Source organism: Moschus berezovskii, chromosome 19 (assembly GCF_049115385.1).
Source record: "Moschus berezovskii isolate FMDL1 chromosome 19, NW_MosBer_1.0, whole genome shotgun sequence".
Classification (NCBI taxonomy): Eukaryota; Metazoa; Chordata; class Mammalia; order Artiodactyla; family Moschidae; genus Moschus; species Moschus berezovskii.
In genome coordinates this window covers 51492262-51553887 of record NC_142478.1, presented here as the reverse complement: position 1 = coordinate 51553887, position 61626 = coordinate 51492262, and the positions used below count along the sequence as shown (strand labels likewise).

At 43.8% G+C, this 61626-nt stretch overlaps 1 long non-coding RNA gene across 3 annotated transcripts; it reads right to left on the bottom strand.

Moving 5' to 3' along the window:
- Window positions 1–15700: 15700 nt before the first annotated feature.
- LOC129542776 (uncharacterized) lies at window positions 15701–61165 on the bottom strand. 3 transcript variants are annotated; one of them, XR_016035330.1, is made up of 4 exons: window positions 59210–61165; window positions 51414–52753; window positions 46664–46852; window positions 43214–44660 (listed from the first exon to the last, which is right to left on the bottom strand). It is a non-coding gene; the product is annotated as an uncharacterized LOC129542776 (long non-coding RNA). The 3 variants fall into 3 exon arrangements; XR_016035331.1 differs by lacking the exons at window positions 43214–44660; window positions 46664–46852 and adding an exon at window positions 15701–15856; XR_016035329.1 differs by lacking the exon at window positions 46664–46852.
- Between the last annotated feature and the right edge of the window lie 461 nt (window positions 61166–61626).

Below are 61626 nucleotides of genomic sequence, written 5' to 3'. Positions count from 1 at the left end.
GCTATGGAAGACCATTCCCCACTTCCAGGCTACTCCTACATGCAACAAAGTCCTTTGCAACAAATCATGTTGGTGGCTAAGGAAATTCTTTGAAGGAGGTTTTAGGTATGTCTGCCTTAACAGAGAGCTTCCCAGGTGGTGCCCCTGCTAAGGAACCCGCCTGCCAACACAGAGACTTAAGAGAGATGATTTCAATCCCTGGGTCAGGAAGATCCCCTGCAGGAGGACACTGCAACCCACTCCAGTATTTTTGCCTGGAGAATCCCATGGACAGAGGAGCCTGGCAGTGTATAGTCCATAGGGTTGCAAAAAGTTGGACACGGCTGAGTGACTGAGCACGCAGGCACTCCTTAACAGAAATTGAATGATTGTAGAAAAACTAAGATGTGTGTATCTCAGACTTGAGTTGAAATATTGCAATCTGTATTTGCTACATTCAATTTTTTAACACGGCATTGATCAATCTTTGTCCTCAAAGCTTTGCTCCACTGAAGGACCCATAGAAGAGTCTTTAGAGGAAACATATGCGCTATATCTCTAATGTGATTTTTGCTCAACACATAATATTCAGGAACATACTGGCATATAGAGCAAAGTACACAGGGTTACAGGAGGCAGGGTTAAAGATAAAGTGAATTCTGAATAGGCAGTGCACTTTGGGATTTATACACTTAGCTCAATATTTAGGACTTAAGATGCCTTGGGAGACCTCACCTGAATTCGGCAAATGTCAAGATAAGAGGCGGCCTGGGTGAGCTGTTGGTTTCCAACTAATTTCATTTGTGTGAAGGATTCAATATATCCTTCTTTTCACAGATGGTGGTCAAGGCAAGATTCAAGAATCAAACAGACCTCGTGCCAATCTGATTCCACCACTTGAATGGGTTAGAATGTCTAACTCAGTCCTAAAAGAAAGAGTTTTTTGGCACAAACTCTTAAATTCCACCATTACTTACAGAATACTGTATGTATGGGAAAATGTTGAACAATAGTAATAGCTAGTTGCTTAACTTTACAATTCAATTTTGTTGAGGCATAATTTACACTTAATAAATAAAATGCACTCATTGTAACTATTCATTGTGATGAATTTTTATGAAAGGTATATATTTGTGTAACCACCATCACATTCTGATTTCTGTTGTTTTCCATGAGGTATTTGAGTTTTATCTGTATTGTGTGTTTCGGTAGCTCATTCCTTTCAAATGCTGAGTAGTATTTCATTGCACGACTACACAGTTTATCCACTTACCTGATGAAGAAGTTTGCTTCTAGTTATTGTCAATAAACCTGCTGTGAATATTGGTGTAAAAAAAAAATTCCACCATTGTGTTTGTAATTTTAGTTGGGAGTGGCCCAAATAAACCTTCCTAGTTATTTTTAAGGAAGACATACTGATGTTTCAGGTATAATGATGATGATAATGATTATAATAATAATAACAACAGCAACAATTTCTGGTAGTCTGAATAATGGCTCTCCAAAGAAGTCACCATCCTAGAAGCTGTGAACTTTTCCCCTTACCTGGCAAAAGGGACTTTGCAGGGCTTCCCTGGTGGCTCAGTAGCGGAGAGTTCACTTGCCGGTGCAGGAGACACAGGTTCAACCCCTGATCTGGAAGATCCCACATATCGTAGAGCAACTAAGCCCACAACTCTTGAGCCTGTGTTCTAGAGCCCAGGAGCCGCAAATACTGAGCCCAAGTGGTGCAACTACTGAAGCCCGCGTGCCCTAGAGCCTGTGCTCTGCAACAAGAGAAGCCACCACAATGAGAAGCCCGTGCACTGCGACTAGAGCAGAGCTCCCGCTCACCACAACTGGAGAAAAGCCTGCACGGCAACAAAGAGCCATTGCAGCCAAAATAAATAAGAATTTTAATTAAATATTAAAAAAGGGACTTTGCAGATGTGATTAAGTTCAGGGTCTGGAGAGGGAATGATTACCTGAGATATCCAAGTGTCAAGATATCATGACACAGGTCCTTCCAAGGGAAAGAGGGAGACAGGAAGGAGATAGAGAAGAAGATGTAACAAGGGAAGCACAGGTCAGAGAAATGCAAACGAAAGATCATAAGCTAAGGAATTCAAGGCTTCCTCCAAAAGGCAAAAGAAACAAGGAAACAATTCTCCCCTGCAGCCTCCAGAAAGAACCGGGCCCTGCCTACACCTTGATTTGAGGACTTCTGAGCTCCAGAACTGTTTTTTAAAAGTTGCACTGTTTTAAACCACAGAGTGTATCACTCCTTACAGCAGAAAGAGGAATCTCAAATCCTACTTCATAATGTTGTTATGAAGATTTGATGCTCATTATAACAAAAAACGCTGATAGAACTATGTGCTGGGTCTGTTTCAAGCCCTTTAAAAATATTTGCTCCTTTTATTTTCTACAACAAACCTGTGAAGAAAGTAGTAGAATTATGAATGCTACCCTTTTGCATACGAGAAAAGTGGATCAATGAGAGGTCTCACCGCTATATAATGAGTCGTCTAGCTATTTACTAACAGAAGGTGAAGTCAGCACTGGAACAGGGCAGCCTGGATCTAGCGCCAAGCCCTTAACCACTGCGCTACACTGCCCCTCACATAGAACAACACGCGAGTCAGCTATTTAGCACTGTTTACCTGATGCGTGTTCGATAAATGTGAGCTGTTCCTGAGTTTGCTCTGATCTCGCCCAATCAGGGAAGGATGAGGCACTGCCAACCGGACTTTTCTCGGACCAGAAGCACAAAAGCAGCTTTCAAATGAGGAGTCAAGGGACTCCCCTGATGGTCCAGTGGTTAAGAATTCACGATTCCGGTGCAGGGGACACGGGTTCAATCCCTAGTCGGGGAACTAAGATCCCACAGGCCACCGAGCAACTAAGCCTGAACGCTGCAACTACCAAGCCCACGCACTCTGCAGCCTTCACGCCGTAACTCAGACCCAACACCGTCAGATAAATGAATGAATGAGAGAGTGGAGTCAAATCCCCAGACCTGCAGACCTTGCTCTCACTCCCTCTCCTGACCCTGCAGATTTCCTGCTGCAGGTTAGGAGACACTCCGCAAAAAGAAGGTGTGCCGTTCTCACTGCCTGGAAGGCCACATAGCAAAAGCCTAATTGAGGAACACTGAGCCCATTGTTTGGGAAAGATCTTAAGCTCCATTTCAATTTTGAAATAAAAGGTCAGAACCAAAGAGTCAGCCACAGAGAGGCTAAGCCTGATTACCTGTGAAATCTCCGAGTAACTGCCCGCTGGGACCCCATCCCATCTTCGCTCCCTCCCCAAATCTAACACCCTGTGTCATCTGCTTGGGTCTGTTTTCTCTTTTTGGTTAATTGAAGAATCCTGCTTCTTCTTGAGCAACCAATGAGATAACCACTCCTCTCGGCCATAAAGCAAGTGCAAACACCTTTTTCACTTTCCTGTCCCCCAGGGCCCCTAAGGACCCTAGGCTGCTCTGGCCAGGTGGGCAGCTACTGGGTCACTCCCCAGATGGTAAGGGAGTGAGAAAGGATTTGAGAAGTTGAGGGCTCTGTTTTCTAGACAGATCCCTCTGTAAGTGTCTGAGACAATTCTGTACGTCCAGAGGTTGGGCAGACCACACATAGGCACATGGCCACCCACGCCTGCTCTGACACACGCTTGACGATCACACGGAGCCACTTGCTTCCTGCTCCAACCTGCTCAGGACAGACTCTTTGTCGGGAAAGTACAGACGATGGATTGGGGTAGGGACAACTGTCCTGATGAGATGGAGAGGACGTGGAATTCTAACGATAGATCAAGGAGAAGGTGATGGGGGGACTTTGTACAATTCAAAAGCCTGGATTTGAAGCCTGGATTAGTCATTTCCTAATTCAGGGGTACCCTCAGCACAGGAGACCTGATTCTCTCCTTGTTCCCTCTTGGGTATCCTGTGCTTTGCACATACCATCTTCTCAATAAATATGTTTTCTGTGGGATTAGATATGAGGCATTCCATGGTGCTCTTAGATAAGCTCTTTCTAATAAAAACATAGTGAATAACCAATAAGGACACACTGTATAGCACAGGGAACTCTGCTCAGTGTTACGTGGCAGTCTGGGTAGGAGGGGAGTTTGGAGGAGAACGGGTATGGGAGGCGAGTTTGGGGGAGGAACATATGTATGGCTGAGTTCCTTTACTATTCACCTGAAACTATCACAGCATTGTTAATGGACTATACTCCCATATAATGGAGAAGGAAATGGCAACCCACTCCAGGATTCTTGCCTGGAAAATTCCATGGATATAGGAGCCTTGCAGGTTACAATTCATGGGGTCACAAAGAGTCAGACATGACCAAGTGACTGAGCACACTCCCATATAAAATAACCACTAATCCCAGATGGCTTTAGTGGTTAAGAATTCGCCTTGTCAATGCAGGAGCTGCAAGAGATGCGGATTTGATTCCTGGGTCGGGAAGACCCCCTGGAGGAGGGCATGGCAACCCACTCCTTATTCTTGCCTGGAGAATCCTTTGGACAGAGGAGCCTGGTGGACTACAGTCCATAGAGTCACAACGACTTAGCATGTAGCACAAACAATATAAAATAAAAAGTTTTTAAAACTTGACTATAAAAAACATAATGTAAGCCATATATGTGAGTTAAAATTTTCTACAAGCCACATTTTAAAAAGAAAAAAAAGATTAACTTTAATATATTTTGTTTAATTCAATTACCTAAACTATCAATCTTTTGACATGTAATCAAGTAAAAAATTGTTAATGGATATTTTGTATTTTTGTAGCAAATCTTCCAAATCCAGTCCATCCTCTGTAAATAGCATAAATCTGTAGTAAAATACTGAATGTGTGTCCTAGGTTGCTTCAGTCATTTCTGACTCTTTGCGACCCTATGGACTGTAGTGTGCCAGGCTATTCTGTCCCTGGGATTCTCCAGGCAAGAATACTGAAGTGGGTCGCCATGCCCTCCTCTAGGGGGTCTTCCTGACCCAGGGATCAAACCCGCATCTCTTACATCTCCTGTATTGGCAGGTGGGTTCTTTACCACTAGTACCACCTGGGAAGCCAAATACTGAGAGCACATCTCAGTTTGGACTCACCATGTTCCAAGGGCTCTGTGGTATTTGGAAGAGTTCAGAGTATGCCACTCCAACTATTTTGAGCTGAAACAATTAAAAAAGAAGTAAACATAAGCAAAACTTGCTGTCCTTCCCCTTCAGTAAGAGCAGGAAGATTCTGAATCACCAGGCATGACTCTGAATAGAATCTTATCAGCCCAGAGACAGCACCAGGGAAATTTACACAATAAACCTTACTAACTAGTCCTTTTCCCCCTTTAATTCCCCCCGTATCAGTTCAGCTCAGTTCAGTTCAGTCGCTCAGTCGTGTCCGACTCTCCGCGACCCCATGAATCACAGCACGCCAGGCCTCCCTGTCCATCACCAACTCCCGGAGTTCACTCAAATTCATGTCCACAGAGTCGGTGATGCCATCCAGCCATCTCATTCTCGGTCGTCCCCTTCTCCTCCCGCCCGCAACCTTTCCCAGCATCAGTCTTTTCCAGTGAGTCAACTCGTCGCATGAGGTGGCCAAAGTATTGCAGTTTCAGCTTTAGCATCAGTCCTTCCAATGAACACCCAGGATTGATCTCCTTTAGAATGGACTGGTTGGATCTCCTTGCAGTCCAAGGGACTCTCAAGAGTCTTCTCCAACACCACAGTTCAAAAGCATCAATTCTTCGGCGATCAACTTTCTTCACAGTCCAACTCTCACATCCATACATGACCACGGGAAAAACCATAGCCTTGACTAGACGGACCTTGGTTGGCAAAGTAATGTCTCTGCTTTTTAATATACTATCAAGGTTGGTCATAACTTTCCTTCCAAGGAGTAAGCGTCTTTTAATTTCATGGTTGCAATCAGTATCCACAGTGATTTTGGAGCCCAAAAAAATAAAGTCTGACACTGCTTCCACTGTTTCCCCATCTATTTCCCATGAAGTGATGGGACCAGATGCCATGATCTTTGTTTTCTGAATGTTGAGCTTCAAGCCAACCTTTTCACTCTCCTCTTTCACTTTCATCAAGAGACTTTTTAGTTCCTCTTCACTTTCTGCCATAAGGGTAGTGTCATCTGCATATCTGAGGTTATTGATATTTCTCCCAGCAACCTTGATTCCAGCTTGTGCTTCTTCCAGCCCAGCGTTCCTCATGATGTACTCTGCACAGAAGTTAAATAAGCAAGGTGACAATATACAGCCTTGACGTACACCTTTTCCTATTTGGAACCAGTCTGTTGTTCCATGTACATTCACCTTCAAAGAATGTGCTGTCTCTAGAAGCTCAAAGTCCCTTTCCTTTGTAACATCACTTCTATACAAAATGACTGTCTTCTTGTTAAGATACTTTATAAACCTGGACTTTCTGGGTGGCTCAGTGGTAAAGAATCTGCCTGCCAGTGAAGGAGACACAGGTTCAATCCCTGATCCAGGAAGACCCCACAAGCCACAGAGAAACTCAGCCCCTGTGCCAGAGCTATTGAGCTTGTCCTCTAGAGCCTGGAAGCTGCAACATGAGGAGTCCAAACACCGCAATTAGAGAGTAGAGAAAGCCCATGCACAGCAACAAAAACCCAGCATAGCCAAACATAAAAAATAAATAAATAATTTTAAAATTTTCTTTAATTTTCAGGATAAATTTTTTTTTTTTTAGGATAATTGCTTTACAGAATGATGTTGTTTCCTCTCAGGAACAGGAAATTCCTCAACAGGAATGCTTTATAAGCCCAAGTTCTAACCACCCTTTTGAGTTACTCATCACTAAGTTCTTCCCAGCGTAAACGTCCATGTGTTTTCTTGTTATTCTGTCTTCTCGCAGTCTGGTTTGCAAGGCTCCCTCCAGCAAACTGAGGTATCTGCAGTCATGTCCCATTTGTTCCTGACCCCAATCTCTGTGCCCAGGTCTGAATAATTTTAAGCATGCCCAAATAATGAGGGCTTTTTGTCTGATCCAATATGTGTCTGCATTTCTAAGAGCTGGCTTTAAGACTTCCAAAGAGGTACTTCTGGAACTTGGTGATTTCTCCTCATTTGGAGCAATTTAATGAAAAAGGTAGAAATTTCAAATGCAATGGCAAGAATAGATCAGAGAAGACAAAAGAGAACAGCATCCAAAAGAGCTCCTTTCTCATTAGCTGAGCAAATTCTGCAGCTTTAGAGAAGGCATCGTCTCCTCTTTGGTCTTGATTAATTTGTCCCTCTTCCCATTTGAATAGAGTAACTCATCTCACTTACTTATTATTACTTATCTTTGAGGGGAAGTGAGAAAAGGTAATGCCAAGCAATTCAGACTTGGGGAGCAGAGAAAGAAGAATGATTTTTTTTTTGGTTTATTCAGTCTTTTATTCTGTATTAAAAATTCAAATAATTATGTTTTACAAAAGCAGGGTCATACCTCACTGTTTTATAATCTGGTGTATTTCAATAATGATAACAGTTTTCTTGGAATCATTTTTAAGTAGCTACATAGTATTCTATTATGTGGATATGGTACAATACATTTAAATCAATATTTTTGATATTTGGGTAGTTTCCAATTTTATGTTATTATAAATGGCATTTCAGTGAGCATTTTGAGGCTTTATAATACAAATAGCATACACTTTTAATGCCTTAGGTATATATTGTCAAATGGCCTTCCAGAAAAATTTATCAGCTCTTGCTCCCTAGAGGGATGGTATTTAATGTGAACTTAGGGACGTCAAAGAATTTCTCTTCTGACTCTCTCTTCCTTGCTTCCTCACTGTTTTATTTATTGACCAGTTACTTAGGGCAAAAGAAGATACATAAAGAATCAATAAATATCTTAAAAATGGTCAAATGATTGCAACTGAAAGCAGTCCATCACCTGTCCTCTTCCACATTGGTAACGATTATTATTGTGATTGCTTTACTGAAGTCACTCCAAATTGGGGAGAGTGTGGAGACAGAAATGTCCCCCAACAGGCTGGTGGGTATTTCAATGCTATAAAACACCTGGAGAGCAACTGGCCAACTTTTTAAATGTGGATAAGCTGTTCCCAAAGATGGACTGACTGCCAAAGCGAAGCAGACACATAAAGAAAAGCAAGGATTAGTAAAAGTAAGCAGATGAACTGACCAGGTAAGAAACCAAGATATTTCAGAGAACAGAAGAGAGCTTAAGAAAATCCTAATTACCATTTTCAAAGCAACTACCTAGAAAATAAGACTATGACAAAGAAGCAAACAGGTAACAACAACCAAAAAAGTGCTCTTGGAAATTTAAAAGTAACATTGCTGAAACTAAAATTAAGTTGAATGGCTGGAAAAAGAGCTGGAGGAATTTTCCCAGAATATAGAGTATGGCAGCCATTATGAAGAGCTGCTAGAGCTAATGGAAGGAAGGAAAAATATCAAAGAAAGAATAAAACTTTCCAGACAAATAGGAGACATGAATCTTAGAATAAGAGAGTTCGTCTCGTGGAAACAGAACACATTTTTAAAACACCCACATTATCCTCATGAGATTTAAGAACTCTCAAGATGAAAAGAATGTCCTAAAAGCTACAAGAGGGAGAAAATTCACCTAAAAAAGAATTTAGAATCAAGCTTGTATCAAACTTCTTATCAGCGACACTCAATGCTACAAAACTGTGGAATAATTCTTTCAAAAATCTAAGTAAATAGATAACTAACAAGGACTTGTGTATAGCACAGGAAACTACACTCAATAGCTTGCAATAATCTATAATAGAAATAATATGAAAAAGAATAAATATATATGTATGTACAACTGAATCACTTTGCTATACACCTGAAACTAACACAGGAAATGTTTTGGTGGGCTAGTAGTTAGGATTCAGAGCTCTCACTGTGTGGGCCTAGGTCTGATCACCGGTTGGGGAACTAAGATCCCCTAAGCATGCAGGGGGAAAAATTAATCGATTAATTTAATTAAAAATTTAAAAACCCTAACACAACATTGTAAATCAATTTCAATAAAACTTTTCTTAAAATCCTAAGAAGAAAATCTCTTTGGATTTAGCTATTTAAGCCTTGCCAAACTGTCATATAAGGGTGAGGATAAAGCAAGGTCATGTTCAAATATGAAAAGAATCCTAAACTCAGCACATTTTGAAGATGTAAGTTGTGGATGAAGATGAGGGTGAAAACCCCAAAGATAGAGGACCTGAGAGAGGACAGAACAAACCTAGGCATTCACTAGAAAGAAAACTGCTTATCTCTGCAATGGGGAGGGAGCAGTCATTTCAATTAAGTAAGAGGTCAATGCCTCACTGGGAAATTTCTTCAGGAAAAAAAATGGAGGGATTTATTTTAATATTCCAGGAAATGGAATGAGGGGAAAACTGAAAGATCTTGGCAATGATATATCCATGCATGGATATATATATAATGTGTATTTTTTTACGTGTCAATCATACCTCAATAAAGTAGTTTTTTTAAAAAAAAAAAGAAATGAAAATGGGTATTCACACAAAAACTTGTATACAAATGCTCACAGTATCACTACTTATAATAGCAAACAGACAAAAGCAACCCAAATATCCATCAACCGATGAACAAAATGGCCATGCAATAAAATATTACCCAGCCATGAAAAGAAATCCAACTCTGACACATGATATGACATGGATGAACCTTAAATTCTGATGCCAGTTGAAAGAAGACAGGTTCAAAATACCTGTATTGTTTGATCCCATTTATACGAAGTCAAGAATAGGCAAAACCAGACTTTCCCAGTGGTCCAATGGTTAAACTTTGCTCTTCCAATGCAGGGGACATGGGTTTGATCCCTAGTTGGGGAACTATACCAAGTGCTCAGTCAAAAAAGAGAAAAAAAAAAAAGGCCAAGCCATGGAGATAGTAAGTCGTTGTTGCTTGGGGCCGAGGAGAATTGGGACAAGAAAACCAAGGGGTTTCTTTTGGGGATGATGCAAATGTTCCAAAATTGATTGTGGTGATGCTTTTCCAGTTCTGTGGATATCCTGAAAATCACTGAATTGTACACTTTTTAAAAAATGAGAAAATCTGATTGGCCCAGGTCACATTCTACCTGAGTTGTTGTTGTTTAGTCACTAAGTCCTGTTTGACTCTTTGCAACCGTACGGACTGTAGGCCACCAGGCTCCTTTATCCAGGGGATTCTCCAGGCAAGAATACTGGAGTGGGTTGCTATTTCCTTCTCCAGGGGATCTTCCTGACCCAGGGATTGAACTCATATCTCTTGCATTGGCAGGCGGATTCTTTACAATTGAGCCACCTGCCACCGTTTAGCAAATTCTTCAATGACTTTCATCTCAGTTTGCTCAGCTGTGAAATGGAAAGATGCCTAACTTCAATGTCACTGGAAAAGTGTTCTCTTTTCATGCAGCAAAACACTTAGCCCAGGGCCTGGCTCATTTAAATGACTCAGTGAGGAGGGATGTTATTAGCAAAACTCCTAATTTCAACAAGGAGGAAACACGTGTTTGTTCTTTTGTTTTGCCATGTTGAAACTGGATCGGAAGACACAAAGGTGCATCCTGGGGATATAGGCACGTGATAGACTGGGAATTTTCTTTGATGATTTGTGTTCAGCAAAATCTACCATGTTTGTCTTTGTTCCTGGTCAGGAAGATTGAAGCAGAGTTATCTCCTGTGAGATTTGTCAGACGACAGGACCCAGCTGGAGCAGGTCGGCAAGCACAGCACGTGTCTGCTGTACTGGTTTCCATTTTGCAAGGAGCCTGCAAAGGGGAAGTTGACTGTTAATTTTTCCATTTTCACTAATGCTCAAACTCAGCTCAAGAGAGAGAGCAGAAACATCAACCTCATTTCTGTGCACCCTTGGCCCAAATGGTCAACTCGGGATCTTTAGATCAATCAAAAAGAGCTTTTCCACCAGAAATAGTGGTTTCCAGCATCTCCCTGGTGAAGAGAACTATACCCTTTTTGAGTAACGGCTGCTTTTGCCATCAATAACACAGGTCGATTTCTTTCCCTCTTTTCTTTAGTTCTGAAAATGATGAATCCTGCAACAGATGTGTGATTTTCTATGAACTGACCACTTTCTTTCTTTCTTGTAAAATTTATTTATTTATTATTTTAAAATTTAATTCATCTAATTAATTTTTATTTAGTAGGATCTTAGTTCTCCCACCAGGGATAGAACCCACATTCCCTGCATTTGAAGACATATTCCTTTTCTTTTTTTTTTTTTGTGGTGGTGGTGGAAGAGGCATTCTTAATCACTGGACCACACAGGAAGTTCTGAGTGGACCACTTCGTTTTTAAAAATTTTTTACTTTATTATTTTTTAACACCATAAACGTTTTTCATCAAGGTATAGGCGATTAACAATGTTGTGGTAGTTTCAGGTGAACAGCAAAGGAACTCAGCCATACATATACACATGTATCCATTCTCCCTGCAAACCTCTTCCCCTGACCATCCAGGCTGGCACATAGCATTGAGCATGGCACATGTACTGTATCATTTTCAATTGAACTGATAGCCCCTTAATATTGGCAAAATGCCACTGCATCCCAGCCATGCTCATCATTGAATAAGTGTGACAGGCAGATACAATAGTGTTCTGTGTCAAGAAGGATCTGAGACTAGCATTTAAAGGATCCAGCTGTAAGAAGAGGTCACCAAAACCAGGGGACCAGACCATTAGCTTTAGCGGTGAGCACACAGGAAGCCCCGCAGTACCCTCCCACCTGGGCACGGTGGGCCCACACTGCAGGGGGTACCCTGGTCTGGCTCTCCTCCACCTGGGAATTATTACAGACCTGTGTCCCTCCCAGGAAAGGAGGATGTTATGTGATGAAATACAATCTCCCTCAGTTTCATATGGTGAAGCCCTAACTTAATCTCTCAGAATGTGTCTATATTTAAAGACAGGCCCCTTAAAGAGATGATTAAGTTAAATTAGGCTATTAGAGTAGCCCTGAATCTGATGTGACTCCTGTTCTTATAAGGAGAGACGATTTGGTCATAAAATGAGACACCAGGACTTCCCTGTGGTAAAGAATCTGCCTGCCAAGGCAGGAAATACAGGTTCAATCCCTGATCCAGGAAGATCCCACATGCCTTGGAGCAACTTCTGAGCCTGTTCTCTGGAGCCCAGGAGCTGAAACGACTGAGCCCATGTGTCCTAGAGCCCGTGCTCCACAACAAGACAAGCTACTGCAATGCACTGCCCATGCACTGCAGTTCAGGAGTGCCCCTGCTCGCTGCAACTAGAGAACAGCCCACGCAGCAACAAAGACACAGCACAGCCAAAAATAAATAAATAAAACAAAAAAGAGACACCGGGGTGAGCACACACAGAGGGAAGACCACATGCAGATGGAGCAAGAAGGGGCCCATCTGCCAACCAAGGAGAGGGGCCTCAGAAGAAACCAAACCTGCCAAGAACTTATCAGCCTCCAGCACTATGAAGAAATCAAGTTCATTTTTTAACCACCCCGGGTGGCATGTAAGATCTTAGTTCTCCAGTGAGGGATTAAACACGTGCCCCCTGCAGGGGAAGCACAGAGTCCTGACCACTGGACTGCCAGGGCATTCTCAAGAAATTAATTTTTGTACTTTATGCCAGTCAGTCTTTGGTATTTTGTTACGGCAGCCAGAGGAAATTAATGCCAATGGGACATGCCTACTAGGCGTTCTGGCTCCCCACTAGATCATATTCCAGGTATCTGGATCACAGGATCCCCAATATAACATTTCCAGCCTTACTTCCAGGCCAGCAAGGGCCTCTTGTAGAGGCCAGCCTCTGAAGGGAGGACAGGGAAGCCTGTGTGCCCAGCCCTGGCCTTGGGGGCCGATGTCTGCAGGGGGTCTGCAGGACAGGTGGTCCAGATGTGCAGTTAAGTTCTCTGCAAGTTTGAGAGACAGATGTGGGAAGGAGGAGGTAGGGGAGGACCATGGGCCAGGCATCTGGGGCCGCATTTCCTTGTTCAGACATTTTCTGCAGGTGACTATGAAGAATCTTTAGGCTATTCCATCAGGCCTGACTGTCTCGGTTGTCATGAGGCACAGTGTCAATGTTGGGGGATGGCACACATTTCATTTAACGATTAGCCTGATCAGAGCAGAAATAGAGACATAGAAATCAGATGTGGACCTCAAGAGGGAAAGAGGGGATGGAATGAACTGGGAAACTTGGACTGACATATACACACTCAGTCAGTTCAGTTCAGTCGCTCAGTCATGTCTGACTCTTTGAGACCCCATGGACCATAGCACGCCAGGCCTCCCTGTCCATCACCAACTCCTGGAGTTCATCCAAATTCATGTCCATTGAGTCAGTGATGCCATCGAACCATTTCATCCTCTGTCATCCCCTTCTCCTCCTGCCCTCAATCTTTCCCAGCATCAGGGTCTTTTCAAATGAGTCAGCTCTTCTCATCAGGTGGCCAAAGTATTGGAGTTTCAGCTTCAACATCAGTCCCTCCAATGAACACCCAGGACTGCTCTTCTTTAGGATGGACTGGTTGAATCTCCTTGCAGTCCAAGGGACTCACAAGAGTCTTTTCTAGCACCACAGTTCAAAAGCATCAATTCTTTGGCGATCAGTTTTCTTCACAGTCCAACTCTCACATCTATACATGACCACTGGAAAAACCATAGCCTTGACTAGATAGACCTTTGATGGCAAAGTACTGTCTTTTTAATATGCTGTCTAGGTTGGTCATAACTTTCCTGCTAAAGAGTAAGCGTCTTTTAATTTCAAGGCTGCAGTCACCATCTGCGGTGATTTTCAGTTCAGTTCAGTTCAGTTTAGTCGCTCAGTCGTGTCTGACTCTTTGCAACCCCATGAATCACAGCACACCAGGCCTCTCTATCCATCACCAACGCAGTGATTTTGGAGCTCCCCAAAATAAAGTCTGCCACTGTTTCCACTGTTTCCCCATCTATTTGCCATGAAGTGATGGGACCGTATGTCATGATCTTAGTTTTCTGAATGTTGAGCTTTAAGCCAATCTTTTCACTCTCCTCTTTCACTTTCATCAAGAGGCTTTTGAGTTCCTCTTCACTTTCTGCCATAAGGGTGGTGTCATCTGCATATCTGAGGTTGTTGATATTTCTCCCAGCAATCTTGATTCCAGCTTGTGCTTCTTCCAGCCCAGCATTCCTCATGATGTACTCTGCATATAAGTTAAATAAGCAGGGTGACAATATACAGCCTTGACGTACTCCTTTTCCTGTTTGGAACCAGTCTGTTGTTCCATGTACAGTTCTGACTGTTGCTTCCTGACCTGCATATAGGTTTCTCAAGAGGCAGGTCAGGTGGTCTGGTATTCCCATCTCTTTCAGAATTTTCCACAGTTTACTGTGATCTACACAGTCAAAGGCTTTGGTATAGTCAATAAAGCGGAAATAGATGTTTTTCTGGAACTCTCTTGCTTTTTCAATGATCCAGAGGATGTCGGCAATTTGATCTCTGGTTCCTCTGCCTTTTCTAAATCCAGGTTGAACATCTGGAAGTTCACGGTTCACGTATTGCTGAAGTCTTTCTTGGAGAATCCTGAGCATTACTTTACTAGCATGTGAGATGAATGCAATTATGCGGTCATTTGAGCATTCTTTGACATTGCCTTTCTTTGGGATTGGAATGAAAACTGACCTTTTCTAGTCCTATGGCCACTGCTGAGTTTTCCAAATTTGCTGGCATATAGAGTGCAGCACTTTCACAGCATTATCTTTCAGGATTTGAAATAGCTCAATTGGAATTCCATCACCTCCACTAGCTTTGTTCGTAGTGATGCTTCCTAAGGCCGACTTGACTTCACATTCCAGGATGTCTGGCTCTAGGTGAGTGATCACACCATCCTGATTATCTGGGTCTTGGGGATCTTTTTTGTACAGTTCTTCTGTGTATTCTTGACACCTCTTCTTAATATCTTCTGCTTCTGTCAGGTCCATACCATTTCTGTCCTTTATTGTGCCTGTCTTTGCATGAAATGTTCACTTGGTATCTCTAATTTTCTTGAAGAGATCGCTAGTGTTTCCCATTCTGTTGTTTTCCTCTATTTCTTTGCACTGATCACCGAGGAAGGCTTTCTTATCTCTCCTTGCTATTCTTTGGAACTCTGCATTCAAATGGATATATCTTTCCTTTTCTCCTTTGCTTTTCAGTTCTCTTCTTTTCACAGCTATTTGTAAGGCCTCCTCTGAAAGCCATTTTGCTTTTTTGCATTTCTTTTTCTTGGGGATGGTCTTGATTCCTGTCTCCTGTACAGTGTCACTAACCTCCGTCCATAGTTGTATAAAACAGATAACTAATGAAAATCTGCTGTATAGCTCTGGGAAGTCTATGCAGTGCTCTGTGGTGACCTAAATGGGAAGAAAATCCAAAAAAATTGGGATAATATAGATACGTATGGCTGATTCACTTTGCTGTACAGCAGAAACTAATATAACATTGTAAAGCAACTACACTCCAATGAAAATAAATGGAAAAATAAAACTACATAAAATTAAAAGCAAATAAAACTATATGCAATAAGAACACATTTAAAAATAAACAAAACTATAGACAATAAAAGTAAATTTTAAAAATAAATGAAACTATGCACATAAAAATAAGTTAAAAATAAAACTATATATAATAAAAACTGTATATGTAAATTTATACATATAAATTTATTTATCGCTTCAGTCATGTCCAACTTTTTGCATGTTCATGGACCACAGCCCGCCAGATTCCTCTGTCCAAGGGATTCTCTAGACATGAATACTGGAGTGAGTTGCCATTTCATTCTCCAGGGGATCTTCCTGATCCAGGGCTCCAACCTGCATCTCTTGAGTCTTCTGCATTGACAGGTGGGTTCTTTACCACTAGCTCCACCAGGGAAGTCCTATATACAACATACATTTATTTACATACAAAAAAACCATATACAATAAAATAATTAGTCTAATCAGTAACATTTAAATATTTACACATAGTATGTGAGCCTCCATAAATGTTGCTCCTGACCCCTGCAAATGTTGGGGGTCAAGCCAATAGTATCCAACTAACATGGGAGTTGAGCTGGGGACCCTCCCCCTGGCCTTGGGCAGCCACATTCTCATCCTTCTGATACTTAGTGAGGGTAAAGGGGGCCCAGAGACATCGTGTGGATTCTCCTGCCTTTACCATCCTCTTAAAAAGAAAGTCAGCCTTAACATAACCAACCCTGGTGAGTTACAAGTGATATTAACAAAGGTCCATCTAGTCAAAGCTATGGTTTTTCCAGTAGTCATGTATGGATGTGAGAGTTGAACTATAAAGAAAGCTGAGCGCCGAAGAATTGATGCTTTTGAACTGTGGTGTTGGAGAAGACTCTTGAGTGTCCCTTGGACTGCAAAGAGATCCAACCAGTCCATCCTCAAGGAAATCAGTCCTGAATATTCATTGGAAGGACTGATGCTGAAGTTGAAACTCCAGTACTTTGGCCACCTGATGCGAGAACTGACTCATTTGAAAAGACCCTGATGCTGGAAAAGATTGAGGGCAGGAGGAGAAGGGGATGACAGAGGATGAGATGGTTGGATGGCATCACTGACTCGATGGACATGAGTTTGAGTAAGCTCTGGGAGTTGGTGATGGACAGGGAAGCCTGGCAAGGGTGCTGCAGTTCATGGGGTCACAAAGAGTCAGACATAACCGAGCAACTGAACTAAACTATTTGAAAATACAAATGGGAGATGCCCATTCAGGAGCCGGGAATGAAAGCAGGATTTCAGTCAAGGAGGTGGATCTTGTTCGAAAGAGCTAGCCGCTCATTTGTGATCGCGGTGGTTGGCATTATCAGCCAAGCAGTGTTGCCATGGAGTCCTCTTTCAGGCCCCGTGGCCGTATTCTGATCCTTGTCACCCATGAAGTCCAAATGCTTATTTGATAAAAATTGTAATGTATTCTAATTATTCTGAGGTTGCCCCCTGCATAATTGCTCTCCATGCAACAGTGCACAATGTGCCCTGTGCTTCTAGTTCAAAGTGGAACTTCGCCTTTCTCAGGAGCAAAATTCAGTTCAGCCACGCGTTCAGAGACATGGCCCCCAAAGGAAGGTCAAAATTCTTTTTCCTCTGCTTCTGCGCATTGTCCAGCTGGTCTCTAGAGTAAGGCCATAGCTTCTGTGATATTCACTCAGTTGTGTCTGACTCTTTGGGACCCCATGGACTGTAGACTGCCAGACTCCTCTGTCCATGGGATTCTCCAGGCAAGACTACTGTAGTGCGTTGCCATCCACTCATCCAGGGGATCTTCCTGACCCAGGGACTGAATGGGTCTCCTGCATTGCAGGAAGATCCTTTACTGTCTGAGCCACCAGGGAAGACCAACAGCCTCCATGGTCTTCATTAAAGGTTTTCTTTTGTGAGAAGGGAGGACAGATTATAAAACGAGATTTCTTCTCCCAGCAGAAATATTTATTGCACAAATGCCTGGGGTCACAGTGGAATCTGTTCAGTTCCAAGTGCAGGCTTTCAGGATTGTAGATTTATCATTCAGTTTTGTAAGCATCGTAGAAAACAGGGAAGCGAAAGCGACTTTCTCATAGAAGCACAAACTTGAATTCCCAGATTGCACAGAGCCCTTCAGTCCACACCCCTGTGTGTAAAAAATCAGCTTTCAAAGGAGATATCTGAGCTTAGAAAAACAAAGCTCAAACTGGCCACCTCCAAAGCAACTTAGGACCAGGGACAACTCTGCCCAAGGTGAAGTCCAGGTATGTCTTCATTTGCGTGTGCTCAGTCATTCGGTCATGTCCCACTCTTTTTAGCACCATGGATTGTAGCCTGCCAGGCTCCTCTGTTCATGGAACTCTCTAGGCAAGAATACTGGAGTGGGGAGCCATTTCCTTCTCCAGGGCATCTTCCTGACCCAGGGATCGAACCCACGCCTCTTATCTGTCTCCTTCATTGGCAGGCGAGTTCTTTACCCCTAGAACCACCTGGGAAGTCCATGTCTTCATTTGGATGCTGTTTAATAACACCAGTGCCTGATTCATTCATTATAATCCAAAAGAAACATGACAATATTGCTAGCAGAGAGCTGAAAATTTGAGTGGAAGGAAAAACACATAAGAAGAACAGAATTTGAAATTTTGAGGGTCAAACAAGATTTAAAAAAAAGAAACAAGGAATGAAGCAAAGAATGGAAAGTATGGCATTAATTTCTGTGGCAGAAATTTTTTTGGTTCTAAGTAATGAGCCAATGCAAAATGGTTTCAGAGAGAAAAGGAGGGATATGACTAGATCCAATTAAAAGCCCAGGAACCTTCAGGTATAGCTGAATCTAGGCTCTCCTGTGAAGTCCTCCAATTGTTGTCACTCTCTTGGGCTCTCAGTTCTTCCTTTCTCTGTGTTAATTCCATGCCCAGGCAGGCAGAATGATGGCCACCAGAAGCATCAGACTAGCTCTATAATTTCTCAGTTGTTGTTCTTGTTTAGTCATTAAATCATTAAGTCTTCGTGACCCCATGGACTGTAGCCTGCCAAATTCCTCTGTCCATGGAGATTCTCCAGGCAAGAATACTGGAGTGAGTTACCATTTTCTCCTCCAGGGAATCTTCCTGACCCAGGGATCAAACCCAAGTCTCCTGCATCTCCTGCACTGGCAGGCAGATTCTTTATCACTGTGCCACCTCAGAAGTCCCTAATCTCTCAGGACCTCCAGTGAAAAAAAACATTCTTTTTTGCTAACCATTCAAACAAAACAGAATTGAATCTGTTTAGGCCACAGTAATATGGGTCTATTTATCAAGCCACTGTGGTGTGATGCTTGGGTCAAATGCCTACCTCCAGAGCCAGGGAAAACTCATATTAAAAGTGGGCTCACTTCCTTCCCCAACAAAGTATATGGTTTTGTTAACAGAAGGACAGAGATTAGATGCAGACCAGGTGAAGATTGTCCAGCTTTACAAAACATCTTAGGACTCAGAATATCAGTGCCCTTCAGGGGTCATGACACTGCTCCCCTGTGAAGCCAGCACTGGTCATAAATGAGTCCCGCTGTGCTCAATTCCTCTACCCAACCTGCCCCTGGAGAATGGACACAAGTTTGAACATCTGCATCTTATTCACTGCTGGCCTCGTACTCCACACGCAGGCATTAAAAAAACAAAAACAAAAACAATGCTTGTGTGTCTGGATAGAGGATTCAGAAGTTTCTGAAGGGAAGTGAACGCAAGTTTTGTCATTTCTTCTTGCCTTAGTTAATATTTTTGTGGTTTTGACATCCAGTCTTTAAGAAAATGGCAAATCCCTCTTTTCACTTTCCTTTTCTTTGCTCCCTCCATCCCTGCACCACCACTCTGATAGCCAGTGATGCTGAGAAAAGATAACAAGATCTTGGGTATGATACAGATGCATGGGGTTTGGGGCTGACAGTTCTGAGATGCTGTTGGATCTCTCAAGGGGAGTTCTGCCCGTCCTCACTGGGGCAGCGCTGAAACAGCTGATAAAGTTGCGTTCAGCCTTCATCGGAGCAAGTAACGACCTCTCCAAACAGAAAGTAAATCAATAACACTTGAACGCTGGGTTCCTGGTTCAGAGGCAGAAAATGTTAATCACGTTCTCCTCTCTGATTCCCTTTTGTGTCTCTGCAGATATCCGTGTAGAACGGTCAGCAGAGGAAATGGTGAACTGCGAGATGAGTATATTTAAGGAGATATTTTCACTGACTGAACCAGCAGGACCCTGAGACACATTTTACAGTATGTTTTTCAGTTCAGTTCAGTTCAGTCGCTCAGTCGTGTCCGACTCTCCGCGACCCCATGAATCACAGCACGCCAGGCCTCCCTGTCCATCACCAACTCCCGGAGTTCACTCAAACTCATGTCCACAGAGTCGGTGATGCCATCCAGCCATCTCATTCTCAGTCATCCCCTTCTCCTCCCGCTCCCAATCCTTCCCAGCATCAGAGTCTTTTCCAGTGAGTCAACTCATCGCATGAGGTGGCCAAAGTATTGCAGTTTCAGATTTAGCATCAGTCCTTCCAATGAACACCCAGGATCGATCTCCCTTAGAATGGACTGGTTGGATCTCCTTGCAGTACAAGGGACTCTCAAGAGTCTTCTCCAACACCACAGTTCAAAAGCATCAATTCTTTGGCGATCAGCTTTCTTCACAGTCCAACTCTTACATCCAAGCCTTGACTAGATGGACCTTTGTTGGCAAAGTAATGTCTCTGCTTTTTAATATATTATCAAGGTTGGTCATAACTTTCCTTCCAAGGAGTAAGCGTCTTTTAATTTCATGGCTGCAATCAGCATCTGCAGTGATTTTGGAGCCCAAAAAAATAAAGTCTGACACTGTTTCCACTGTTTTTCCATCTATTTCCCATGAAGTGATGGGATCAGATGCCGTGATCTTTGTTTTCTGAATGTTGAGCTTCAAGCCAACCTTTTCACTCTCCTCTTCCACTTTCATCAAAAGGCTTTTGAGTTCCTCTTCACTTTCTGCCATAAGGGTAGTGTCATCTGCATATCTGAGATTATTGATATCTCTCCCAGCAATCTTGATTCCAGCTTGTGCTTCTTCCAGCCCAGCGTTCCTCATGATGTACTCTGCATAGAAGTTAAATAAGCAGGGTGACAATATACAGCCTTGACACACTTCTTTTCCTATTTGGAACCAGTTGGTTGTTCCATGTACAGTTCTGACTGTTGCTTCCTACCTGCATACAGGTTTCTCAAGAGGCAGGTCAGGTGGTCTGGGAGTCCCATCTCTTTCAGAATGTTCCACAGTTTATTGTGATCGACACAGTCAAAGGCTTTCGCATAGTCAATGAAGCAGAAATAGATGTTTTTCTGGAACTCTCTTGCTTTCTCCATGATCCAGCGGATATTGGCAATTTGATCTCTGGTGCCTCTGCCTTTTCTAAATACAGCTTGAACATTGGGAGTTCACGGTTCACATATTGCTGAAGCCTGGCTTGGAGAATTTTGAGCATGACTTTACTAGCGTGTGAGATGAGTGCAATTGTGCGGTAGTTTGAGCATTCTTTGGCATTGCCTTTCTTTGGGATTGGAATGAAGACTGACCTTTTCCAGTCCTGTGGCCACTGCTGAGTTTTCCAAATCTGCTGGCATATTGAGTGCAGCACTTTCACAGCATCATCTTTCAAGATTTGAAATAGCTCAACTGGAATTCCATCACCACCACTAGCTTTGTTCGTAGTGATGCTTTCTAAGGCCCACTTGACTTCACATTCCAAGATGTCTGGCTCTAGGTCAGTGATCACATTATCGTGACTATCTTGGTCGTGAAGATCTTTTTTGTACAGTTCTTCTGTGTATTCTTGCCACCTCTTCTTAATATCTTCTGCTTCTGTTAGGTCCCTACCATTTCTGTCCTTTATCGAGCCCATCTTTGCATGAAATGTTTCCTTGGAATCTCTAATTTTCTTGAAGAGATCTCTTGTTTTTCCTATTCTGTTGTTTTCCTCTATTTCTTTGCATTGATCGCTGAGGAAGGCTGTCTTATCTTTCCTTGCTATTCTTTGGAACCCTGCATTCAGATGCTTATATCTTTCCTTTTCTCCTTTGCTTTTAGCTTCTCTTCTTTTCACAGCTATTTGTAAGGCCACCTCAGACAGTCATTTTGCCTTTTTGCATTTCTTTTCCATGGGGATGGTCTTGGTCCCTGTCTCCTGTACAATGTCACGAACCTCCGTCCAGAGTTCATCAGGCACTCTATCTATCAGATCTAGTCCCTTAAATCTATTTCTCACTTCCACTGTATAATCATAAGGTATTTGATTTAGGTCATACCTGAATGGTCTAGTGGTTTTTCCTACTGTCTTCAATTTAAGTCTGAATTTGGCAATAAGGAGTTCATGATCTGAGCCACAGTCAGCTCCTGGTCTTGTTTTTGCTAACTGTATACAGCTTCTCCATCTTTGGATGCAAAGAATATAATCAATCTGATTTCGGTGTTGACCATCTGGTGATGTCCATGTGTAGAGTCTTCTCTTGGACGCCAGCCCCGGCGGCGCAGACACGAGAGACGCCGGCCCTGGCACAACTGACCAGGCAAAGAGGCGCGGCCGTGAGGAGCTACCCCACGAATGAGGGCAGGTCCAGCGGCCGAGAGGAGCTGCCCCACGTCCAACAGGCGGTGGCTGCGCGGGCGCAGGAGGGCCGAGAGGAGCTACTCCACGTTCAAGGTCAGGAGGGGCGGCCTTGAGGAGATACCCCTCATCCAAGGTAAGGTACAGCGGCTGCACTTTGCTGGAGTGGCTCTGAAGAGATATCCCATGCCCAAGGTAAGAGAAACCTAAATAAGACGGTAGGTATTGCGAGGGGGCATCAGAGGGCAGACACACTGAAATCATAATCACAGGAAACTAGTTGATCTGATCACATGGACCACGGCCGAATGTGGTCCACTGGAGAAGGGAATGGCAAACCACTTCAGTATACTTGCCTTGAGAACCCCATGAACAGTAACAAAGGGCAAAATGATAGGATACTGAATGAGGAATTCCCCAGGTCGGTATGTGCCCAGTATGCTACTGGAGATCAGTGGAGAAATAACTATAGAAGGAATAAAGGGATGGAGCAAAAGCAAAACCAATATCCAGTTGTGGATGTGACCAATGATAGAAGCAAGGTCCGGTGCTGTAAAGAGCAATATTGCATAGGAACCTGGAATGTTAGGTCCATGAATCAAGGCAAATTGGAAGTGGTCAAACAGGAGATGGCAAGAGTGAACATAGACATTCTAGGAATCAGTGAATTAAAATGGACTGGAATGGGTGAATTTAACTCAGATGACCATTATATCTACTACTGTGGGCAGGAATCCCTTAGAAGAAATGGAGTAGCCATCATGGTCAACAGAAGAGTCCGAAATGCAGTACTTGGATGCAATCTTAAAAACGACAGAATGATTTCTGTTCGTTTCCAAGGCAAACCATTCAATATTACAGTAATCCAGGCCTATGCCCCAACCAGTAATGCTGAAGAAGCCGAAGTTAATCGGTTCTATGAAGACCTACAAGACCTTTTAGAACGAACACCCAAAAAAGAGGTCCTTTTCATTATAGGGGACTGGAATGCAAAAGTAGGAAGTCAAGAAACACCTGGAGTAACAGGCAAATTTGGCCTTGGAGCACGGAATGAAGCAGGGCAAAGGCTAATAGAGTTTTGTCAAGAGAACGCACTGGTCATAGCAAACACCCTCTTCCAACAACACAAGAGAAGACTCTACACTATGTTTTTACAGGAGTCAAAATAGCATAAAATTGGGCTAACTTCTCATGGTTTTCTTTTGCTAAGTTCACATACACATACACATCCCAGTTCCCACAGAGCAGAGGCTCCACTGCTGCTGCTGCTGCTGCTAAGTCACTTCAGTCGTGTCCGACTCTGTGTGACCCCACAGACGGAAGCCCACCAGGCTCCCCCATCCCTGGGATTCTCCAGGCAAGAACACTGGAGTGGGTTGCCATTTCCTTCCCCAATGTGTGAAAGTGAAAAGTGAAAATGAAGTCGCTCAGTCATGTCAGACTCGTATTGATCCCATGGACTGCAGCCTACCAGGCTCCTCCGTCCATGGGATTTTCTAGGCAAGAGTACTAGAGTGGCTTGCCATTGCCTTCTCCAAGAGGCTCCACAGTGCCAACAAAATAACAGATAAGCGAAAGAAGAGACAACAGTCCATCAGCCGAAAGTAATATCTTAAGAATATCTTCTATTGGGGATTTTCCTGGAGGTCCTGGGGTTAAGACTTTGTGCTCCCAATGCAGAAGGTGCAAGTTCGATCCTTGGTCAGGGAACTAAAATCCCACATGCCACAAGACCAAAAAAAATTACAAAAATAAAAACACAATAGCTTTTGTTAAGATCAAGTGTCTTGGTCACAAGTATCAGGAGTTGACTCTAGCTACTGAGCTCAAAAAAGTGTCCTCTACAGCTGTTGGGGAGCTCACAGAACCCTGGGCAGGACAAGAGAAGCATCATGAAAGCTAAGATTCCAAGAACCACATCCAAAGTCACACAGCAGACCCAGTCAGACACACAGAAACTGACAATGCTATTGCTGGCCCATGGAGCCCTAGAGAAGACCCCCAACTGGTACAGAACTCCCCCTCCTCTCAGTGATCCCACCTCTGCCCCAGGAGCATGTCCCTGCATTACTGAGAAAGGACCAGTGCCACTCTTTTCACCAACAGCTACATCTTGCTTCTGCCAACAAAAATGACAGTGCTAGGCAGAGCTTTATTCATGGTGCCCACGTTGGAACCCAAGTAGCATCGAGTAAATAGTGATTCAGCTCAGGTGCTTGCCCCAGTTAGGAAAGGCAGTGCCGTGGCCCTGGAGCATCTATCTCCTTGTGTCATTGCTGCAAGAATTGTCCTACCCTGATACTGAGCACCCTCAGTAGCTAATGATGTAGGCAGCCAGGAGGGTCATTATATACATGAGCTTGGTGAAGAGGGTAAGTGCAGCCAAGCACACATTTTGGCAGAAGATGACTGCTGGTCACAAGGAACAGCTGTCTCCATTCATGATGTTAGTGTTTTTCTACATATAAGAAGATAGAAGAAATTGTGCTCATAAAGTCTTCTCCTGAAAATGTCTATGTGAAGACCTGTTCTACCAGTTTTTCCCAGAGGACAGAGTACTTCCCTCCTGATCTCCACTCTGAACTCCTTTCAGGGTGTGTCGAAGGTCAGTGGCTGCAGTGGCCAGTGGCTTCATCCTTGTAGAACCAGATGGTGAGCGACAATTTGTAGTCACTTGCTGTGAAGGGAAACACTAAGAGTAGACTCCAGTAGTGAGGACTCAGCTCCTCAAAACTGAGTCCCGACTCCCCTCTCTGCTCCATCTCCGTACTGTACCCTTCCACCTGGTAGGCTCCTCTACAACCAGCGCCCCTCCTCTGAACCCCACAAACTGAAGTCCCCTCTACCTTGCCCTGTTCCTTTCTAACCATCCTTCTGATGCCACCTGAGACTTTGGCTGGAAAATATAGAACTTAAATGGAAGATCAGAGGGGTGTTTCCAGCCAGGGTTCTTGGCCTTTCCCAATCAATAGAAATTGATCAGAGGGCAGACAAGACATTCAGGCAAGGTTTTACTGGGGCTCCTGCTGCAGCAGCGGGAAGAAAGAACAAGTAACAAGCTCCTTTGCTCACTCCCAGTGGAGAGGGGTAGCGAGTTGGTTCCTTATACGGCGTGAGGGTAGAGGTGTGTTCAGGGTCAAGTCCGAGGGGAAGCTGAGGTGGTTTGCCCACCCTCTGGTGGTGCTGTGTGTAGGGGTTATGTACAGTACCCTGCTTTGTCTTCCAAAGCCCTGTTTTTGCTCCCAGCTCCTCAAAAGTGATAGTTGTGTTTTGGGGGGTTTTGTATCTTTTGGGTCCAGAATTTGCCCCAACCGTGCATGCATGCAGTTATTTCTAGTCCCATGTAGTTCCTTTGTATTTTGTTGCTCAAGGAGAGGTGTATCCAGGTGCAAGCTTTGCAGCAAAGGGTCCCAGGTCCCAAGCCTGTCTTAGGGGCAAAAAGCAACAAAAATTATTTATTTGGAGGTATGGGTAAGAGTCATGATCTGAAAGGTTTGAAATACATTTTCCTTTGCTTTGTGGAATTGAGAAAAGTAATAAAATAAAAAAATATATTACTGTACGGTTATCACATTAGTCAGGGTTGTCCAGAGAAACAGAACCAATAGGATCTATAAAGAGAGATAAGAGGAGATTTGTTACAGGAACTGACTCAGGCAATCACAGAAGCGGAGAAGTCCCACACTCTGCCATCTGTTAGCTGGAGATCCGGGAAAAGGTGTTAGTCATTCAGTCGTGTCTGACTCATTGCGACCCCATGGAGTGTAGCCCGCCAGGCTCCTCTGTCCGTGGAATTCTCCAGGCAAGAATACTGGAGTGGGTTAGCCATTCTCTTCTCCAGGAGGTCTTTCTGACCCAGGGATCAAACCTAAGTTCCCCACATTGTAGGCAGATTCTTTTTTTAATTAATGTATTTTTAATTGGAGGGTAATTGCTTTACAAGATTGTGTTGGTGTCTGTCATACAGCTACATGAACCAGCCACAGGTGTACATAGGTTCCCTCCCTTTTGAAGCTCCCTCCCACCACCCACCCCATCCAGGCAGATTTTTTACCATCTGAACCACCAGGGAAGCTGGTGGTGAAATTCAATGTAGATCAAAAGGTCTGGAAATCGAGAGGCTGATGATGTGGGTTCCCAGTCTGAGGGCGCTGACCTGAGCAGGAGAAGATGGATGTCCAGCCCCCCAGGGAGAGAGAATTTATATTTCCTCTGCTGTTTTGTCCTCGGTGTATGTGATGAGGCCCACCCACCAGGTGAGGATGATTTTTTTTTTATTTTTTGCCACAGCAGATCTTAGCTTTGGCCTTCAGGATCTTCAATCTTTGTTGCAGCACCTGGAATCTTTAGTTATGGCATGCGAGCTCTTAGTTGTGGCATGTGGGCTCTAGTTCCCTGACCAGGGATCAAACCTGGGCCCCCTGCATTGGGAGTGTGGAGTCTTAGCCACTGGACCACCAGGGAAGTCGTGAGTGTACAGATTCAAACGCCCATGTCATCCACAGACATCCTCACAGATGCCCCTAGAAGTAATATTGACCAGATATCTGTGCATCCCCTAGCTTAGCCAGTGAACACATAAAATTACCCATCACATTGGAATTCCCTGGCCGTTCAGTGGTTAAGACTCTGTGCTTTCACTGCAGGGGGACAGGTTCGATCTTGGTCAGGGAAATAAGATCCCACAGGCCTCGAGACTTGGCCAAAAATAATAAATAGAATTAAATTAGCCATCAGAGTGATGAGACCCACACTTCTAAGTAAGCTCAAGAGGGAGATAGGTGTCTGTGTTTTGAGGTATGTGTGTGTGGTGGTGGGTTAGTCGCTAAGTCGTGTTCAATTCTTATGACCCCGTGGACTGTAGCCTGGCCAGGCATGTGAAAATACATCATGAAGATTATATTTAAAAGATGAGGTGTGATAACAGATTTTATAATGTTTTGTTATGATTTTTTCCTGAGAATGGACATTCCCTGTCTTCAAGGTGCACTTATCCATTAGCTTATTGCTTGATGATTTTCAGAACTGGGCAGGAAAATGAAGGGGCTATTTGGGATCAGATGATGGTAGGTTCTGGAATCTAGCAGGTCTGTGCTTTCATCAGGCTCCTTGAGTCTCTAGTTACATTAAGAGAACTTAGAGCTTGGGCTGTAATTAACATGAATTTGAAATATGTGAAAAATTTTTAAAAATGTGGCGAACATAAGGTGTCAATAAAATCTCAGTTATCAGCAAAATTTAAAACAACATGGATCTCATAAAAGTTTCAAAAATCACATACATTTAAAGCTGTCAGATGAAGTCAGTTGTGTGCTGTAGGCTGTCTAATGACATATTTTGCTTCCGTTTTATTACCAGGTAAACAGAATTAACCACCAACATCTGTTAGGAATCTTGAACTAAATGTCAGGGTACCCCAGGCCTTTGGAAATGCACTCTCTTCAAAGGTCAGTTTTCCTAAATTCTCATGAATATAGTTTCGGGCTTCCCAGGTGGCTCAGAGGTAAAGAATCTGCCTGCCATGCAGGAGACACAGGAGATGCGGGTTCAGTCCCTGGGTCGGGAAGATCCCCTGGAGGAGGGCATGGAAACCCACTCCAGTGTTCTTGCCTGGGGAATTCCATGGACAGAGGAGCCTGTGGGCTACAGTCCACAGAGTGGCAAAGAGTTGGATATTATTTAGCAACTAAACAACAATGCTTATCATCTCAAATGCAGAAATACCCTGGCCATTAAACCTTTGAAAAGATTCTCAGTTGCAGTGAAAATGGGGAAAATATACAAAGGAAAACAAAATAGTTTTGACTTCTCAGATAGTAAAAGATGATGACAAGATAATATGCCAGGTATGATAACTACATTGTTTGCAATCACGTAAATGGATCTGATTCATTTGGAGGGCAACTTAGGAATGGCTCCAAGTGTGAAAGGGCACAGGGAGTGACTCTTGATAACTTGATTTCTTTCTGGGGTGGTGAAAATTTGCACTGGTTGAAATGATTGCACGATTATGTGAATGTATCAAAAATTGTGCATGCATGTGCGCTTGCTCAGTCGCTTCAGTCATGTCCAACTCTTTGTGAACCTATGGACTATAACCCGCCAGGCTCCTCTGTACACAGGATTCTCCAGGTAAAAATACTGGAGTGGGTTGCCATGCCCTCCTCCAGTGGATCTTCCCAACCCAGGGATTGAACCCACATATCCTGCATCGTCTGCATTTCGGGAAGATTCTTTGCTTACTGAGCCACCTGGGAAGCCCAACAAAAACTGTATGGATTGTCAGTTCTACTCTAAAAAGTATTAAAAGGTATTTGAACACGTGTAGCTTTCCTCCACTCTTCTGTATCACAGAATATAATAAGTGGCTACTTTATCAATTTTCCCAAAAGTGCGATATACATTAACACCATTTTAGATGCATGGGAGAAAAGTTAATTTATTACATACAATGTAATATTTGCCTTAGGGCAAAGGGTGTAATTCTCGTGGAAACTCTAGTTGAGAAAGCTGTGGATTTCTAAAATGCTGGAAAATTGGAAACAGCCTAAAAATTTCAGCAAAGGGATAATGGTTGAACCAACACATTCACCTAACGCACTCGCCTGAAGCTATTCAACAGAATAATAGAAGTAGCTATACTGACCTACTAATATTTCCATGATAAACTGCTAAGCTTAAAAGAAAATTGTACCATAATGAGATACCGCTTCACACCCACTAGAATGACATTTATTTTAAAAGGCAGAGTAAAACAAGTGCTGGCAAGGATGTAGAGAGGCTGGAACTCACACGCTGCTGGTAGGAATGGACGATCAGATGGTCACTTTGCAAAACAGTCTGACAGTTTCGCAAAAGTTCAAACATAGAGGTACCCTTGTGCATGCATGCTCAGTAGCTCAGCTGTGTCTGACTCTTTGCAACCTTATGGACCAGAGCCCACCAGGCTCCTCTGTCCATGGAATTCTCCAGACGAGAATATTGGAGTGGGTAGCCAAGCTCTCCTCCATAGGCTCTTACCACCTCAGGGATCAAACCCGAGTCTCCTGCTGTCTCCTGCATTACAGGCAGATTCTTTACCACTGAGAGACCAGGGAAGCCCAGAGTTACCCTTGTGAACCAGCAATTCTACCCCTCGATATATATTCAACAGAAACAAAGACACATGTCCTCTTAAAACTTTGCACACGAATGTTCATAGCAGTGTTTTCCATGTTAGCCCCAAAGTGCAAATAATCCTAATGTCTATCCACTGATGAATGAACAGAAGTGGCGTAACAATACAATGGAATATTGCTCAGCCAAAAAAAAAAAAAAAAAAGGAATGAAATGCTGATACATGCTATAACATATGTGAACCTTGCAAATGTGATGCTGAGTGACAGAAACCAGGGACAGGAAATTCCCTAGTGGTCCAGTAGCTAAGACTTCTGGTTTCCAATGCAGGAGGCAAGGATTTGATCCCCGGTTGGGAAGTAAGATTCCACACCGGCCAAAAAGGTTTTTATTTTTTAATTTAAAAAAAAGTGAAAGAAACCAGATGCAAGAGTTCACATACTGTATGATTCCATTTGTATAAAATGTCCAGCACAGGCAGATCCATAGGGACAGGGACTAGATTAGTGGTTTCCCGGGACTTGGGAGAGGGCAGTGTGGGGAGTGACCATTGATGGCTACAGGGTTTCTTTCTCAGGTGGTGAAGATGTGCCTTGATTGTGGTGATGGCTGTACAATTCTGTAAACATACCAAAAGCCATCAAACTGTACACTTTAAATGGATGCATTGTATGATATACGAAGTGTCTCAATAATGCAAGCAAGAAAGTTGCAAGTGAGGGATTTCCCTGGTGGTGCAGTGGTTACGACGCCAAGCCTCCACTGCAGGGGGCACAGGTTCAATTCCCCATCGGGAAATTGAGATCCCACATGCCGCACAGCGCTTTAAAAAAAAAAAAAAGTTGCAGGTGAAAAAGACGAGGCCTGGGGAAATGAAGGTTCAGAGGCAGGACTGGGCTTGGTTCTGTGCTGAAAAAATGCTGGAGTTGGATAAGGAATACATGAGAGCCCACACATGTCTCTCTACCTTGCATAAAAAAAAACAGTCAACATATACATATATGTATATGGTAGATCAAACCAGAAACAGTCAACATATACATATATGTATATGGTAGATCAAACCAGCCTGGCAGAGTGTTGATTCCTGGAAGCTGAATGATGAACCTGTGAACATCACCGTACTCCTCTACAAAATTTTTTTACTGAAGTAAGATTTTTTTTATTGAAGTAAAGATTTTTTTTACTGAAGTACAATTGATTTAGGGTTTCCAAGGTGGCGCTAGTGGTAAAGAACCCACCTGCCAATGCAGAAGACATAAGAGACACAGGTTCAGTCCCTGGATTGGGAGGATCCTCTGGGGGAGGGTATGGCAGCCCATTCCAGTATTCTTGCCTGGAGAATTCCATGGACAGAGGAAGCTGGCAGGCTATGGTCCATAGGGTTGCACAGAGTCAGACATGACTGAAGCAACTTAACATGCACACACACACACATAGTTGATTTACAATGTTTCAGGTTTACAGAAAAGTGATTCAGTTATGCATATATATATATGTATATTCATTTTCATATTCTTTCCCTTATAGGTTATTACAAGATATTGGATGTAGTTTCCTGTGCTATACAGTAGGTCCTTACTGTTTATCTGTTTTATATATAGTATCTACTAATCCCAAACTTCTAACTCATCCCGTCCCCTCTTTCTCCTTTGGTAGACAAGTTTGTCTTCCTTGTCTGAGTCTTTTCCTGCTTTTAAATAAGTTTATTCATATCATTTTTAAGGTTCCACATGCAAGTAAGATCATGATATTTGTCTTTCTCTGTCTGATTTATTTCACTTAGTGTGAGAAACTCTAGGTCCACCCATGTTCCTGCATATGCCATGATTTCATTCTTTGTATGGTAAGTAGGATTTCATTGGATATTTGTACCACAGCATCTTTGTCCATTCCTCTGTCGATGGACACTTGCGTTACTTCCGTGGCTTGTAAGTAGTGCTGAGGTGAACACTGAGATGCATGTGTCTTTTCAAATTGTGGCTTTTGTCTTTACTTTTTAAATTTTGTTAGGAAATTCCATACTGTAGGAAGATTTTTTTCAAGTTAGACAAATAACAACATTAACATTATAATCTCCTCTAAGCTAGAAGTAATCACAATAATCCATATGTAACTAAAACATGCAAAAAAGGTTATAATCCATACCAGTGGTGATCTCTGGCTGGGTCATAACAAGGTACCCTCATTTTGTAATTTATATGTTTTTTCACTGTTTGAATTTTTACAACTAGTAGGTACTGTCTGAGAACAAAAATAGAGATCGGGTATTTTTAAATTTAATTTTTATTTTATACTGCAATATAGTTGATTTGGGCTTCCCTGATGGCTCACATGGTAAAGAACCCACTTGCAATGCGAGAGACCTGGGTTTGATCCCTGGGTTAGGAGGATCCCTGGAGAAGGGAATGGCGACCCACTCCAGTATTCTTTCCTGGAGAATCCCCAAGGACAGAGGAACCTGGTGGTTTATAGTCCGTGGTGGTCACAAAGAGTCAGACACAACTGAGCAACTTAGCACAGCACACACACATGGTTGATTTTCAATGTTCTGTTAGTTTCGCGGGTACAGCAGAGTGATTCAGTTATACATATACATACATCCACTTTTTTCTAGATTCTTTTCCCAGATAGGTTTTCACAGAATATTGAATAGAATTCCCTGTATTATAAAGCAGGTCTTTGTTGATTATGTATTTTATATATAGTGATGTGTATCTGCTAATCTCACACTCCTAATTTATCTCCCCCCTCCCACTGAGGCTTTCAGATAGGGGAAATTTTTAATTTCACAAATAAAAGCAAGAGCAGCCCCGCTCTTAGTCCTGCTGTGCTCTGTGCCCTCAGCAAGACCACATGTGTTCAAAGCCCTCTGCAAAGTCCTTGTGAGTTTGAAACGGACTCACACACCCAGGCACTTGGCCAAGAGCAGCAGAAACCATCTCTTACCTCCCCCCACCCCCCGCCCCCGCAACCTTCCTTCACAGAGGCAGCGATCCTGCACAGAATTTTGACTTTGGTGAATGGCCCGCCATTCACCCAAATACCACATCACCATCTTTCTTCCTTGTGACGTGTCCTCTTTGCCCTAGCCCCTAAAAGTCCTTCTCGTAGGTGTGAGTCAGGTGCATCCATTACATCTGCTAAGTACATCTGGGAAGTCACAGCACAGGTGACCCGTCAGCGCTGGAACACCAAATGGTTCTCCAGGGGTCTGAAAATTATGACTGTCCCCAGGTGTCTGCCCTTCAGCAAACCAGCATCCATACAGACAGGCTCTGACCTTCACAAGTTTGCTGAGTGCCAGGGAGGGTCAGGAAAGTACCTCGGGCTGACACAGAGCCCAGGGCCCTGGTGTTGACTCAGACGTGATTACATCTTACAACTAGAATCTTATCCGGGTGATTTGCGGCTGGACCTGTGGCTCTTCTCCGGCCTGATAAAATGATGCCGATAAAGGCTTTTCCAATCCCATCGAGGAAAACAGATCATAGCTGGACCCACCGCCGACAGCGAGTTTTGAAAATGAAGGACATTTTTTTTTCTTTAAATGAAAGACTTTGTCAAGGTTTATGGTGGGGCAGGTCTAAATAACCTTGTAATTCATTCCCACCAGGGCCCTGGAATTAAAGTAACGCGTGGATAGCCAGGGTGGAGTGTGGCCTCCATCATTCCCGAGAATGCACTTAGAGATGGAAAGTGATGAGCTGGTGTGAGGAACATTTTGCACCCGAGGCAAAACTAGTCTCATTACAAGGTAAGGAAATATCCCTTACCATCCACTGTCAATTTCGTCAACATTGCCAGAAGCAAAAGAAGAGATTTTCTTTTTGTTGTTATTGTTGTGTATTCATGATCAGTCATGTCCAATTCTTTGTGACCCCCTGAACTGTAGCACACCAGGCTCTATGAGATTTTCCAGGCAAGAATACTGGGGTGGTTTGCCATTTCCTGCCCCAGGGGATCCTCCCAACCCAGGGATAGAATCCAAGTCTCCTGTGTCTCTTGCGTTGGCAGACGCATTCTTTTACCACTGAGACACCTGGGAAGCCCGTTATTGTTGTTAATTGTCCAACTGTGAAAAGCACTGTTGCTCTGTTAAAGACTGGAACCAAAAGGGGTGAGGCTTGAGAGGGAAATAGCTACTCCTTGGATTCGGGGATCGAGGTCCTCGCTCAGCCACCATGTGACAATGACATCCTGAGACGTGGCCTGGATCGGACAAGCATTTCACTCAGTAAAGCCCCCAGCCCTGCAAATACTCACTCAACATTTTAAAAACTTTTCTGTAGGGACATCCTGGCCATCCAGTGGTTAAGACTCAGTGCATCCACTGCAAGAGGCGTGGATTCAACGCCTGGTTGGGGAACTACAATCCCACATGCCTCAAGGAACAGTAGAAAGTAAAAAAAAAAAATAAGATAAATTAAAAAAATAAAAGCTCCCCTATTAATCCATTCATTCATTGAAAGAATGTTTTGTGTGTAATGCTCATTTCTAGGCAATGAGGGTGCCATAGTAAACAAGACAAGCAAACTCCCTGAATTCACGAATCTTACATTTTCTGGGAAAGATACATTGTTAATAAAGAAGCAATTAAGTAATACTCTTAATATATTTAAAAAGTTATATTTTTAGCTATAATACCAATGTGAAAGAACTTCAGAAACATTATGCCAAGTGAAAGAAGCTAGGAACAGAAAGTACATCTATTGAATGATTCAACTTACATGAATTGTCCAGAGGAGGCAAATCTATAGGCAAAGAAAGTAAGTCAGTGCATGCCAGCGGCTGGGGGAGGGGAAATGGGGGCCCGCTGGTGGGTACTGGTTTCGTTCTTGAATGATGAAAATGCTCTAAATTTGGCATGGGCATGAGATTCATGTATATGTATGACTTTGATGTGGGCATGAGACACACATGTATGCATGGCTGAGTCTCTGCTCGCTACCTGAACCTATCACAACACTGTTTGATCAGCTATACTCCAATGCGAAGTAAAAAGCTTAATAAAAAATAAATTGTATTTATTCAGTTCATGCTGGCTTTGTTAGTTGTGGCACGTGGGCTCAGTAGTTGTGGTAGACCCCGCTTCCCAAAGGACTTGCATAGTGGCTCAGCTGGTAAAGAATCTACCTGTGATGCAGGAGACGTGCGTTTGATCCCTGGGTCGGGAAGATCCCCTGGAGAAGGTAACATGGCTACCTGCTCCAGTGTTCTTGCCTGGAGAATCCCATGTACAGAGGAGCCCGGCAAGCTACAGTCCACAGGGTCGCACAGAGCCAGACATGACTTAGCAACTAAATCACCACTGCTCCCAAAACTAGAGAAAAGCCTAGCATCAACAAAGACTCAGCACGGCCAAAGGAAATAAATCAAATTATGTTTAAAAAAAGAAGAGGGAAATTCAGACACAGAGATACTGGAGAAGATGAGGACAGCAGAGACCGGAGTGGTGAGTCTACACTCCAAGGACTGTCAGCCCCTGGTTGCCAGGAGCCAAGCCTGCCGCCACCTTGACTTTGGACGTTTAACCTCCAGACTGGGAGGGAGGGAGTTTCTATTGTTTTAATATGGTACTCTGTTATGGCGGCCCTAGGAATGGCATGAACCACAAATTCCAGAATTTTGTTTTTTAATTCCTTACAACAAAGCACAGGGAAGGAATGAGAGTCTGTCCAGAGATTAGAGGTGGAGGTGGAAGGCTTGCATCACACCCTCCAGCCTCACTCTCAGGCCCTCCACTCTCAGAGCATCGCTCACCCCCCAGCTCAGCTCACCTGTGACGGGACAGCGTGTTTCTCTGCCAGTGAGTGAGTGACCTTCGTTGTGATGACTAAAGCAAAAGCCGCCACACGCTCGTCTCTCCTGCCAGGACAGAGCCTTTTTATCGTAGGAAAGAAAATATACGGTTTCTCATTTTAAAGGATTATGGGCCGTGGATGCCCGCTTTCCGTACCTTTAGAAGCATATAAAAATGTGGGAGCGATGAAAGTGAATAACTTGAAGTCTGCATACGATAAAGTAATTTTATTTTTATTATAAAGCAGTTTGGCTTGAGGTGACAAAAAGATGTTAATATTTGGGCGGGCTGGAGTTTTTCCTTTGCTCAAGGACAAGGATTGGTTTGGGGGAGGGCATTCAGCTACTGACAACTGAAGCTTTGGACTGACTCTTCAAATACGAACTTGGATGAGCTTGGACATCCTAGGGAATGGAACCCGTGTATCATTATTATCATACAATGCCCTGAGCTTGTCATATGCTAGTATATGATATCCTGAGATTGTGTCTCCAAGGTTGACACTTAGTTGATCTGTGCCCATGCAGATGTACACACACACTTTCACGTGAATTCACATATATACACATAGATATGAAAAGATACACGTGCACACACATGCACACAACTCTACAGAGTTGTTTAGTTGCTAAGTTGTGTCTGATTCCTTGCAACCCCTTGAACTGTAGCCCACCAGGCTCCTCCATCCATGGGATTATCCTGGCAAGAACACTAGAGTGGGTTGCTGATTCCTCCTCCAGAGGATCTCCCCGACTCAGGGATCAAACCCACATCTCTTCTGTCTCCTGCATTGGCAGGCGGGTTCTTTTACCACTGAGCCGCCTGGGAAACAAACACTCCCTTTTCCACCGTTACCTCTTCTTATCGCGAGGGGGCGCTCAAAACATTGTCTTCTCCTGTGGAGGTGACGCTGACCTTGTGGTGATGATGCAGTCATGTTCAGTCCATTCACATCCTTGTGCGGCCATCACCTTCAACAAATCCAGAGCAATTTCAGCCCCTAAAAGAGAACCCCTGTGCCCACCAGTGCTCACTCCCCTTTCCTCCCCTTCCAGCCCCTGGCACCCACTAGTCAGCTTTCCGTCTCTACTCCAGACATTTCACATAAATGGAGTCATACAGAATGTGGCCTTTTGCGTCTGGCTGCTCTCACGTACCGCCACATTTTTGAGATTCATCCATGCAAATATTTGCATGAGTACTTCATGCCTTTTTATGACTGAATACTACTCCAGTGTGGATATATCACAGTGTTTATCCAATCATCCATTGATGGGTATTTGCACTATTTTCACTTTTATGACTGAATACTACTCCAGTGTGGATATATCACAGTGTTTATCCAATCATCCATTGATGGGTATTTGCACTATTTTCACTTTTTGGCTGTCAAGAATATTTGTGTAAAAATTTTTTATCTGAACACTTGTTTCCATTCTTTTAGGTAGGTGGCTTTAGGTAGGTGGCTCTCCAGTAAAGACCTGGAGACATGGGTTCGATTCCTGGGTCAGAAAGTACCCTGGAGGACGAAATGACAACCCACTGTAGTAATCTTGCCCAGAAAATCCCATGCGGGTTGCAAAAGAGTCAGACATGACTGAGCGACCAAACAACAATACCAGGAGGAACGGAATTGCTGGGTCATATGATCATTCTGTTTAACATCTTTCTCTTTTTTTGGCTGTGTGGAGTCTTAATTCCCAGACCAGAGATCAAACTTGCATCCCCTGCATTGCACAGTGGATTCTTAAACACTGGAATGCCAGGGAAGTCTCTGTTTAAATTTTTGAGGGTCTGCCAAGCTGTTGATGCCTTTTTTTTTTTCCAGTTTATACATTTTAAATAATTAAGTATAACACAAATACAGAAAGCTGAAATGATACATCGTAATCTATTATTAAATTATAATTTACATAAATTACTATAATAATACATTAGTCTAAGATGAACACCCTGGTAGCTAGCACCTATACCATCTAACCCAGAAGCTCCCTGCCCCGTGTGCGCCCCCACAATTGTAATCCCACCTCTTTCTTAAGGATAGCCACTACCTTGACATTTAGGCATCGTTTTTTAAAGTAACTGAACACTATAGCTTGGTGATCTTTTCAATCTCAAACATAAGGTTCATTCCATTTAGTCACTGCCTACGGTGGCACAGTGGAAAATAATCTGCGTGCCAATGCAGGAGATGCAAGAGACCTGGATTCAAATCCCTGGGTTGGGAAGATCCCCTGGAAAAGGAAATGGCAACCCGCTCCAGTATTCTTGCCTGGAGAATCCCACGGACAGAGGAGTCTGAAGGGCTTCAGTCCGTGGGATCACCAAGAGTCAGACACGTCTGAGCACACACATAAACACAGCACTACACTGTGCAGATAAGCTATCATTATCTCATCAGTATCTGTCCTTGAACATGAGGATTGTTTCCAATGCGTTGCTATGACTTTTAGAGGACTCTTCATCCCTCTAAGACTGTTAGCTCCTCTTCTGTGAAAGAAGAGATGGGGTGATAAAAACTTCCCTATTTGAAAGGAAGTCAGGAAGAGGATCTGACAAAGCGTAAAGCACCACAAAAACGTAGGTCCGGGTCCTGTGCTAGATCCTGAGAGAACCTAGGTGTCCAGGGAATGAGTGTGGAGTGGAACGTGTTCATTAGGGAGTGCCTTGCTAAATCCGTGCAGCAAAGTGTGTGTGCATGCGTGCTAAGTCACTCAGTCGTGTCCGATTCTTTGCAACCCCATGGACTGTAGCCCGCCAGGCTCCTCTGCCCGTGGGATTCTCCAGGCAAGAACACTGGAGTGGGGTGCCACGCTCTCCTCCAGGGGATCTGCAAGGTGAATTTTCCTAAATAACCACACCACTTCCCACATTCCACCTGTTCTTAGGATGTGACAGAGCCTCCCTTCCCAGGGAGGTAGTCTCAGTTGCTCTTCATGGATCGTGCGGGGACCCAATGACTGCTCCACTGATAGTTTATGTTGGAAGTGATGCTACGTGACTTTCAAACTAAGGTCTTAAAAAGGATACTGTTCCTATTTGCGTTTCTCTCATAATGAACAATGCTGAGCACCTTTTCCTGTGTTTGTTGGCCATCTGTACGTCTTCTTTGCAGAAATATCTGTTTAAGTCGTCTACCCATTTTTTGATTGGTTTTTATTTTTTATTGAGCTTGTATATTTTTGAGATTAATCTTTTGCCGCTTGCTTCATTTGTAAATATTTTCTCCCATTTCTGAGTGTTGTCTTTTCATCTTGTTTATGATTTCCTTTGCTGTACAAAAGCTTTTAAGGTGCTCTGTGATGACCTAGAGGGGCGGGATGGGGGTGGTTGGGAGGTGGATTTATGTATACTTAGAGCTGATTCATATTGTTGTGCAGCAGAAACTAACACAACACTTTAAAGCAATTATATACCAAATGAAAATTTTCTTTAATTAAAAAAAAAAGAATACAGTTCCTGCCTGGCTCTATCTGGGAAATGCTCCCTCCCTGGAATACACTTGCTCTGCCATGCTATAAGGAAGCCCACACACTGAAGGAGATCTCCACAGAGAGACCACGTAGAAATACCACATGACACACCCACGTGGAGAGAGCCACGAGGAGCCTTCCCTGATCTCCCTCTGTCTGGAATGGTTTCATATCCTTTTTTCCAAACCAGACCTGCTCAGCAAAACGAGATTCTCATGACTGGTTTAGGAAAGCATACAGCACTGTGGAGGGACAGTCATTAACCCAATAATGACGGGTGCTCTTTTCAAGAAGGAAGGCAAGTGAATGTTTGTTTTTTCCTATTTATTTATTTATGGCTCCATTGCAGGAGACCTGGGTCAGGAAGATCCCCTGGAGAAGAGCATGGCAACCCACTCCCAGTATTCTTGCCTGGAGAATCCCACGGGCAGAGGAGCCTGGTGGGCTACAGTTCATGGGGTTGCAAAGGGTAGGACATGACTCGGGAACTAACACTTACACTATGGCTGTGCTGGGTCTTCCTTGCGTTGTGCAGCTTTTCTCTAGTTGTGGCAAGTGGGAACGACTCTCTGGTTGCGGTGCCGGGGCTTCTCACTGCGGAGGCTTCTCTTGTTGTGGGACACAGACTATAGGCACTCGAGCCTCAGTAGTTGCAGCAACCAGGCTTAGTAGTTGTGGCAAATGGGCTTAGTTGCTCCACGGCACATGGGACCTTCCCGGACCAGGGATCGAACCTGTGTCCCTGCATTGGCAGGTGGATTCTTATCCGCTCTGCCACCAGGGAAGTTCAGCAGGTGAATGGTTTAAGGAGACTCCTACAGTGTCTGCTGGAAGGGAGAAGTGGGGAGGCCGAGTGCAGGTAGAGCTGGGCTGGTCTTTGAAGGATATGATGAACGGTGGAGAAGAGAAAACATTCTTTTGTACAAATGAGTTCTGTTGAGACTTTTCAAGGCTAAAAACTCCTAAATCTTCCTTCCAGACTTGTGAGCGTCAATCCTTTTACCTGACCAGCATTTTAAGACATTTGTCCGTGTTCAGCATTTTACCACTTGGATCAGATGTCCGCAGACTTCTCAGCTGTTTAAATAGCCAAAGAGTGGCACTTTCTTATCTATTAGCATCCTCAGCAGGGCTGCAGAATGTGTGAACCAGATTGAATTTCCCATCAGCCTTGAGCTTCCCCTTAGCGGCAATCCACTCCCAGGGAGATAAATCGATGGAGAGGTAATTAAGGATCATGTCGTATCGGGGAAATAATTACGGGGGGAGGAGGACCCCAGACAACAGTTCTCAGATGTTGTGTCTTGCCAGGTGATTCATCAGCAAACAAAGACGTGAAGATTCCTCTGTGGGAAGGAGGAAAGGTGTTCTTGATATGGCAATCAAAGGGATTGAAGATGGCAATGGAGGTGTCATCCTTCTAGGAAAGGAACCGCCCTTCTTCACAGAAGGTGCGTTGGAAACCTCACGGGCTTTGCTTGCTGTGAGTGTGGCAGGGTGGGGTAGGACTTAGAAATATCTTTCAGATATTGCTAGAAAACAATCTACTATGTGTTAAGCTCATTTCACTTGGATTCCAGGAAACAGCTGAGCCACTGTCCTCCAGAACAGAGGTTAAATTTGACCCCAGTCCTTTTTCTTTATAACCACAAAAGCTTTATACATCATTTCAGCAAATTCTTCATCTGTCATCCCCCAACTCCCCAGACATACAGCTCTGGCCCTTCCCTAGAGAAAGCCAGTCATGTGAGCTTCTTGGATTTCATCTATGTCTTAACAAACTACTATCATGGTAGCAAATCTCCAGTGTCTTGTTAGCTTGAGTGGTCAGTTGCTCAGTTGTGTCTGACCCTTTTCAGCCCCATGGACTGTAATCCTCCAGGCTCCTCTGTCCATAGAATTTTCCAGGCAAGAATACTGGAGTGGGGTGCCATTTCTTACTCCAGGGGATCTTCCCAACCCAGGATCAAACCTGTGTCTCTTGAGTCTCCTGCATTGGCAGATGGATTTTTTACCACTAGTGCCACCTGGGAAGCCCCCTTGGTAGCTCAGATTGGTTTCTCACTTACATTCCCATCCAAGGCAGGACAGGAAGCCTTCTGTGGACACACTCATGAAGCATGTGACTTCCAGGATCACTGAGGCAAAAGATGAGTGTGATCACCTGAATAAGAGACTCTTGAAATGTCAATATTCGAAGCCTAGAAACCCTTGAATATGTTTCATTCCATGGCAGAAGGGACTTTGCCGATGTGATAGGATTTAGCATCATTGTTGAAGAGATTATGTTAGATAATGTGTGCTGTGCTTGGTCACTCAGTCGTGTCTGACTCTTTGCGGCCCCACGGACTGAGCTCGCCAGACTCCTCTGTCCATGGGAATTCTCCAGGCAAGAATACTGGGGTGGGTTGCCATGCCCTCCTCCAGGGGATCTTCCCAAGCCAGGGATCGAACCCAGGTCTCCTGCATTGCAGGCAGGTTCTTTACCATCTGAATCACCAGGGAAGCCCAGATAATGAGGGGACTATTACCACCAAGGTCCTTGTAAGAGGGAGGCAGAGAAAACGGATGACCCAAGAAGAGTGTCAGAGAGGAGTCAGACGGCAGAAGCAGAGATTAGAATGAGATGGCTGGATCACCACCATATTGTAATTATCATCCAAATAAAATAAAAAAAGAATGACATGATAGGGAGCCAAGAAATCCAGCAACCTCTGGAGGCAAAGGACCGAATCTCTCCCCGGAGCCTGTAGAAGGAGCCAGCCCTGGCTGCCACCACATATCAGTTTGTAACCGCACCCATGTTACAACACACACACACACACACACACACACACACACACGTGGGAAGCCAATGTGAAGATACAGGGAGAAGACAGCTGTCTACAAAGCCAAGGAGACAGCCCAGGACAGGCTCTCCTTCACAGCCTTCAGAAGACATCAGTCCTGGGACTTCCCTGGTGATCCACTGGTTAAGAATCCAATAAAGGAAACTCGGGTTCCATCCCTGGTTCGGGAAGATCCCACATGTCCTGGAGTGACTAAGTCCAAATGCCCAATTACTGAGCCTTTGACCCACAACAAAAGCTCTCACGTGATGCAGTGAAGATCCTGAGTGCCACAAAGACCCAATGAGCCAAATTAATAATAAATAAATATTTAAAGAGAAGAGAGGCGGGGGGATAGCCTGCCGAGACCTTGGTTTTAGACTTCTAGCCTTCTGAATTTCAAATCTGTACATTTCTGTGGTTAAACCAGTCTATTTTTTGCCACTTCTGTGTTCTCTCATCAAGGAGACTTGTTCCAAAATTAACCAGTGATCATAGCCTTTAGAAATGTAGTCCTTTAACCAAAGTTCTGGTAGTTGAGAAGTCTTTAGGACTGTGGACTCTGAGTTTCCAGATATTTGGGAAGATGTTTCTTGGAGTGGGAATGACTGGGCAGTTTTTCAGTTAGGGATCACCTATCCTCAAAGAGGTGCTACCAGAAAGAATCAAAATATGGGTTCCACTGACATTCAGCCATATTCATCTTTGTTCCCTTTTCCCACATGGGATAGCTGGAGACTGTCTCTCCGTCTCCTGAAAGGGGAGGAAACAGAGGGCGCTCCGTGTAAAGAAATCCCACGAGGAAGATTCAGACCCAGAGAGGGGCAAGGACTGTGCCAACAACCTGTGCCTTGGTTTCTCCACCTTACGATGAGTCTAATAGGGACTTTCCTGGCAGTCCAGTGGTTAAGATTTCACCTTCCATTGCAGTGAGTGCAGGTCCGATCCCTGGTCTAGGAGCTAAGATCCCGCATGCTCCATGGCCAAGAAAACAAAACAGAAAGCAGTGATGTTGTAACAAATCCAATAAAGACTTTAAAAATGGTTCATATAAAAAAAAAGGCTTTTAAAGAAAATGAATCTAGTAAAAAGATGCACTGTGTAGGGTTGCTACGAGTATTCGGTGACTTATTGCAGGGCCAAGAGTTTAGATCCATGTCTGGTGCTTGGCCGGCATTCAACAATGAGAGCTTTGCAAACAAGAATTGTGGGCGTTTGGAGACCAGTCCATCAAAATAAGAGAGGAAGGGGGAAAGAAACCTCTGCAATTAATTGCAAAGTCATAACAACATGGGTAAATTTCATTTTTCTCTTGAAATTTTTCAGACTTCCCAATTCATTTTTGTGGATTTTGCCATGCTGGTCTAGCCCAGATTATAGCATAAAGGCATATTACTGTTAGCGAATATTGGTATGTATTTATACTCTGGACATATGAAAATGCTCTGTAATGAAACGCTACCCATCTTTGATTTATAAAAGCTAAGAAAACAAACCCAAAACACAAAGGACTTCCTTGGCGGTCCAGTGGTTAAGACTTGGCACTCCCAAAGCACAGGGCCCAAGTACGATCCTTGGTTGGGGAACAAAGATCCCAAATGCTGTTCAGCACAGCCAGAACGCACACACACACACACATACACACACCAGCAACAAAAGCAGGGCTTCCCTGGTGGCTCAGTCATGAAGAATCCAGCTGCCAATGCAGGAGACTTAGTTTCGACCCCTGACCCAGGAAGATCCCACATACCACAGAGCAACTGGGCCAGTGTACCACAGCTATTGGGACTGTGTTCTGGAGTCCCAGAGTTGCAACCGCTGCAGCCTGAGTACCCTAGAGCCTGTGCTTCAAAACAGGAGAGGCCGCCACACTAAGGGGTCACACGCCACAACTCGAGAATGGCCCCCACTTGCCACAACTCGAGAAAGTCCACGCCCAGCCGGAAGACCTCACACAGCCACAATCATAAATAAATGAGTAAAGCAAAAAATGTAAAATCCGGCACAAATTAAGCACTCGTGAGTATTAACTCCCCAATACCAGCCGGTCCTTGCTCAGCTATGGGATTTTTGTGGTTGTTTTGTCATTTCTCTGAGAGAAACCAGTTTCCGCCTCAGCCTTTTTGCCTAATTATTCTCAGTTCATTTAAAGCCACCTGAATAGCAAGGTCTGGCCTCATGGGTGGTGTCCTCCTGTTTATGGAGAATTCAACCAGTCTCACTCTCCCAGGCTTCAAACCCACAGAGTTGCCACAAAGAAAAACCCTTCAGCGTAGCTCTTGTTTCGGTTTTCACTCTCCATGTACTTGGACAAAATATTTACTCTCTTCTTCCAGGAGTGATTGGAAAAAAGATTCTGAAGTTTGATCCTGCATCTGCTGCTTCCAGAGAGAATCAGTATTTAGATAACACCAAAGCCAAACGAAAATAACCCAGTAACAATTCATTCACAGCTCTGAAGAGAAGGCAGAGGGACTGTGGGAAATTTCCCTCTGCTGGACTTGAAAACTGCCTGTAGTGGGAAGAGGCAGGGTTGCTGGCAGAGCCTCCAGGCTCTGAGGCAGCCCAGGTCCTGTGGTGTCTTCAACATGTAAGGTAGGACCAGGACTTCCTTGGTGGTCCAGTGGTTGAGAATCCACCTGCTAATGTAGGGGACATGAGTTCGATCCTTGGTCCGGGAGGATCCTACATGCCGTGGGGCAATGAAGCCTGTGTGCTACAACTACTGAGCCTGTGCTCTAGAGCCAGTGCTTCACAAGAGAAGCCACCACAATGAGAAGCCATCGCACTTCAGCTAGGGAGTAGCCCCTGGGTGCCACAACTAGAGAAAGCCCACACACATCACCAAGGACCCAGCACTGCCAAAAATATAAAAGATAAATAAAAACTTTTTTTAAATAAAATAGGACCAAAGCAAAGATCTGGTTCCAAAGGACAGTGGAAAGATGCCGATGATCGTGGATATTTGTGTCTTTGTTTCTGAGAATTCTTCCCCCTCTTCAGCAGGAGAAGGCGCTGTCTTTAGGTGGAGACTCACCTCTGTCCACTCTCCTTCCCCTGCTTTTCAGGGACCACCTCTACCTTCCTCCTCCCTTCATGGGGCGCATCATGGTGTTCATTCTTAAGGCAGCCGGTAACAGCTCTCGCTGTGGCCTCCAGGCTTGGTTCAAGGGTAGACCTGTGGTCTGAGTGTATCTCACACCAGCAGATCTCAGAACTCTTACAGAAGAATCTTAAAGAAAGATGTTCAGTCTCCCTGCTGTCCACAGAGCTGGGAGGATGTGAGGCTCTAGGGTGCCATTTTGCCAACTCTTAGAGCATGAAAAAGAATCCTCAAAACACCATGTAAAACTTGAACCTTGAATGGAGGCAGGTTTGTGGGACCTGAATGGAAGAAGCAATAGAGATAAAAGATCCAGAAATGAAATAAGTATGTTTATCACTCAATGGCAATGCAACCTTATATGGAACTTGACTCAAACAAACTATAAAAATAAATATGTACATTGAACATTTAGGAGTCCACTGAAAATCTGAACAGTGGCTGGGTCTTTGATGATATTATGGAGCTACTGTTAATTGTTTTAGGTGTGATCATGGTGCTGTGTGCATGCCAAGTTGCTTCAGTCGTGTCCGACTAAAATCCGCCAGGGTCCCGTGTCCATGGGATTCTCCAGTCAAGAATACTGGACTAGGTGGCCATGTGCTCCTCCAGGGGATCTTCCTGACCCAGGGATCAAACCCACTTCTCTTATGTCTCTGGTATTGGCAGGAGGATTCTTTGCCTCTCTGGTGCCACCTGGGAAGGCTGGTATTGTGGCGTTTTTAACAGGTCTGATATTTTCGAGATACAAATAAAATTTTTATGAATACCATGACATGAACAATGTCTGGGATTTGCTACAAAATAATACATGTATTAATATGAAGGAGGCAGACAATGTTATAAAGGAAGAAGAGTAACCAAGAAATGATCATTGTTGGCACTGGGTTTGGACTACATGAGCATTTTATTTTAAAGAGATGTGTGTTTGACACTTTCTGTAATAAAGATTTGGAACAATTAGTAGTTCTTTAAAAGTTCTTTTCCCCGGATGGAGCTGTTTCATTGTGAAGTATGACTTTTCTGTTAAATCAAATAACTGCTCTGTTCCGTTAGATTTGTTCATTTAAAAAAAAACAAACTTATTTACTTGGCTGCTCCAGGTCTTAGTTGGGGCATGTGGCATCTTCATTCTTTGTTGCAGCATGTGGGATCTAGTTCCCCAACCAAGAATCAAACCCAAGCACCCTGCATTGGAAGCGCAAAGTCAGCTACCGGACCAACAGGGAAGTACTTAATCTTGCTCATGTTTGATTCCTTCATTTCTTGCATATGTTCAAACAGTACTGTATTGGCTTCTCCAGTAGAAGATGAATTTCTCAAGCAGATAAATGATGATGATTTTACATCATATTTTGAATAAAAATCTGTTTACAATAATGGTTCAAGTTTTTTCATCCGATTCATGAAATCAAAGTGTTTGGAAGTTTGTTCAGTTGAAGATCTAGGATGATTGTCAATGCTATTTTAAATTCAGCGAGAAGTTCAACACTGAAGACCAAATAGCTATTTGTTTTTATAAGAATAATATGAATACAGATTTTAAAAAGCAACCTAAATGTCCATTGACAGATGAGTGGATAAAGAAGATATAGTACGGGAAATTCCTGTTGGTCCAGTGGTTAGGAATTGGCACTTTCATTGAAAGAGCCTGGGTTTGATTCCTGGTTGGGGAACTAAGATCCTGCAAGTCTAGCAGTGTGGGGGAAAAAAAGATGTGGAATATATATATATTCCAGGGCTTCCCTAGTGGCTCAGACAGTAAATAGTCTGCCCACAACGCAGGAGACCTGGGTTCAATCCTTCTATCAGGAAGATCCCTTGGTGGAGGAAATGGCAACCTACTCCAGTATTCTTGCCTGGAAAATCCCATGGATGGAGGAGTCTGGTGGGCTACAGTCCATAAGGTTGCAAAGAGTTGGACATGACTGAGTGATTTAAACTATATATATTCCATTATATACATACATACGTATATATATATTCCATTACATATGTGTATATGTAATGGAATATTACTTGGCCATAAAAAAGAATGAAATGCCATTTCCAACAACATGTATAGACCTAGAGATTACCAAGTGAGTAATTCAGACAGAGAGAGACAAATATTATGATATCACATATGTGGAATCTAAAAAATGACACAAATGAACTTATTAACAAAATAAAAACAGACTCATAGACATGGTTACTAAAGGGAAAGAAGGGGAGATAAATTAGGAGTTTGGGATTAATATATGTACACTACTATGTATAAAACAAATAAACAACAAGGTCTTACTGTATAGCACAGGAAACTATACTCAATATCTTGTTTTTTGCTTTTGATTATGTCTGACAGCTTGTGGGATTTTAGTTCCCCGACCAGGGATTGAACCTGCGCCATTGGTAGTGAAGCCACAGAGTCCTGACCATTAGACCACCAGGAATTTCCTTCAGTATTTTGTAATAGTATATAAGAGAAAAGAATCTGAAAAATAATAAAGATATGGAAGACATACAGATAGCTAAAAAACACATGAAAAGATGCTCAACATCACTCATTATTAGAGAAATGCAAATCAAAACTACAATGAGGTATCATCTCACACATAATGGCCATCATCAAAAAAAATCTTCAAACAATAAATACTGGAGGAGGTATGGAGAAAAGGGAACCCTCTTGCCCTGTTGGTGGGAATATAAATTGATGCAGCCACTATTGTAGGCAGTATGGGGATTCTTTAAAAAGCTATGAATAAAACTACCATATGACACAACAATGCCACTCCTGGGCATATACCCTGAGAAAGCCATAATTTAAAAAGACACATGTACCCCAGTGTTTATTGCAGCACTATTTACAATAGCTAGGACAAGGAAGCAACCTAGATATCCATCAACAGGTGAAGGAATAAAGAAGCTGTGGCGTATATACACAATGGAATATTATTCAGCTCTAAAAAGGAATGCATTTGAGTCAATGCTAATGAGATGGATGAACCTAGAGCCTATTACACAGAGTGAAATAAGTCAGAAAGAGAAAAATATCATATATTAACGCATATATTTGGCATCGAGAAAGACGGAACTGGTGAACCTACTCGCAGGGCAGCAATGGGGACACAGACAGAGACTCACGGACCTGGGGGTAGGGAGGGAAGGAGAGGGTGGAACGAAGGGAGAGAGTGCCTGGAAACACACACACCACCATATGGAAACAGACAGCCAGTGGGAATTTGCTGTGTGACTCAGGGAACTCAAATTGGGACTCTGTGACAACCTAGAGGGGTGGGATGGGCTGGGAGGTGGGAGGGAGGGTCAGGAGGGAAGGGACACGTGTGTACCTATGGCTGATTCATGTTGATATGTGGCAGAAACCAACACAATATTGCAAAGCAATTTTCTTCCAATTAAAAAAATAAGTTTTTTAAGAAGAATATAGATAAAGATGTATAACTGAATTCACTTTCCTGTACACTGGAAACGAATACAGCATTGTAAATCAACTATACTTCAATTTTTTTAAAAGGGGAGAAAAAAGCAATAGTGTACCAAATTTGAAAACCTTAGGAAGTAGAACATGACTTGATGACAGTACATAAACAATCCATAATTGTGTACAATCAGTTTGCGTATTTAACAGTATTATACAGCGGGTTAAAAAGCAGAGACACCACTTTGCCAACAAAGGTCCGTTGTCAAAGCTATGGTTTTTCCAGTAGTCACAGATGTGAGTGCTGGACCATAAAGAAGGTTGGGCACTGAAGAATAGATGCTTTCAAATTGTGGTGCTAGAGAAGATTCCTGAGAGTCCCTTGGATAGCAAGGAGATCAAACCAGTCAATCCTAAAGGAAAACAATCCTGAATATTCATTGAAAGGAGTGATGCTAAAAGCTGAAGCTCCAATACTTTGGCCAGCTGACGCGAAGAGCTGACTCAATGGAAAAGACTCTGGGAAAGATTGAAAGTAAAAGGAGAAGGGGAAGACAGAGGATGAGATGGTTACATAGCATCACCAACTCAACGGACAGGAATTTAATCAAACTCCAGGAGATAGTGAAGGACAGGGGAGCCCAGTGTTGGACACAACTTGGCAACTAAACAACAACAGAGGTTGCAGTAATCTAGCAGCACAGGCAAAAGCTGAGGCAGGCAGCCTTTTCAGTGCACCTCAGCGATCCCTGCTCCCACCAACTCGTCAACGCCCTTGTAATTCTTTTCCCTAAGTGTGGGCTGGATGAACGATTTCCATCTAATTGATGAAATGTAGCAAAAGTGCCTCTTAACTTTGGTTTTTCAGTTTCTGTTTCTCTGTCTCTGCTCCATATCTCCCTGATCTCCATCTCTTGGAGAAGCAAGCTGCCAGGTTGGGACACCCTATGGAGAAGCCATGTGGCAAACATCCGAGGTCCTGCCAAGAGCCACATGAGTGAGCTTAGAAGTGGGTCATCTGCCCGTCCAGCCTTCATTTCCACCTGACAGGAGGACCCAGCTAAGCTCTGCCTGCCTGGCTCAAAACTGTCTCGTAACCACTGTGTTAAAGCGCCTCTTGATTAGGGTGAAAGAGGAGAGTGAAAAAACCAGCTTTTAAAACTCAATGTTAAAAAAACTAAGATCATAGCATCTGATCCCATCACTTCATAGCAAATAGAAGAGGAAAAGGTGGAAGCAGTGACAGATTTCCTGTTTTTGGGCTTCAAAATCACTGCTGATGGTAACTGCAGCCATGAAATTAGAAGACGATTGCTTCTCAGCAGGAAAGCTTTGACAAACCTAGACAGTGTATTAAAAAGCAAAGACATCACTTTGCCCTGAATATTCACTGGAAAGACTGAAGCTGAAGCTCCAATAGTTTGGCCATCTGATGAGAACAGTCAACTCATTGGAAAAGACTGTGATGCTGGGAAAGTTTGAAGGCAGGAGGAGAAGAGGGCAACAGAGGATGAGATGGTTGGACGCATCACCAATTCATAGACATGAACTTGGGCAAACTCCAGGAGACTGTGAGGGACAAAGAGGATTCGTCTGCTGCAGTCCATGGGGTCGCAGAGTTGGACATGACTTGGCTACTGAACAACAACAAACAACTGTGTTTTGTTTTAAATGGTCCAGTTTGGGGGGTAACCTGTGACACAGCCCTTGATAACTAATACAAAGCCCTAGTTGTAAGTGCTCAGCTATATTTCTATCTATTCAGAGTAAGTGGACTCATCAAGCTGAGTAAGAATAATTCACCAATGCAGAACACTCGGTCTGTTTGGTACCACTGTTTCATCCAATGTTAGGATGTCTGAATCTTTGGAAAAAGTGAAAGTGAAAGTTGCTCTGCATGTCCAACTCTTTGTGACCCCATGGACTATACAGACCATGGAATTCTCCAGGCCAGAATACTGGAGTGGGTAGCCTTTCCCTTCTCCAGGGGATCTTCCCAACCCTGGGATTTAACCCAGGTCTCCTGCATTGCAGTCGGATTCTTGACCAGCAGAGCCACAAGAAAAGCCCAAGAAAACTGAAGTGGGTAGCCTTTCCCTTCTCCAGGGGATCTTCCCTACCCAGGAATTAAACTGGTGTCTCCTGCATTGCAGGCAGATTCTTTCCCAACTGAGCTATCAGGGAAGCCCTGGAGAACTGCTTTGTCAATTCATCTGCCTGTCCTACAAAGGCCTTAAATTCTTTTGTAAAAATTCGAGATTCTGTTTTCAAAACGAGATGCAACTCTAGAAATCAGAGTATTCAAACAACTGAAGCATCGCAAACTAGCTTTTAGCTATTGCAGTCACTGGGGGTGGGGGTTGGGGGTTGGGAAAATGCCCTGTGAAGGCACGTGATTAGCACTGCAAATGAAACAATAAGGGTGCAACCCCACAGGCGAGATTTAATTTTGAAACATCGGAGGATTTCGCTTTGAAGGATCCTGACCTGGAAGGAGAATCTTGTGATAGAGTTCCTCTATTTAATTAGAGAAATTGATATTCTGGGTCACAACGGAGTACAATTGAGAAAGTCTGCAATTTTGCAGGCTCTAAATGTGGTGGAATATTAAAAGAAACCTTAAGGAGAGGTCATTCATTTGATAGGTTTTGTGTGGTAAAAAATATTTGTCAAAGAAAGGTCTTCCAAAGGGAGGCGAAAAGGATATTGCCTGTGAAAATATTTGGACTGAATATTTTATTATTAATTGCAATGTTCAACATCTTGGTGGTGGGGGGAACTACCTTTATGTAGCAGCTTTGTTTCTGAGCTTGGATTGAGTATATTAAAAAATCTTTTGTCTTCTTCAGAAAACTAACTGGGCCATAGTATTCAGGACACACGTGACAGAGAAATGAATGGAAGGATGTGAGTGCGTGCTATGGTAGTCAGTGTCATGGGCCAGTTTGACTGGGTTTCCCAGATACCTGGTTAAACACTTTCTGGGTGTGTCTCTGAGGGTGTTGCTAGAAGAGATTGACATTTTAATGGATGAATTGAATAAGGCGGGTGGTTCTCTTCAAACCTGGGAGGGCATCACCCAGTCCACAGAAGGTCTGAATGGAACAAAAACTCAGAGGGTGGGGAAGCATTCTTTCTCTCTCCGCCTCCATCCATCCTTCCCTCCCTCACTCTCTTCCTGACCTTCTCCGTCTCTTTTTTCTTTCTTCCTCTCTCCTTCCCTCTCTCTCCCTTTGCCTGACTTTTGGCCTGAAGCATCCATTTTCTTCTGCCCTCAGAATGGGACTTCCACCATCTGTTCTCCTGGTCCCCAGGCCTTTGAACTTGGACTGAATTGCACCATCAGCTTTCCTGGATCTCCAGCCTACAGATGGCAAATCGTGGGACTTCTCAGCTTCCATATTCACATGAGCCAATTTCTCGTAATCAGTCGGTTAATATATCAATCAGTCATTGGTTCAATCAGTTAATATATCAAGTCCATCATTGGTTCTGTGTCTCTGGAGAACCCTCATCAATACAGGCAACAAGAATAATTCACCTGCTTCTGTTATCTTTCAGTTAATATAAAACATTCATACAAAATGTTATATACATTTTAAAAATTTATACTTACTTTTGGCTGTGCTGGGTCTTCAGCGCTGCATACGGGCATTCTCCAGTTGGGGTGAGCAGGGGCTACTCTTCCTTGCTGTGCTCGGGCTTCTCACTATGGTGGTTTCTCGAGTTGCAGATGGAGCTCAGACTCTAGGGCTCAGTAGTTGTGGCCCGTGGGCCCAGTGGCTCTGCAGCCTGTGGAATCCTCCTGGACCAGAGATCAAACCCGTGTCCCTTGCACTTACAGGCAGATTCCAATCCACTGAGTTACCAAGGAAAGCCTACGCTTTTTAAAATTAATGTGGAGAATTTAACATTTTTTCCTGTCATGGACACGGACATCTAACCTCTATGTTTTAGATGGCATTGTTGTATTTTCAAAAATAATTTTTGAGTGGATTTTATAGGGGCATCAATATAATAAAGGCAGTATTTTCTAGCTCTGCTCACAATTACAAAACACTGGGACCACCCAAATGCCACTAACTGGAGCCTGGATAAAGAAATCCTGGCAAACTAGTCTAAAAGAATACTAAGCATACTGCAGAGCACAGAGAACTGTATTCAATACCTATAGTGGAAAGGAGTCTGGAAAAGAATATTCACATATATGTATAACTAGTCACTTTGATATACATACTTAGTTACATATATGTATAGGTTATCACTTAGTTATACATGTATGTATAACTAATCACAGCAGAAACAAACACTGTAAATCAACAACAAACAACACTGTAAATCAACTATACTTCAGTCTTTTTTAAAAAAGGAAAAAAAGAATAGTGAGTGAAAATGAATGAAGGGCCACATCAACAGAGCTGATTCTCTATGTGAAATAACTGAAGCCTGTCATCAAAGGATGCATATGGTGAGTCGATTTATGCAAAACTTAAATGCTTATGAAACTAAAAAGCAAGGCACATACACATACAGACAAGAAAGAGTATGGAGGAGGACCAGGGACGGGTGTTGTGGGCACACGGATGCTCTGAGGCTTTTGGTAAACTGTTATTCCCATCACTGGATGGTGGGGACATGGGGGCTTATTTTATTCTTCTAAGTTTGTGTGTTATTTTTTAAGTATAGAATTTTGTAAAATTTGTGTAATTTAAAAGCGAGGAGCCTTCCATGTAGAAGGAATATATGCATGCTTAGTAGCTCAGTCGTGCCAGGCTCTTTGCAACCCCCGTGTCGTCCGCCAGGCTCTTCTGTCCATGGGATTCTCCAGGCAAGAATACTGAAATGGGTTGCCATATCCCCCTCCAGGGGATCTTCCCAACCGAGATCAAATCCACGTCTCCTATGTCTCCAGCATGGTAGGCCAATTCGTTACCCGCTGAGCCATCAGGGAAGCCCCTTATGGAGAAGAAAACATGCATGAAAAGTTTAGGAACCCAAGGAAGGTGAATTATTAGAGAAAAGGGTAACATCATCTGAGACACAAAACCAGTGCTCAGCTCCACCCAGTCTTCATGCCTTCCCTTCTCCCTTATCTGCTCTTCTCCAATCGCCTCCCACCAGATTCACGAGACGTGATCTTCACCTGCTTTTCTGCTCCTGCTCCAGGCATGGCTTCCCCTATGGGGAAACCAGTGGGAGCCAGAGGCCAAAGCTGACATGTGTTTTTGCACACTTAATTGTGCACGTGTGCATGCATACAGGAGATTGTCGTATGTGTGTGTGTGCATTTGTGTGCATGTACTTGTGCCTGTATACGTGTGTGCATTCATTCATGAATGTGTACACGCATGCGTGAATATGTTTGTGTATGTATGCGAGCATATGAGTTTGTATTTGGATGCACAGAATTGCATTGTGTGCACACTTATGTGTATACATGAGTTGGATGCATGTGTGTAAGTGTATGCATCTGTGTGTGTGTATTCACATATGCGTATATGTGTTTTTGTTCATGAATGTTTACATGTGGGTTTCCCTGGTGGCTCAGATGGTAAACAATCTGCTTGCCATGTAGTAAGACCTGGGCTCGATCCCTGGGTCAGGAAGATCCGCTGGAGAAGAGCATGGCAACCTACTCCGGTATTCTTGCCTGGAGAATTCCACGGACAGAGGAGCCTGGTGGGCTACAGTCCATGGGGTCACAAAGAGTCTGACACGACTGAGCAACTAACACACACATGTGTGCACGTGCATACATGACTGTGTGTGTGGATGTGTATCAGCATATGCATGTGTGCGTGTGTGTTTGTGTGTGAGAAGAGGCAGACGCTAAGCTCTGCTATTGGCAGGTCCTGCTGTCCATGCAGAATCTGGAGACAAAGACAGCCTTTGTTTTACAAGCTCCGACAGCTGACATCACCACCAGGGCTGCTGCTTGGGTCTGAAGACCAAACACCCCCACCCCTCTGGGGTGAGCCAGGCCCACTCCTTCGCAGCAGCTGGACCATCTCCAGGGAGATGGCTGAGTGGGTCCTGGCATGTGGGCATGCTGCTGGTCTGGCGAGGCTGCCCTGAGGATGTCTGACACCATTCTCATAATCCCCAGAATGAAGCCTGTGGGGGAACCTCAGCACAGCCCCTGCTTACCACCGCCCCAGCCCTGACTGACCCTAGGCACAAAACAACATTGACCCAGATCCTGAGAAAAGTACTGCCACCTAAGTTCTCCCTGCGGGTCCCAGAGACAGCCTCAGTGGGTGCTGGCTTGCTTTACCATGCTTTACCTCTTAAAACACTGCCTTGTTTTAAGACCTGAGCCATTGACAGGCAACAGTATGCAGCTGTATTTATGGAATTTGAAGGTTCTCCTTTTTCTTGCAGGGTGAGGGGGGCTTCCTTGGTGGCTCTGATAGTAAAAATCTACCTGCATTGTGGGAGATCTGGGTTCGATCCCAGAGTACGGAAGATCCCCTGGAGAAGGAAATGGCAACCCAATCCAGTATTCTTGCTTAGAGAATTCCATGGACAGAGGAACCTGGTGGGCTACAATCCGTGGGATTGCAAAGGATCGGACGCAACTGAGCGACAAACACTTTCACTTTTCACCTTACTTTCTTTTTTTAAAGTAAAAAATATATATTATTTATTTATTTGGCTGCCTCAGGCCTTCACTGCAGTGCACACAGGCTTCTCTTTAGTTGTGGCACTCTGGCTGAGTTGCCCCACAGCTTGTGGGATCTTATTATAACTCCCTGACCAGGGATCCTCTGCTTTGGAAGATGGACTCTTAACCACTGGACCACCAAAGAAGTCCCCATATTGTATTTTATTTATTTTAAATCAATTTTGGCTTCATTGGGTTTTAGTTGCAGTGCATAAGCTCTCTTTGTTGAGGCATGTAGGATCTTAGTTCCCCGACCGGGGGTCAAACCTGCATCCCTGCACTGGAAGGCTGATTCTCAACCACTGGACCGCCAGGGAAGTCCCTTGGTGGTTCCCTTTCATTGGTAGTACCAGGTTGTGGTCTGCCATTTGAGGCAATGATACCACTTCCTTTTCCAACAAATCCTATGATGACCAGAGCTCCCCTCTCCTGTGTGTTGGGCACCCGTTAGGGCCTGTGTGTGTATTCCTGTATTTAATTCTCATTTCCAGCTTATGAGGCAGACGCAGCTATTACACCAAAAGGGATTCAAGCACACAGAGAGAAAGCAATGTGCCTCTTCCCTCACCTACAAAGCGGGAAAGCGGGATGTGGCCCACCCCCAGCCTGCAGGGAATCTGCTTTAAAAACGTACTCCCCACCAGCTCTCTGCCCACTCTCACTGAGGCAGGAAAACGAGTTGGCTTAAAATATGTATTAAATAAATAATACCGAGTGTCATGACTTGGAAGGTGTCCCTCAGAAGAGATACCCAAGTCTTCCCTGCTAGGACCTGTGAAATAGGGTCTTTGTAGATGGAATCAGGCCGAGGTGAGGTTTTCACAGCAGGAGGGTGGGCAATCGTCTCCTGGGTTGAGCCTCTGTGTTGTGTTGTTTTAATGAAAAGATCTCATTTAGTTCTGATGACAACTTGTGAGACGGATGAGAGGCTCAGCTTTGGGAGATCTTGTTTAGACAGTAAGATAAAGCAACATAGGCAAGACTATCTGTTAATAAAAGGGTAGGAGACTTCCCCGCTGGTCCAACAGTTAAAATCCATCTTCCAATGCAGGGGATGTGGGTTTGATCCCTGGTCATGGAACTGACATCCTACATGCCTTGGGGCAACTAAATCCACACACCTCAACTACAGAAACCCCCATGCAGCAAACAAAAATAAATAAATGTATTTATTTATAAAGACCTGATGGAACCAAAAATAAATAAATAAATAATTTAAAAATAAATAAAATGAGTAACATCTTTGTATTGACTGCTGAACTTGGGTGAAGGGCTGAAGTACTAAAAGAGTCCAAACAGATAAAATAGGTAACAATATATAACACTTATTAGTTTGCTAAATTTGTTACCCTTCCTGTGGAGACCATCTCCCAGACTTTCCATGGAGAGCCACACTCCCCCAGTCCTTATTTGTGTGGTTTGGAGGAGCTGAGTCTGAACTTGTCTCCAAGGTGGCAAGAGACGCAGTCCTGGCCAATCAAAGTGTTGTACCATCCTGGCCATGGTGATGGACATGTGTCTGTAATCCTGCTAGTAAAGCCAATGAGATCAACTCCAAGACTTTTGTGGAGTTTTGGGAAACAGAAACCCTATTTCCATGGGACTTAAAGTTGGTAGAATGAAAGCATATAGCTCCTAGGGATCAGGAACTCTTGCAGTCTTGTGGGGAAAGATGATCTGAGAGGGATGCCAACACATATAAAATCACATCTAAAAAATGGGAAGAGTTGGAGTCCTGACAACATTATGTGAGCTGCTTGATCCAGCCATACCTACAATCCATGTCTAGGTTTTTCATATCCTTAAACCAATGAGTTATGTCTCTTATAACTTCATGACAGTAACCTGTTTCTCCAGGGCTGAATCTTTGCAAGACAATGGGCAACATGAGTCAGATTCCCTCTTACCAAGGACGAAAAAGTAAGACCACACAGAATCTGTCTCTTGGATGGGCTTTCCCTCTCCAGGAGGTAGGAGTGATCTGGGCTAATGAGTAAGATAAAGAGAGTAAAGCAGTGGCTTTACTTTGTTGGAATGATAGAAATGTCCATAATATGAATTGTCTGCCCCAAACAGAGAAATCCATTGAGGGACTATGTTCTAACTTGTGACCCACCGTTAAGAAGGTTCTGAAGACAGAGATGTGAATGACTAGTTTATATACTGATGTACTGTTTGACAGAGGTGGTTTTGTTTCATTTTGGCCACAATGAACCGTAATAGTCATTCTCTGCTATCAAAGTGAATTCTGTCACATAGAGGACTGGAAACTTGCCCAATCCAGGCAGATGATGTAACCAGCCTGGCCAAAGCTGTGTATGTGTACCTTCTCGGAGAGGCAGGTACCATGACAAACCAGAAAACATCCCTTCCAAAGGAGGCGATTCCAGCTTATACCCTAGGGACTGGAATCCCATCTTGACCTGTTTCCAAAAGCATGGAATTTTTTAAATAGAAAAATCTCATTTTCCAATGCTGGGTGTAGTGGTTTGAATAGTATTCCCCCTAAATTCACATCTACTTAGAATTACAGAATTGGATCTTATTTGGATATAAGCAAGGAAGGATGGAGATAAGATCATACTGAATGAAGCTGGCCCTAAATCCAATGAGTGTCCTCGAGCCATTCTGACCTCCCTCCAGCCCTCAGGGAGGACTGCCTCTAAAAGGCCAGTAAGCAGCTCTGGACACACGACTCTCGGAACCTGCAAGGGTAAACACGGGTCCCTCGAGACCCTCTTAGGAAATGCTTTTGCAACTGGAAGAGGGGAACACTCCAAGGAAGGCTCTTGTTACCAGGCACTTTCCTTCTTGAGAAACATCCGAGTGTAGTTAGGAGGGGTTTGTCTACTCCAGCGACTGCCACCACAGTCTCCTTCTGACTTCACTTGTTGGAGCTCCCTTGGTCCCTGAGATAACTTCCTGGAAGACTCCCAGGCTAGCTGGCATAGCCTCCCAGTGCCCTGCACACTCCTCCCCATTTAAAAACCCTCCCAGCCCCATTAGCTGGGCCAGGAAACCTCCAGAGAACCCTGGGATCTTTCTGTCTCCACTGGGGTTGGGGAGTTGAGAGTGAATGCTCCACTGGACAAGGGGGGATGGGTGGTCCCCGTGTCCCCAGCAGACAGCTCTGAGATGCACTTCAGGTTGTTGCTGTTCAGTCGCTCAGTCACGTCCAACTCTTTGCGACCCCATGGACTGCAGCACGCAAGGCTTCCCTGTCCATCAGAATCTCCCGGCGCTTGCTCAAACTCATGTCCAATGAGTCAGTGATGAAATCCAACCATCTCATCCTCTGTCCTCCACTTCTCCTCCCGCCTTCAATCTTTCCCAGAATCAGGGGTTCTTTTAATGAGTTGGCTCTTCACATCAGGTGGCCAAAGTAATGGAGTTTCAGCTTCAGCATCAGTCCTTTCAATGAATATTCAGGACTGATTTCCTTTAGGATGGACTGGTTGGATCTCCTTGCAGTCCAAGGGGCTCTCAAGAGTCTTCTCCAACACCACAGTTCAAAAACATCAATTCTTTGGTGCTCAGCCTTCTTTATGATCCAATTCTCATACCCATACACAACTGCTGGAAACCACACCTTTGACTAGACGGACCTTCGTTGGCGAAGTAATGTCTGCTTTTTAATATGCTGTCTAGGTTGGTCCTAGCTTTGCTTCCAAGGAGCAAGCATTGTCTAATTTAATGGCTGCAGTCACCATCTGCAGTGATTTTGGAGCCCAAGAAAATGAAGTCTCTCATTGTTTCCATTGTTCCCACATCTATTTGCCATGAAGTGATGGGAGTGGAATCCATAACTTTCATTTTTTGAATGTTGAATTTTAAGCCAGCTTTTTCATTCTCGTCTTTCACCTTCATCAAGAGGCTCTATAGTTCCTCTTTGCTTTCTGCCATAAGGGTGGTGTCATCTGCATATCTGAGGTTATTGATATTTCTCCCTGCAATCTTGATTCCTGTTTGTGCTTCATCCAGCCTGGCAGTTGCATGATGTACTCTGCATATATGTTAAATAAGCAGGGTGACAATATACAGCCTTGACTTACTCCTTTCCCAATTTTGAACCAGTCCATTGTTCCATGGCCGGTTCTAACTATTGCTTCTTGACCTTCATACAGGTTTCTCAGGAGGCAGGTAAGGTGGTCTGGTATTCCCATCTCTTTAAGAATTTTCCACAGTTTGTTGTGATCCACACAGTCAAAGGCTTTAGTGTAGACAATGAAACAGAAGTAGATGTTTTTCTGGAATTCTCTTGCTTTTCTATGATCCAACAGATGTTGGCAATTTGATCTCAGGTTCCTCTGCCTTTTCTAAATCCAGTTTGAACATCTCGAAGTTCTTGGTTCATGTACTGTTGAAGCCTATCTTAGAGAATTTTGAGCTGGCAAAATTACTTTGCTGGCATGTGAGATGAATGCAATTGTGCAGTAGTTTGAGCATTCTTTGGCATTGCCCTTCTTTGGGATTGGAATGAAAGCGGATGTTTTCCAGTCCTGTGGCCACTGCTGAGTTTTCCAAATTTGCTGGAATATTGAGTACAGTACTTTCACAGCATCATCTTTCAGGATTTGAAACAGCTCAACTGGAATTTCATCACTTCCACTCGCTTTGTTCGTAGTGATGCTTCCTAAGGTCCACTTAGCTTCTCCCTCCAAGATGTCTGGCTCTAAGTGAGTGATCACAGCATCCTGCCTATCTGGGTCATTAAGATCTATTTAAAGACACATTTGGAGAGGACTCACCAAATCCAGCGCCAGGTACCTTAGTGGCAGCGTCCAGCTCAGTAACTTTCTCCTCTCTCTCTCGTCTCCTGTCTCTCCTCCTCTTCCTCCTTTCCTGCGCTGGGATCGCACTGCAGGCTCTCCCCGTGCAGGTGCGGTTCACAGTCATTTTACAAGAAAGAATCCCACATGAGAGAAAGTGAAATAAAGTTAAGGACAAAGGCAAATTAGCTCTAATAAATTCTTCCCTGGTGGCTCAGCTGTAAAGAATCCACCTGCAGTGCAGGAGATGGGGCTCCATCCCTGGGTCGGGAAGATCCCCTGGAGGAGGGAATGGCATCCCACTCCAGTATTCTTGCCTGGGAAGTCCCACAGACAGAGGAGTCTGGCTTGCTACAGTCCATGGGGTCACAAAGAGCTGGACACAACTGAATGACTAAACAAACAGTGCACACAATAAATTCTAAGTAGATCTCAATACTTACATTGACTCTAAGAGGTTCTGGGGAAAAAAATGACCTGAGGGACCAGGATTCACACATTTTGGTGGATTCTATTTTTCTTATCTTCACAAGTAAAAAAAAAAAATGTTTGTAAAGCAAATATAATTAACACATGACACTGTATCAGTTTAGGGTGTCTATGCTGATTTGATACATTTATATACTTTGGTTAAGATGCTTTTGTCAAGATCTCACCTCATTACATAATTAACATTTCTGTTTTAGTGGTTGGGATCTATCAAGAACTGGTCCCTTATCAGCTTCGAAGTTTATATCACATTATTGTCAACTATAATGACTATGCCATGGATTTGAACTCCAGGACTTATTTATCTACTACTTTATACCCTTAACCAATGTGATTTTTTGTATCAAAAATTTTCTGTTTTTAGGAAAGTAGCCTGTAGTTCTATTTCCAGCCACTAGATGGCAGGGCAAACAAGAAATGGCGGACAACTTACCAGCTTATCAGTAGCTGGACAGGAGGTATGACCACCCCGAGAAGAGTTTTAAGTCCCAGTCTTGCTCTGCATCCAGTTGCCTCATCATGGGAGATGATGCTACCCTATCATCTTAAACTGTTTTCAGCAGAACCCTTATGCTTTCTGCAGTTATTGTTTGCTTACGTGTTTATTGGCTCCCTCATTAAGACGTGTTCCAAGAGAACTGAGACTTCGTTTGTTCACGGTTGCTTTCCCCCAGTTTAAAGCAGAGGCAGCACACACTAGGGACGTAAGGGGGTGTTTGTTGAGTGACTGAATGAAAGGAGTGACTGAATGAACAATACCTGTGATCCATGCGAGCAGGCCAGTTCTCCTTCTCTGACTTTGATGTTTCCAGCGGCATCGTGGCTCCTTGTGAATGATGACTTGCACTTAACACGGGATCCAGGACATTAGAAAACTGCTGAATTGGTTTATGTCTCTGAAATATCTGAGCCCTGAAGAGCAGTAAGCAAGAAGTCCTCTGGGTCTAACTAGCTTGCTTCGAGTTTAAAATTTAAAATGGCACGCATAAATCCACTCGGAGGCTTCTCCAACCATCCCCGAAGTGTGTCCATTCCCTTTCAGCTCCAGGAACGACAAACGACTCAGATGGGATGGAAGCTGTAAATTCTGGTGCACTGAGGTCGCTTGAGATAAATCACCCATCTGCAATTAGACAAAGCAGGCAGAGATTTTGCTGGATTCCCAGGGAACGCCGGGGATGCCCCATCCTGGAAATGAACAAGCCGCAGGCTGAGAGATGGAGTGAATTCACACATCGGGGCCAGGATGAAGGCTGAGGCGAGTGAGAGAGTGAGGTTGAGTCTTGTAACAAAAAGGGGCTCGTGGGGGACTTCCTGGTGGTCTAGTGGTTAAGAATCCGCCTGCCAGTGCAGGGGGATGTAGGTTCGATCCCTGGTCGGGGAACAAAGATCCCACATGCTGCAGGGAAGCTCAGCTTGTGAGCCTGGTACCTGTGAACAACTAGAGAGAAGCCCGCCCTCCAACTGAAAGATCCTGCAAGCTGCAACTAAGACCCAAAGCAGACCCAAATAAACAAACCCCAAAAGAGCTCGTAGTCCCTCCCTCCCTCTTCAAAGCCAGCGACTGTATCCTCTGCCCCCTCCTGTCCTCACTTCTGATGCTGAACTCCAGCCTCCTCTCTTATGAGGACCCTTGTGATTCCAAAGGCTCTCCCAGATAACCCAGGGTACCATCTCCATCTCAGGATCTCTAATCACATCTTCATTTTTTGCAACATGAGGGAACACAGCCTAAGTTCCAGGGATCTGGATGTAGACATCTTTGGGGAAGGGTGGTATTCAGCCTAACACAAGGCTGACCTGAACTTCATTTTCTTTTTCGCCTCCGCTGGGTCTTAGCTTCCACTCACAGGCTCTTCTTTGGGGCACACGGGCTTCTCTCTGGTTGTAGTGAGCAGGCCCCAGAG